This window comes from Camellia sinensis, chromosome 3, assembly GCF_055761805.1.
Source record: "Camellia sinensis isolate YWXY chromosome 3, ASM5576180v1, whole genome shotgun sequence".
In the NCBI taxonomy this organism is placed as follows: Eukaryota; Viridiplantae; Streptophyta; class Magnoliopsida; order Ericales; family Theaceae; genus Camellia; species Camellia sinensis.
Window position 1 is genome coordinate 134,995,201 of NC_138963.1, and position 72,089 is coordinate 135,067,289.

General features: G+C 37.5%; 1 protein-coding gene across 1 annotated transcript; it reads left to right on the top strand.

Moving 5' to 3' along the window:
• Nucleotides 1–42,875: 42,875 nt before the first annotated feature.
• On the top strand, nt 42,876–43,550 carry LOC145821847 (uncharacterized). Its single transcript, XM_082918421.1, has 2 exons — nt 42,876–43,168; nt 43,286–43,550. The coding sequence occupies exons 1-2, from the start codon at nt 42,876–42,878 to the stop codon at nt 43,548–43,550; spliced, it is 558 nt and encodes a 185-aa protein (XP_082774547.1).
• The last annotated feature ends 28,539 nt before the right edge of the window (nt 43,551–72,089 follow it).

The window sequence follows — 72,089 nt, forward strand, 5'->3', positions numbered from 1 at the left end:
AAATGTAGAGAGAGGGAGATATAGAGAGAGATATATATATCACTCATATATCAGATTTTTTGAACCCCTGGAAAGGGAGAGGAGGCTCTTCTTTTACAGAAATCCAATTTTGCAAAGCTTCTTGGAGAAGCTAAGCAAGGCTCAAATCCCTCCATACACGTGTATGGAGGGGGTTAATTATGGATGCTAGCTGCACCAGCTGGCACAAAATATCTGCATAAAGTAGATGAATAGGGTTCGACCAGTAAAAATGGCCGATCGACCAACACAATGGTTGGCCGACTAACTATAGTGCCGATCGGCCAACACTCTTGGCCGATGACAAGAAAAAGGGGCCGATGGCTTCAAGCCTTGGCCGGTGGGGTGTAGAGATGGCCAACAAGCCACCCTCTTCCCTCAGAAGCAAAACCACAAGTGTTTGGTCCACAACCAAGCACAAAACAGACCAGTTGAGAGATCTTGAGGCAAGGCGCGTAGCCGAGACCTCCGAGAACTCAAAACAAACACGAGCATGGATGATCATCGAGTGTTTAAACGATGATGTCCAAGTCTTAAGGACGATCAAAAATGGGGTGTCTACAACAGTTAAATGCCATGTAGGCTTACATTCTCCCAAGTCATTGCTTGGTTACACAAAAGTGAGTCTCGCTCATTACATCTTAAGCCCTTGGTTTTACAGATAACAAAACATAATTAAGAAGCTTTTGCTTCCCAAATGTCCATCCATGCTATTGCCTTGGTGGAAGCATATCACCTGCACCTAAAAATGATGTTCCCATATAGGGTGAGCCACAGCTCAGTAGAAATAATCTAACACAATATATGAGGTTTAACAAAGGTATAAGTACCATGTGCATAAACAATGCCAGTACTAAAACATCCACCAATTCTACATATTCATATGTTACCAAGTTCAAACCTGAATCCATTTTCATTCAGCTCATTTCTAATTTATTTATACTACTCAATTCATGAGTTAAGTCTATTATCTTTTAATTTATTCCCAACTCAACTATACTACTCAATTCATGAGTTAAGTTTATTTTCTTTTAACAACCAAACTGAGACTACAACTCAATGGTTTTCCGACTATACAAGATACACATAAACAATTCAATCTGCCATTTTACAGATATTTTGTCTGTGGGAATCGGCACCCACGTATATCCAAGGTTTCAGGACTTTTACCCAGGATACTTTGGTCAACTTGCTTTCCATAGAGTTCATCCCCTTTCTCCTCTCAACAAACGTACATATACAATGTACTTATAAACGTAATCTCATGTCGAGTACATCCCCTTTCTCCTCTCAACAGGTAAACATATACAATGTAATTAACACATAGTCATATTCTATAGCGATCCCGATTTTGATTCAACCTTTGTTACATTCCGAACTCGGGTTTTGTGGTTTAATATTGTATCCATGTCTCGTTTTCCTCCTTTAACTCTTTGTATTTGAGTTTTGGAATATGTTGGGCGTGTTTGGAACAGGTTAGTTTTTAGTCGGTCTAGATTGTTGTTACCCAAATTTTAGCTTCTTCGCTCGAGCAAGGCTTTCTGCGCTAGAGCGAGCCTTGTGAAATTTGCTCCTTCGCTCGAGCGAGGTTTCTTGCGCTCGACCAAGAATTGAGAGTCCTCGAGTTTCTCTCCCAAACGCAAAATTTCTAGAAAGGTTGAGGTCTTTGCTCGAGCGAGGCTTCTTGTGCTCAAGCGAGTGTTCGCGTCGGTAAAACTTCTGAAGCTTTGCATTCTGCACTCCAACGAGGTCACTTGTTGTGTCTGGTCGCTCGAGCGACAACTCCTTTGCTCGAGTGACGGTCGCGTATATCAGTTTGTAGCAGAGCAAAATTATATCATTTTATGATCTTCTTTTTGCTAAAAACCCTAATCAAACTCTCTCTCTCTCTCTCTACAAATACTCCATGATCTAAGGGTCTCTCCACCCTACTCCCTTTGATAAAGAGTTAGAGCATCTTGTGGGCTTTCTCTTGATCCGAGCAAAATCGAGTTTGGACACGTTTGAGTTTCTTTTTCATCTCCTTTGAGCTTCTACACTTGAGGTAGGGATATTCTACACCTTGTTATGGGTTTTAACCTAGGTATTCGTCATTTTGTGTAAATTGTGGAATTTGAAAGGATTTGGGTAAAATTAGGGTTTGGATCCAAGATTTAAAAGAGGGATTTTATATTGGGTTCCATGAATATATATATATATATATATATGGGGTATTGAATATGAGGTTATAGGGGTTTAAATGATGATATCTAGACTTGGGATTGATTTTTGGAAAAGGGGGAAAATTGCCCTAATTTGTGTTAAATAATTGTTTTGTATAAATAATGGAATTGATATGGGAAATATGAAATTGGCAGGATGTGTGAATGAATGCTATAGTTGGATTTGATAAATCACTATCCTATGAAAAATTTGATAAATTATCTATTTGATAATTGTATATCTGTTTTACGCTATTGGTGGAGGATATTTGTGCTTGTTGTAGAAATTGTATGAGGACTAGGTGAATTGAAACTGGTCATTTGAATTATGTCATTAAAGATGACTGTTTGATTAAACCAATGAATATGTGATTTGGATAGTCATTGTATATGACAACGCTTTTAAATACATTGTATATGTATCATTGTTTGGGAGGAGATAGGGCATGTACTCCATTGTTTGGGAGGAGATAAGGGACGAACTCCATTTTAAATTAAGTTGGCCGGAGTGTCCAGGGTGAAAGTCCCGAAACCTTATATGTGTATATTTGGGTGCCAATTCCCTCGGACGAGAATCCGTAAAATGGCAAGAAGTTTGAAGTGTTTGAGTAATGTATGTTATTGAACGGTGAATGAATGAGTTATAGTCTCATTTGGGATTGTTTAGATGATAAGGAACTATACTTATGCATTGATTTGAAATGAATGAATGAAAATGGGTTAAGATGTGATTATCAATATTGAATAGTAATGGGAGAATGTAAGTTGGCCTTGAGTATTGGACTTTTATCTGACTTTCATATCTTAGTTAAATCTCATACTTTGTGTTAGTTTATCTTTGCTGGGCTTTGGCTCACCCTACTTGGGAAACCATTTTTCGGTACAGGTGATATGCCACCTCCAAGGACATAGTTTGGGAGGACCAGGGGCTAAAGGCTCTATTTTTGTTATATTTATGCTTAAATGTTTATTCAAGCCGAGGGCTTTATTTGTATAGAGTTAGGACTCTTTCTTTTGTTGTAACCAAGTGATATCTTGGAAAGATGTAATATAGTGATTCCGATTTTGCCCCGACCTTCTTTGTGTCCCAGACTTGGGTTCCGTGGTTGAATATCGTATCCTTGTCTTGTTATTCTCTTTTGACTCTTTGCATTTGAGATTTGGATTATGTTGGGCATGTTTGGAACAGGTTGGTGGTTAGTTGGTCTAGAATGTTGTTGCCCAGATTTTGGCTTCTTCGCTTGAGCGAGGCTTCTTGCACTTGAGCGAGGCTTGTGTATCTGCTTTGTCGGTCAAGCGAGGGTTCTTACACTCGAGCGAGGATTGAGAGTCTCAGGTCTTTTTCCAGACGCAGCTTTTTTGGGAAGGTGGAGTGCTTCGCTCGAGCGAAGCTTCTTGCGCTCGAGCGAGCCTTGTGAAATTGTTTCTTCACTCGAGCGAGACTTCTTGCGCTCAAGCATGCATCTATGTTGGTGGAAGACCTGAAACTTTGCATTCTACGCTCAAGTGACGCCTCTTGCACTCAAAGAAGGTCATTGTAGTGTCTGGTCGCTCGAGCGACGACTGCATATATCAGTTCGCAACAGCGTGATTTTATATCACTTTTTGGTCTCTTTTTCACCCAAAACCCTAATCTGACTGTCTCTCTCTCTAAAACACACACTCTCTCTACAAATACTCCATGATCTTGAGTCTCTCTACCCTACTCTGTTTGTTAAAAAGATAGAGTTTTGTGTGGGCTTCCTTTCGATCCGAAAAAGTTTGAGTTTTGGGCATCTTCAAGTTCCTCCCTCTTCCTTGTTGAGCTCTACATTTGAGGTAGGGATATTCTACTCTTTAATATGAGCTTTAACCTAAATATTTGTCATTTTGTATAAATGGTGGGATTTGGGAAGATTTGGGTGAAGTTAAGGTTAGGGTTTTGATATTTGAAAGAGGGGTTTTCCATATTTGGTACCATATGTGTATAAGAGGCCTTGAACATGATATTGCTTGGGTATAATTGGTGAAATCTGGTCTTGGGTGTAATATTTGTGAAAGGGGGAAGATTGCCCTAATTTGAATTAAATAATTATTTTGTTTGAATAATGAAATTGGTATGGGAAATATGAAATTGGGAGGATGTGTAAATAAAGGGTGTAGTTGGATTTGATAAATCATTCACCTAGGGAATTTGATAAATTATCTGTTGATAGGTGTCATGACCCGAACCCGCCCCTATGGGTTAAGGACATAACTGACTAGTAATCAAGGGATTACCTATGGCCTCAAACCAAACCAAACATAACTCATCAGAGTAAAGGGGCCAAACGGAAGCAAAATTTAAAACTTTATCCATAGAGTTGTCCTTACATAGCACATCATAACAATCCATACATATACATGTTAATAACTCATATCAAAATATGTAGTAACACAAGGCTCTGTACATGCAGGATCATTCAAGTCTAAGTCAGCCAATCAAAACTATATACAACTGTAATCCAAAGTTCTCGCCAACACGACAAAATATAACGAAATAGAAAAGTGGCGAAAATAGGTCTCATGCATGAGACATATGGGCTGACTCTTCAAAACCTTGGTTGTTCCATACAAACTTCACTGAGGCTGGGTTTGGACCTCCCTCGGCTCACCTATAGACACATGAATAACCATGAGCGAAAGCCCAATGAATAATATCGAATAAAGAAGATACACTAGAACAATATACGACAAACAGCCTTGGGCCCAATTCATATTCTATCTAATATATGTATCAAGTAACTGCGGTTCCAAACACATCAGACGGCCTCGGGCCCAAACCATTCATGTCAAACTGCCCTTGGCCCATTATCCTTTCATCCATGTCGGACTGGCCTTTGGCCCATTCATTCATTCGTGTCAGACTGGCCTCTGGCCCATTCATTTTTTTCATTTATGTCAGACTGGCCTTTGGCCCATTCATTCTTTCATTCATGTCAAACTGGCCTCTGGCCCATTCATGCTTTCATTCATGTCAAACTGGCCTTTGGCCCATTCATACTTTCATTCATGTCAAACTGGCCTCAGGTCCATTCATACTTTCATTTATGCCAAACTGGCCTCTGGCCCATTCATACTTTTATTCATGTCAAACTGGCCTCTGGCCCATTCATTCGAATTAATGAACTCATAAGTCTTACATAGAAGTAAGTAATTGGACAAATAACATACTTCATATATCTTTATTAAGTTATTACTCACAGTGATCGGCTAAATGATTTACCCTGGAGCTCGACCATACACATTCCATGAACACAATGGGTCACAAACAATTCAATCCGTCCTTAATTCACATATTCCTCTTAGGCTTCATTCTTATCCTTTTAAGAGGTCTGCAAAGTACTGGTTACATCATTTTTATGCTCGAGCGTGAAGTCGGGCGCTCGAGCTGAAAGCCTCACTACATGGCTCCCCGCTCGAGCGTGAACTTCCCTGCTCCAGCGGACATCATGTCTGTAGAAAGTTCTGGGAGCTCATATTTCCCGCTCAAGCGGTGACTTCCCGCTCGAGCGGATATGCCAAAATCTAGAAAATCCAGAATTGTTCTTGAGCTCAAATTCAACATTCAAAGGCTTTAAAGCCCAAATTAAGGCACCAAAAACATGCAGATACATCATATGGCATATGGATGTAAACAACATGAGGCCAATTATTCAAAATCATGGTCCAATCTTCAAAATTAATCAACATTTCTTTGTATAATCAAGGTTCATGCATTCAAACTTCATATAATCTCCGTATCTTCAATATTCAAACATGCATGCCAATTTTTTGCTTCAATTCCATTTCAAATGATGCAAATGGTGTCCATTCTCATGAAATTCAACAAAACCATACTTGCATGTATGCTCCAAACTCCCAATCTTGCATATTTGGCATGCTACATGTTAGATTATGCAAATTCATGGCAATTCATAGCAATTCTATGCATGCATGAACATATCCACTTCAATTTCAACTTAATCAACTAAACTCATGATCTAACTCACCATTTAATCTTCAATTCACAAAATCACAACTCAAACTCATGAGTTAAGGGTTGATTACTCACCTAGGAGCTTTAATCTTCCAAACTTATGCTTAATTCTTGAGTTGGTCTTCAAATTACTCAAGCTTTAGGATCAAAACTTCAATTTCCTTCACCCTCTCTCTCTCTTTAGCCGACCCTCTCTCACTTTAGGGTGTAAAATCTGATTTTTGAACTCAAACTCATGAATGTGAGTGTATAATGCCCTTATTAAAAACCTCCCTTGGTCACATTTATCAATATAAAATAATTGAGCACTAATTCATTAATTTAACCTATTTAATTTGATCCGAATCAGTTTTCAATTAAATTTCACCGTAGGCTCTAAAAATTACGTAAATCATAATGGCGCAGTCAATTTCAGTTTCTATGGCCGATAGGGCCTTCAATTTAAATTCCAAAGCAGATAATCAAACAGATATTCCTACGGTGAACAAATAGAAATTCAAAACCACATATTTTCACATAAATGGCACACAAAATTATATCAAACACATAATCACATTCATAATAAGGACCAATTAGCATAATATGGAACAGGGTTATCACAATAGGTTTATTTATCTGTTTAGATATATCTGTTTTGGGCTATCGATGGATGATAGTTGTGATTGTTGTAGAAACTGCATGAGGACTAGGTAAATTGAAACTAGTCATATGAATATTGTCATTGAATATGACGGTTTGATTAAACCATTGAATATGTGATTCGATTAGTCATTGTATATGACAACGTGTTTAAATACATTGTATATGTATCATTGTTTGGGAGGAGACAGGGGATGTGCTCCATTGTTTGAAAGGAGATAGGGGATGGACTCTATTGATAATTAAGTTGGCCAAAGTGTCCAGGGTGAAAGTCCCAAAATCTTATGTATTTGGGTGCCCGTTTCCTCAGATGTGATTCCGTAAAATGGCAAGAAAATGGAAGTGTTTGAACAATGTTTGTTATTGATGAATTGATGAACGAGTTGTAGTCTCGTTTTGAATTGTTTAGATAACAATGAACTATGTTAATGAATCGATTTGGATAAATGAAATGGAAGTGGACTGAAATATGGATGTCAATATTGATTGGTTATAGAAAGGATGTAAGTTGGTTTACATGTATTAAACATTTATCTGATGCTGATATCTTAGTTAATTCTCATATATTGTTTAGCATATCTCTACTGGGCTTTGGCTTACCCTACTTAGGAAACCATTTTCAGGTACAGGTGACATGCCACCTTCAAGGACATAGTTTGGGAGGCTTAGGGGCTAAAGGCTCCGTTTTGTTGTTACATTTTGTGTTTATATGTTTTCTTTTAAGCCAAGAGCTTTAATTGTAAAGAGCTTTTACTCTTCTTTTGTTGTAACCAAGTGATAACTTGGAAAGATGTAAGCCCTTAGGGCATTTATTTTGTTGTTCTCAATTAGAATTACATGCCATAGTTTCAAGATAAACATTTATGAAAATGTAAGGCATGTGATATCTCTTGTAATATTAACACTGATGAATGAAAATATGACATTTCTATTATGTCTATAGATCTCATGAATGATTGATTTATTTACTATTTTGAGGGCGTTACAACTTGGTATCAGAGCGTACCGGATTTGAATACTTTGGGTACGTGGGAAGTGGTTAGTACCACAATGGGTTTGTCTCGCTTGTTAGAGACTTAAGTATGATGTTATGTGCTTATATGATAACATGTTTACGTGACTATATGGGTATGGGATTTAGTTTCTAGGATGTTGATCGGGTCTATGGGTTTCTGGGAGTCCCGTTGGAAAGGCATTTGATCACTGTAGTTTCGAACTGGAACTCTAACAATGCCACGGGACAGTCAGTATCCAGAAACGAAATTTGTATGTGTTTATATGATTATGTGCTTACATGGAGTGAATGACAGTTGTCCATTGTATTAGGACGCGAGTGAGATAGTTTCGGCACACTTGTAATGTGCTAATCCCTTTGTTACCTTTATTAGGATATCAGGACGAGGTCATAGTGGTTGGTGTGGTAGGCCTAGGAGGCATGAGATGTCTACACCAGATGAGATTCCGGTGTAGGAGGAAGGAGTGGGTCAGGCCAACGTAGCCGAGCCAGTAGGTCATCAGGCCATGTGTGCCTTAGCCCATGAAATGGCCGGAGCATTGAGGGAATCTATGGACATTCTCAGGGCTGAGAATCAAGTCTAGGCCCAAGTAGCTGAGGCAGGGCCGTCTTTTCTGAAGAGGAAGTTCTTCCGATCGAATTCAGATGAGTTTTTGGGTGACCCTAAGGAGCCACTAAAGGCTGATGAGTGGTTGGAACAAATGATGAAGACGTTTAAGATGCTCAGCATCGCAGACGAAGGTTTGAGGGTGACCTTGGCGTCCTTCCAACTGAAGGGAGATGCAAGTCAGTGGTGGAAGTATGCGCGGGGGCGCATTAGAGGGACTTGGGAGGCCTTTGTTGAAGCTTTCCAGGACAAGTACTTACTTGCTATAGTGAGAGAGAAGTTGAGGGATCAGTTCTCCAAATTGGTGCAGTTGAATACACTAGTGGCTGAGTTTGAGGCCACCTTTACTAGCTTGTCTAGGTTTTCACTGGAGTTAGTGGCGACTGAGGAATGCCGTTGTCTTGAGTTTGAGAAGAAACTAAGGATCAGACTCATGTTCAGAGTTACCAGGTCCATGATTAGGGATTATAGGTGCCTTGTGGAGGCTACAGCCCATATTGAGACTATTATGCATGCAAAGGAGGAGAGGATGAGGGGCTCCAGGAGAAGTCAGGATGGTCAGGGGGATAGTAAGAAGTAGAGGGGTTCTAACCCTCAGCAGTCCCAGGGAGCGCATCCGAGATCTACCTTTCCAGTGCCGAGTTCGAGTTCTGGGGAGGCGGTCAGGGAGACGTTACTTGTTACAAATGTGGTCAGTTGGGCCACAAATCTCCAGCTTGCCCACAGAGGGGAGGAGGGCAGCGAGCAGCTCCATCTTCGGCTCGTTCTCAAAGCCAGAGTCAGGATAGAGGCCAGCCGCTCATTTGTTATTAGTGTGGGCAGGCAGGGCACTTAAATAGGTTTTGCCCACAGTTGGGTGGCATATCTGGAGTGTCTGGTTTGAGACAGACACAGAGTCACCAGCCAGCTCAGTTAGTACAGGCCTCGAGGGCCAATCAGGGAGCTTCTTCAGTTCAGTCAGTACATCAGTCTTATGCTCCGAGAGGTGAGCAAGTTGATCAGAGACCTACAGGGCGCGTGTATGCTATTACAGCGCCAGATCTTGTACCAGCTCCATCTGTTGTGAAAGGTACCTTTTTGTTTTCCAAGTCAATTGCTAATGTGTTAATTGATATGGGTGCATCTCATTCCTTTATATCTTCTGCATTTGCATCAATTTTGGGGTTAGAGTTGGCACAATTAGCATCTCGTTTATGTGTTGTATCACCTGTTGGGGGTGAGATGATTTTGAAACAGGGGTGTCGGGGTTGTGATATAGAGGTCTCCGATCATCGGCTTCCCTTTTCTTTTCTGTCGATTGATATGATTGGTTTTGATGTTATCTTGGGTCTGGACTGGTTATCGTCATACCGGGCTGTTATAGATTGCTACCGTCAGAGGGTTACTGTATGCACCTTGAGCGGTGATTGCTTTTATTTCTTGGGGGACCGGGTGGATAGAGTCTTATCATCAGTATATGATTCACGTGGGTGGAATGAACATAGTTGTCTTCTTGCTAGCTTTATGAGTAGTGAGTGTGATGAGGCCCGGGTTGAATTGCCAAGAGTGGTTTATGAGTACTCGGATGTCTTTCCCGAGGATCTTATTAGTTTACCACCCCACCAAGAGATCGAATTTCTATTGATTTAGTGCTTGGCACGACACCAATTTCCATGGCACCGCATCATTTTGCCCCAGCTGAGTTGAGTGAGTTGAAGGTTCAGCTCCAGAAATTACTAGATAAGGGTTTTATTCGCCCTCTTACTTCGCCTTGGGGAGCACTGGCCCTCTTTGCTAAAAAGAAAGATGGGGCCTTGAGACTTTGTATTGACTATCCAAAATTCAACTGGGTTACGGTTAACAAGTACCATATGCCTCATATAAATGATCTGTTTGATCAGTTGAAAGGATCCTGTTGTTTCTCTAAGATAGATTTGAGATCAGGCTATCATCAGTTGAGAGTCAGGGAGGAGGATATCTCGAAGATGGCATTTCGTACGCGGTATGGCCATTATGAGTTTCTGGTGATGCCTTTTAGGCTAACCAATGCCCCAGCTGTGTTTATGGACTTGATGAACCGAATCTTTCGAGAGTTCTTAGACCGTTTTGTAGTCGTCGTTGTGGATGACATTTTGATTTACTCACCCTCTGTGGAGAAGCATGAGGAACACTTGCCAGTGGTGCTTGAGTTTCTTAGAGCCCATAAGTTGTACGCCAAGTTCGGAAAATGCGAGTTCTGGCTAAGAGAAGTTAAGTTTTTAGGCCATGTGATTTCCAGGGAAGGGGTGACTATAGATTCATCCAAAATTGAGGTAGTGGAAGATTGGACACAGCCTAAGAATGCCTTTAAGATCTGTAGTTTTCTGGGATTGGCCAGGTATTACCGTCGGTTTGTGAAAGATTTCTCTAGACTAGCTTCGCCTTTGACTAGATTGACACGGAAATGGGTCGAATTTGTGTGGAGTGAGACTTGGGAAAAGTCATTCCAAGAACTTAAAGTTAGACTTACCACCGCTCCAGTCTTGATTATTTCGGAGAGGGGTTTGGGCTATTCAGTGTATTGTGATGCCTCACGAGAGGGTTTGGGTTGTGTATTGATGCAAGAGGGAAAAGTAGTAGCCTATGGCTCACGATAGTTGAAAACACACTAGAGGAATTACCCTACTCATGATTTAGAGTTAGCAGCTGTGATTTTTGCCTTGAATATTTGGAGGCACTATCTGTATGGCGAGAGGTTTGAGGTGTTTTCTAATCATAAGAGTCTGAAGTATCTGTTCACACAGAAGGACTTAAATTTAAGGCCGAGAAGGTGGATGGAGTTTATAGAAGATTATGATTTCGAGTTGCACTATCATCCGAGAAAGGCCAATGTTGTGGCCGATGCCCTAAGTAGGAAGTCCATCAGTAGTGTAGCTTGTATAGCTATCCGGGAATGGGAGATATTAGGTGCCCTTGGTGAATTTGACTTGCATCTGGGCAAGTCTGTTGAGTCTGCAGTCTTGTTCTCTGTAGTTACACAACCTACACTTATGAAGTGAGTGTTAGAAGCGCAGAAGGGTGACTTCGAAGTAGAATCCCTCTGAGAGAACATCTCGAGTGGAAAGGTAGAGAAGGGTTTGACTATGTATCCCGACCTGAGTGCGAGATACCGTGACCGCTTGTTTGTGCTGGAGTCTTGCCGAGAAGAAATACTCAAAGAGTTTCACCATTCACGCCTTGAGTGCATCCGGGAGACACAAAGATGTATCATGATCTGAGTCGCCAGTTTTGGTGGAGGGGTATAAACAAGGATGTGGCAGTGTTTGTTTCAAGGTGCCTTACTTGTTAGCAAGTGAAGGCCGAACACCAGAGGCCAGTAGGTTTGTTGCAACCCTTGCCTATAGCTGAGTGAAAGTGGGAGCATGTCACGATGGACTTTTTGTGGGTCTTCGGAGGACTTAACAGGGTAGTGACGCTATTTGGGTCATAGTTGACCGGTTGACCAAGTTAGCGCATTTTATTCCTATGCGCGTGAAAGATTCGGTAGATTACCTTGCTGACTTGTATATTCGGGACATAGTGAGGTTGCACGGGGTCCTAGTGACGATTATCTCAGATAGAGACCCGTGTTTCATTGCTCGGTTGTAGCAGAGTTTGCAGAGTGCCTTGGGCACTAAATTGACTTTTAGCACGGCTTACCATCCTTAGACTAATAGGCAATCTGAGTGTACCATTCAGATCCTTGAGGATATGCTTAGAGGTTGTGTCCTTGATTTTAAGGGGTCATGGGAGAGACACCTACCCTTAGTGGAGTTTGCCTACAATAACAGTTTCCAGTTGAGTATTGGCATGGCACCGTTTGAGGCCATGTATGGCCGACCGTGTAGATCTCCAGTGTGTTGGGTCGAGGTGGGTGCACTACAAAAAAAGTCACTTTTAGCTACTAAAATATTGGTCACCAATTGTTTGTTTTTTGGTAGCCAAAGCCATTATGCCACAAAAAATTTTGGTCGCTACATTTGTCGCCAAAAACCTGTCGGGGAAGGTTTTGCCGACTAGAAAACCTTTGGTCGGCAAAAGCTACTCTTTAGCGAACAAAATTTTGGTCGCCAATAGTCAATTATATTTCTTTAAAATCATACATTCACCGACCAATGTTGTAGTCGGCAATAGTCAAGGAATCGCCGACCGAAATCTTTAGTCGCCAAAAGCTACCAAATGGCGACCAACAATTTTAGTCACCAAAAGCTTCATCCGTGAAAAAAAATAATTCATTGTTAAGCTTTGCATCCGCTCTTATAAAGACTCGAACCACTAACCTCCCACACCATAAACCTTATGCACCACACACTTCCCACTACACTCTATAACACCACATGATTATATATGTAATATATATTATTTATATAGTACATAGACCCGTATCAATATAAAAGTATACGTATAAAAATAATTATTTTTATTGACATAATTTATGTAAAAATAAATTATTTAGCAGCAAAATAAAAATAAAAATTTAACTTTTAGCAACCAAAATAATTTTGGTCGCCGAAGAGACTTTCGTGCTAAAAAAAACTACTTTTCGCTACTAAACATATTTTTAGTCTCCAATTGTAGACTTTTTGCCTACTAAACATTTTTAGTCGCCAAAAAACTTACTTTTGGGTACTAAAATATGTTTTAGTTGGTAAAACCCACATAATTGGCAACCAAACTTATAATTAGTCGCCAATTGTAGACTTTTTGGCTACTAATTTTTTTTTAGTCGGAAAAAATTGTACTTTTGGCTACTAAAAATGTTTTAGTCGGTAAAACCCACATAATTGGCGACCAAAATTATAATTAGTCGCCATTTGTTGACTTTTTGGCTACTAAATTTTTTTTAGTCGGCAAAAACTATACTTTTGGTTACGAAAAATGTTTTAGTCGGTAAAACCCATATAATTGGCGACCAAACTTATTTTTAGTCGCCAATTGTAGACTTTTGGCTACTAAATTTTTTTAGTCACCAAAAGCTTCACAATTGGCTACTAATGCTTTTTTAGTCGCTGAAAGCTATACTTTCAGTGACCAAATTCTTTTTAGTCGGGAAATTTGGCCACCGAATGTGTTTTTTCTTGTAGTGGTGATGCACCTTTGTTAGGTTCAGAGTTGGTTCAGGAAACTACGAAGAAAATGGCACTTATCTGTAGGAGGTTGGTCACAACCCAGAGTTGCCAAAAGAGTTATGCCGACCGTAGGAGGAGGCCTTTGTCATTTGAGGTGGTTGATCATGTCTTTTTGAAAATATCACCTAGACGGGGTTTGATGAGATTTGGGAAGAGTGAGAAGTTATCCCCTCGGTTTATTGGTCCTTTTAAGATCCTTGAGCGGATTGGGGAGGTTGCATACCGTTTAGCGTTGCCTCCGCAACTTTCCGGAGTGCATGACATGTTTCATATTAGTATGCTTCGGAAATATGAGTTAGATTTATCACATGTGTTGGATTGGACCAACTTAGAGGTAGATGAGGATGCCTCGTATGGAAAGAGACTGGTGCGAGTCTTGGATAGACGGGACCAAGTCTTGCGAGGCCAGACAATTCCCTTGGTCAAAGTACTATGGAAACATCATGGGGTTGAGGAAGCAACGTGGGAGCGTGAATTGGAAGTCCGAGAGAAATATCCAGACTTATTTATTGATGTTTGAATGTATGTCGGAATTTTGGCTTTGTTTATGAGCTATAAAAACAATGTATATGTTTTGGATTATGAAAGCATTGTACAGGTTGGATGTGTTTCGAAAATGCAATTTTAATGTGAACATTGTGTATGTTTTAAATTAATGAGAACATTGTATATGTTTCTTAAGTTTTGAAAAAATTGTAAACTTGTCATAAACATTGAATATATTTTGGAAAGCATGAGATGTATGTGTTGAAATTAGCTAAATTTTGGAAGATGCATATTGGTAATATATGTTGAGCTATGTTTTGGTCAAATTGATCTCTTGAGAAGGGATGGAATGACCGGTGGGCGGATCATGATAACGAGAATTGAATTGTAATCATTTTGAAAATTGGAAAATCATGGTTTTGAAACTTGTAATAAAATTTCGGGGATGAAATTCTTTAAAGGGGGGAGGTTATAGCGATCCCAGTTTTGCCCCGACCTTCTTTGTTTCCCGGACTTGGGTTCCATGGTTAAATATCGTATCCTTGTCTTGTTATTCTCTTTTGACTCTTTGTATTTGAGTTTTGGATTATGTTGGGTATGTTTGGAACAGGTTGGCGGTTAGTTGGTCTAGAATGTTATTGCCTAGATTTTGGCTTCTTCGCTCGAGCGAGGCTTATGTATCGGCTTCGTCGCTCAAGCGAGGGTTTTTACGCTCGAGCAAGGCTTCTTGCGCTTGAGCGAGCCTTATGAAATTGTTTCTTCGCTCGAGTGAGACTTCTTGCGCTCAAGCGTGCGTCCACGTTGGTGGAAGACCTGAAACTTTGCATTCTACGCTCGAGCGACGCTTCATGCACTCAAGCAAGGTCATTGTAGTGTCTGGTCGCTCGAGCGACGACTGCGTATATTAGTTCGCAACAGCATGATTTTATATCACTTTTTGGTCTCTTTTTCACCCAAAACCCTAATCCGGCTGTCTCTCTCTCTCTCTCTAAAACACACACTCTCTCTACAAATACTCCATGATCTTGGGTCTCTCGACCCTACTCCCTTCGTTAAAAAGATAGAGTTTTGCATGGACTTCCATTTGATCCGAAAAAGTTTGAGTTTTGGGAATCTTCAAGTTGCTCCCTCTTCCTTGTTAAGCTCTACATTTGAGGTAGGGATATTCTACTCTTTAATATGAGCTTTAACCTAGTTATTTGTCATTTTGTATAAATGGTGGGATTTAAGAAGATTTGGGTGAAGTTAAGGTTAGGGTTTTGATATTTGAAAGAGGGGTTTTTCATATTTGGTACCATATGTGTATAAAAGGCCTTGAACATGATATTGCTTGGGTATAATTGCTGAAATTTGGTCTTGGGTGTAATATTTGTGAAAGGGGGGAAGATTGCTCTAATTTGAATTAAATAATTATTTTGTTTGAATAATGAAATTGGTATGGGAAATATGAAATTGGGAGGATGTGTAAATAAAGGGTGTAGTTGGATTTGATAAATCATTCACCTAGGGAATTTGACAAATTATCTGTTGATAGGTTTATTTATCTATTTAGATATATCTGTTTTGGGCTATCGGTGGAGGATAGCTGTGATTGTTGTAGAAACTGCATGAGGCCTAGGAAAATTGAAACTAGTCATATGAATATTGTCATTGAATATGACGGTTTGATTAAACCATAAGAATATGTGATTCGATTAGTCATTCTATATGACAACATGTTTAAATATATTGTATATGTATCATTGTTTGGGAGGAGATAGGGGATGTACTCCATTGTTTGGGAGGAGATAGGGGATGGACTCCATTGGCTAGGGTGTCCACGGTGAAAGTCTCAAAATCTTATGTATTTGGGTGCCGGTTCCCTCGAATGTGATTCCGCAAAATGGCAAGAAAATGGAAGTGTTTGAACAATGTTTGTTATTGAGGTATTGATGAACGAGTTGTAGTCTCATTTTGAATTGTTTACATAACAATGAACTATGTTAATGAATCGATTTGGACAAATGAAATGGAAGTGGACTGAAATATGGATGTCAATATTTATTGGTTACGGAAAGGACGTAAGTTGGTTTACATGTATTAAACATTTATCTGATGCTAATATCTTAGTTAATTCTCATATATTGTTTAGCATATCTCTACTGGGCTTTGGCTCACCTTACTTGGGAAACCATTTTCAGGTACAGGTGACATGTCACCTCCAAGGACATAGCTTAAGAGGCTTAGGGGCTGAAGGGTCCGTTTTGTTGTTACATTTTGTGTTTATATGTTTTCTTTTAAGCCAAGGGCTTTAATTTTAAAGAGCTTTGACTCTTCTTTTGTTGTAACCAAGTGATAACTTAGAAAGATATAATCCCTTAGGGCATTTATTTTGTTGTTCTCAATTAGAATTACATGCTATAGTTTCAAGATAAACATTTATGAAAATGTAAGGCATGTGATATCGCTTGTAATATTAACACTGATAAATGAAAATATAACATTTCTATAATGTCTATAGATCTCGTGAATGATTGATTTATATACTATTTTGAGGGCGTTACTGTAACGCCCGCGTCCTTTAATCCATTGGAGTGTGTATTCAATTCCCTTATTTTTCTTGTTGGGAGTTTTTGGAGTTGTTGAATGTTGGTTTTGGAGGAGTATGATCCGATTTAAACTCGTTGGGTTTGTTTGTTCGCGTTTGTTCTGGTCAAAAGTTCCTTGGAAACTTAGAAATTTTGCCATGGGGTCGACACTAGCCTTTCTAAGGGTCGACCCTTGCATGTTGTCATGTTTCTGTAGGTGTCGCTGGAAAATAGGGTAGACACCAGTCTAGGAGAGGATCGACCCTCTTATGTTGCAGAAATTCTGTGTTGTTTGCTGGAAAATAGGGTGGACCCCCTCCTGTCAAAGGGTCAACCCCCTTGCTTGTACCAGATTGCCTTTTCTTCATAAAAGGCCGACCCCCATGCCCAAAGGGTCGACCCCTACGTGTTTTTTTTCAGCTTTTTGGGCTGATTTGGGCCCTACTTTTGAGGGGTTTTAGGCCTATTATTTTATTGACCTTAGGGCTACTTCTCTACTACTATAAATAGGCTCCAAATACATTTCATTTCACTTTTTTTCTCCTCTTTCCTCTCTCTCATACCGTGAGTTCTACTCTCTCTCTCTAAACTCAAGTCTTTGGCACTAAGATCTCTAGATCTACTCATCTAGAGTGATTGTTTCACCATGGTCCTTTGAGAAAAAGTGTAGATCTCGTCAAAAGCTTCCTCTTGGTCTGATTGGTTCGTGTTATCGTCGCCATTGATGTTTGGGTCATCATCTCTTGGCTTCAAAAAGGTAGGGGTTTCTAGTTCTCTTTCAATACCCTCGTTTATGGATAGATTTGTGGTATTTTCTTTATCTAAACACAAAAGTTTATATTTTTATGCATATTGTGATGAATCATGAGATTGGGGGTTGGGGTTTGAAGAGAGTTGGGATCATTTGTTGGGTTATAATCTTGGGTCATGAGTTTGGATGTAAAAGTAATTGAAGGGTTCGAATAAAACATGTTTTGTGAAAAGGTTTAATTTCTCTTAAAAACCCTAAGTTGATTCATGATGATAATTAATGATTTTGCCCAAATTGAAAGTAGAATCATGAAATTAAGGTATTGAATTATATATACACAAGTTTAATTGAATTTTGGAAGTGTTTGAAAATTATGTTACAAATTAGCGAATGAACCCTTATTGTGGACATTGTAAATCATGCTATAATGTGAAATGAAGATTGGGAAAAATGATTTATCAATGATATGGAAGACATGAGCCTTGGGGTGAAATGATGAAATGAAAGTTTAAGAGTTCGCCTTGGATTATGTTGAATTGTGTTGAGTTATGTAGAATTGTGGTGATTATGTTGAAGTGAGTTGACTGTGTTGAATCATGGTGAGTTGTGTTGAATTGTGTTGTGTTGAGTTTGAATTGTGTTGTGTTGGGTTGTGTTGAGTTGAGTTGTGTTGGGTGATGTTGTGTTGGTGCCCGAATGGGGAGTTGAAAAATGGTTTTTCGGTGCCCATAACCGTCCGTATAATAACCGGTAAATGTGGGGGTGGTTTGAATTCAAGGTGTCCAATTGCCTTGTCTAGGCTTATCGCTAGAAAAATTTGGAAAAATGATTTTTGGGTGTCCACATAGTCCTGTCGTATTGTAGCCGGCAAAAGTGGAAAAACGGATGGTTTTTGAAAATGTTTTGGGTGCTCATGTCCTGCCGTATAATAGCCGGCAAATGTGGGGGATGGTTTTAAAAAGTTGAAAATGGTTTTCGGATAAAGATCTGGTTTTTGAGAAAATGATTTTGGGAGTTCACTTCCCACCGTATAATAGCCGGCAAAAGGTGGAATGTGCTATGAATTGGGTGCCCGCTATCCCGTTGTATCAAGTCGGCAAAAGGTAGAATGTGTTGTGAAGTATGTTTAGTTCAGTGATGATATATGTGACTTGTGATGAAATTGTGAAATTACCATTTGATGTGTAACTTGGTATGGAATGGGAATGCATATAGAAATTATTTGAAAAGAATGGATAATGAAATGGTAATTGGATAAGAGATTGGTGATAAAGAACTTATCGGGTTGTTTGTATCTATAAGGAAAGATTAAGAGTTTTGTTTTGTGATTAATTGAGAAATTGAATTAAAAAGGATTTATTATCTGTGTGATGTGTTGAGTTATAGTTGATAATGCAAGTGTGGATGTGATGTAGTTGTTAGATAAGTAGGAGTTGGGTGTAGGATAACAATTATTGACTATAAAAGAGATTTGGATTTTCACATTGAGGAATTACATCAAATATGAATAGATTGATGAGAATCGCATGTATGTGGGATGTTTGGAGTAGTAAGGGAACTTGAACTTGAGGTTTGGAGTTATAATAAATGTAACTAGTAAAAATGGACAATGGGAATAAAAAAATGAGAAATGTTAAGATGGAAATTTAATAAGGAATATTTTGGAATGGGTTAATAAATATAAAATAGTGTAGTTCCTTAAACATTTTTGTTTCCAAAAAGGATTTTTTTTTGATTTTCTGATAAAAAAGGATGGTTTTTTATGGTTAAGGGTTTTCCCTAAATTGTTCAAATAAATTTTGAGAAAAGATACTCTACGTATGATATTTTGAAATTACAAAACGTCACCTACTATATGGTATCACCCTGCATGGATGATCATTTCTATCTATGTGTTGGCTATTGATTTAGAGCTATGAGATTCCTACTGGGCATTAGTGCTCATCCCTGTTGTTTTTATCTTTTTACAGGAAGAAAGTATGGATTCTTTGATTGAAGAGTTAAGAAGTCCATGTGCCTTTTATATGTAATTTCATTGTACATGTGGTGGATCTTGTATTGTATTTTATTTAATTGTAACTCCATAGCGGGAGCTTGTCATGTATTACATTTATTGTTGTATTCATCATGAGAGAGATCATGTACTATTATGTCTCTATTTGTAACGCCCTCAAAATAAACTCATTATATATTTATCATTGTCATGCAATATTTAAAGAAAACAATTCATTATCTCATTCATCAGAGTATTACTAAATAAAAGCATTACATGTAACACCAAATTAAATGCCCTACGGGCTTACATCTTTCCAAGCCAACACTTGGACACAAAAATATGAGTTCTAACTCAAATACAAGTAAAGCCCTAGGCTTGAATGTTTACATGTACTGTCAAATAAAAACAACTAACTGAAGATAGTCTTCAAAATCCAAAAGTCAAATCCATCCAAGCTAAGTCCTTGGAGGTAGCTTATCACCTGAACCTGAAAATGATGTTCCCATATAGGGTAAGCCACAGCCCAGTAGAAATATACTAAACCAAATATAAGCATTGAATAAAGCAATAGCATTCAATAGATGGTTAACCAAGATAATCAGTTGTATCATTAAACAGTCTCATGACACTAATGTCTAAGACACATTTCACTTTCCATTATTATCAACATGGCTCAGAACCTGGCCAAACTTACAACAGTGAACTATATATCATATTCCCATTACCTTCAATATCAACAAAACAAATGAGACTCAGGCTCATATCAAAACACTTCATACTTCCCGTTTGATACACATTTTAGTGATGTATCAATAACATGTAAAAACACTTCAATATCAATAAGCACACATAATAGTGATGATAATGGAGTCCATCCCCTATCTCCTCCCAAACAAATCCGGTTTAGAGGTCCATCCCCTATCTTCCCCTAAACCGTGGAATACATCCCCTATCTCCTCCCAAACAACATGCATATACAATGTATTAAACACTTGTCATATACAATACACAATCAATACATGTATTTTCTGTATTAATTCAACAGTCTAAATCAATGACTTAACCAATGTGAGTAGTTTCAGTTTTCCCTAATCCAAATGTAATGTCTACAACAATCATGACTGTCCTCCACCGATAGCCCAAAACAGTTATTTCTAAACAGGAAATAGATGTATCAACTAACATAATTCCAACATTTTCATAGGTTAATGATTAAACTACCAACTACACCACTTAATCAATAAATTCATTAATTCCATGAATTCAACTAAATTTCCCAATTTTCCCTAAATTAATTATATAAATTAATTTATTACAACAACTAGGGTTTTTCCCAGAATTACCAAACAACCCCCAACATATCAAAATACCAAAACTTAGAACAAAACCTATAATATGGAGTAAGAAATCCCTACCTCGAAGCGAAGAACTCGAATGGAGAAGATGACGAAAAACCAAAGTGCTCCAAATCCAAGATTGTTCAGATTAAACGGAAGCCCTCGACCCACTCTATCTTTTTAACAAAGGACTTAGGGTAGAAATACGCTCTAAGTAGATCAAACCTAAGAGAGAAGGTGTGTAGGGAGAGGGAGAAGACGGTTCTAGGGTTTTAGAATCAAAAGGGAGATGAAAAATGATCCAGAAAGTCGGGTCTCGGATTTTTATAACAATCGCCCCGCTCGAGCATGGAAACCCCCGCTCGAGCGCCACTCACAGACTCCCGCTCGAGCGTCCAAACTCCCGCTCGAGCGGCGGATGCACACTCCCAGAAGTTTTTGCAGACAGGTCCCCGCTCGAGCGCCCAACTCCCCGCTCGAACGTCACTCACAACATCCCGCTCGAGCGGCCAATTACCCGCTCGAGCGTCCAACTCTACACAGGACATACTGGATCGGTGTATTCCCCGCTCGAGCGCCCAAACCCCCGCTCGAGCGGACAAGCCAAAATCTGGGCAACTAGACTTGATTCTTAAGCTCAACCAACCTGAGACTCAATATAAGGATTAAAGGATGTAAACAAGGCACATACAACAACCAACTCCACGGAACCTAAGTCCGGGTACAACAGTTAAAGAAAAAGGGAAACCGGGATCGCTATAACCTCCCCCCCTTAAAGAATTTCGTCCCCGAAATTAAGCACAAGTTTTTCCAAAACAGGTTTTTCTCCATTTTTAACAATGTTACATTTTAACATTCAAAAACTCGACCCATTACCGGTCATCCCATCCCTTTAACAAGAGGCATTACACAATATGTAAACAACATATGTATTTTTAACATGCATCAACATTACGCATTTCCTTTCCAATTTCAACAATATATTCAACATATATAATGTTACATTCAACTTCCATATGAGGCAAGTTCCAAAACATTCTTCCAATAAACCAAAACATTTTCAATGTTTCACAACTTAAGACATATATAAAAGCTCTTAAGTTCAACGATAGTTCAAAATCTAAATACAAGATTACACATCAACAAACAAGTCCGGATATTTCTCACGGACTTCCAATTCATGTTCCCAAGTGGCTTCCTCCACTCCGTGATGTTTCCACAAGACTTTCACCAAAGGAATGGTCTTGCCACGCAGGACCTGATCCCGCCTATCCAAGACCCGAACCGGTCTCTCCTCATACGAGGCATCCTCATCTACCTCTAAATCGGTCCAATCCAATACATGTGATGGATCTGGCTTATACTTCCGAAGCATACTCACATGAAACACATCATGAACTCCGGACAACTGCGGCAGTAAAGCCAACCGATAAGCAACTTCGCCAATCCTCTCAGAGATCTCAAAAGGACCAATAAACCGAGGGGATAACTTCCCACTCTTTCCAAACCTCATCAAGCCTCGCCTAGGTGATATCTTCAAAAAGACATGATCACCTACCTCAAACGCCAAAGGCCTCCTCCTACGGTCAGCATAACTCTTTTGGCGACTCTGGGCTGTAACAAGCCTCCTACGGATAAGCTCAACCTTCTCCGTCGTCTCCCTAACCAACTCCGGACCCAACAAAGGTGCATCACCCACCTCGGCCCAACAAACTGGAGACCTACAGGGTCGGCCATACAAGGCCTCAAACGGTGCCATACCGATACTAGACTGAAAGCTATTGTTGTAGGCAAACTCCACCAATGGTCAAGATCACCTCTCTGTGCCTCTAACACTCTAGTCACAAGTGTAGGCTGCGCGACAACGGAAAACAAGGCCGCAGCCTCAGCAGATTCGCCCAGTAGCAAATCAAACTCGCCAAGAGCTCCCAACATCTCCCATTCTCGGATGGCAATACAAGCTACATCACTAATGGATTTCCTACTAAGGGCATCGGCCACAACATTGGCCTTTCCCGGGTGATAATGCAACTCAAAGTCGTAGTCCTCAATGAACTCCATCCATCTCCTCTGCCTCAAATTCATGTCTCTCTGTGTAAACAGATACTTCAAACTCTTGTGGTCCGAGAACACCTCGAACTTCTCACCATAAAGGTAGTGCCTCCAAATTTTCAAGGCAAAGATCACTGCTGCTAACTCTAGGTTGTGTGTGGGGTAATTCTTCTCGTGAATTTTTTAACTGACGTGAGCCATAAGCTACCACTTTCCCTTCTTGCATCAACACACAACCCAAACCCTCTCGCGAAGCATCACAATAAACCGCATAACCCAACCCTCTCTCCGGAATAATCAAAACCGGAGCGGTGGTCAATCTACTCTTCAGCTCTTGGAATGACTTTTCACAAGTCTCACTCCACACAAACTTGACTCCCTGAATGCCCCTGCTATCTCTCGGGCAAAAGCGCCCATAGCCTGCTGGCCTACTGGCTCGGCCACATTGGCCTGGCCAACTCCCTCCTGTACTGCCGGAACCTCCTCTGGCACAGGCACCTCCTGCCTACCCGGCCTACCACGCCTACCGCGTCCTCGTCCTCGTCCTGACATCCTAATAAAGGAAACAAAGACACATTAATAACTGTGCCGAAGCTAAACACTTGCGTCCTAATGCATTGGACACAATAATTCATTCCACATAAGCACATAATCACATAAGCACCTACGAATTTCATTCCTGGATGATAATAGTCCCGAAGCGTTACTATAGTTCCGGTTGGAAGCAGCATTGATCAAGTGCCTTTCCAACAAGACTACTAGAAACTCAAGGGTCTAATTAACATCCTAGAAACTACGTTCTATACCCACATAATCACATAAACATGTTATCATATAAGCATATAACATTTCACTAAGTCTCTATCAAACGAGACGAACCCATTGTGATACTAATCACTTCCCACGTACCCAAAGTATTCAAACCCGGTACGCTCTGATACCAAGTTGTAACGCCCTCAAAATAAACCCATTATATATTTATCATTGTCATGCAATATTTAAAGAAAACAATTCATTATCTCATTCATCAGAGTATTACTAAATAAAAGCATTACATGTAACACCAAATTAAATGCCCTACGGGCTTACATCTTACCAAGCCAACACTTGGACACAAAAATATGAGTTCTAACTCAAATACAAGTAAAGCCCTAGGCTTGAATGTTTACATGTATTGTCAAATAAAAACAACTAACTGAAGATAGTCTTCAAAATCCAAAAGTCAAATCCTTCCAAGCTAAGTCCTTGGAGGTAGCTTATCACCTGAACCTGAAAATGATGTTCCCATATACGGTGAGCCACAGCCCAGTAGAAATATACTAAACCAAATATAAGCATTGAATAAAGCAATAGCATTCAATAAATGGTTAACCAAGATAATCAATTGTATCATTATACAGTCTCATGACACTAATGTCTAAGACACATTTCACTTTCCATTATTATCAACATGGCTCAGAACCTGGCCAAACTTACAACAGTGAACTATATATCATATTCCCATTACCTTCAATATCAACAAAACAAATGAGACTCAGGCTCATATCAAAACACTTCATACTTCCTGTTTGATACACATTTTAGTGCTGTATCAATAACATGTAAAAACACTTCAATATCAATAAGCACACATAATAGTGATGCTAATGGAGTCCATCCCCTATCTCCTCCCAAACAAATCCGGTTTAGAGGTCCATCCCCTATCTTCCCCTAAACCGTGGAATACATCCCCTATCTCCTCCCAAACAACATGCATATACAATGTATTAAACACTTGTCATATACAATACACAATCAATACATGTATTTTCTGTATTAATTCAACAGTCTAAATCAATGACTTAACCAATGTGAGTAGTTTCAGCTTTCCCTAATCCAAATGTAATGTCTACAACAATCATGACTATCCTCCACCGATAGCCCAAAACAGTTATTTCTAAACAGGAAATAGATGTATCAACTAACATAATTCCAACATTTTCATAGGTTAATGATTAAACTACCAACTACACCACTTAATCAATAAATTCATTAATTCCATGAATTCAACTACATTTCCCAATTTTCCCTAAATTAATTATATAAATTAATTTATTACAACAACTAGGGTTTTTCCCAGAATTACCAAACAACCCCCAACATATCAAAATACCAAAACTTAGAACAAAACCTATAATATGGAGTAGGAAATCCCTACCTCGAAGCGAAGAACTCGAATGGAGAAGATGACGAAAAACCAAAGTGCTCCAAATCCAAGATTGTTCAGATTAAACGAAAGCCCTCGACCCACTCTATCTTTTTAACAAAGGACTTAGGGTAGAAATACGCTCTAAGTAGATCAAACCTAAGAGAGAAGGTGTGTAGGGGGAGGGAGAAGATGGTTCTAGGGTTTTAGAATCAAAAGGGAGATGAAAAATGATCCAGAAAGTCGGGTCTCGGATTTTTATAACAGTCGCCCCGCTCGAGCGTGGAAACCCCCGCTCGAGCGCCACTCACAGACTCCCGCTCGAGCGGCGGATGCACACTCCCAGAAGTTTTTGCAGACAGGTCCCCGCTCGAGCGCCCAACTCCCCGCTCCAACGTCACTCACAACATCCCGCTCGAGCGGCCAATTACCCGCTCGAGCGTCCAAATCTACACAGGACATACTGGATGGGTGTAATCCCCGCTCGAGCGGACAAGCCAAAATCTGGGCAAGCGTCCAACTCTACACAGGACATACTGGATGGGTGTATTCCCCGCTCGAGCGCCCAAACCCCCGCTCGAGCGGACAAGCCAAAATCTGGGCAACTAGACTTGATAGGAATCAAGTCTAGTTGCCCAGATTTTGGCTTGTCCGCTCGAGCGGGGAATACACCCATCCAGTATGTCCTGTGTAGAGTTGGACGCTCGAGCGGGTAATTGGCCGCTCGAGCGGGATGTTGTGAGTGACGTTCGAGCGGGGAGTTGGGCGCTCGAGCGGGGACCTGTCTGCAAAAACTTCTGGGAGTGTGCATCCGCCACTCGAGCGGGAGTTTGGACGCTCGAGCGGGAGTCTGTGAGTGGCGCTCGAGCGGGGGTTTCCACGCTCGAGCGGGGCGACTGTTATAAAAATCCGAGACCCGACTTTCTGGATCATTTTTCATCTCCCTTTTGATTCTAAAACCCTAGAACCGTCTTCTCCCTCTCCCTACACACCTTCTCTCTTAGGTTTGATCTACTTAGAGCGTATTTCTACCCTAAGTCTTTTGTTAAAAAGATAGAGTGGGTCGAGGGCTTCCGTTTAATCTGAACAATCTTGGATTTGGAGCACTTTGGTTTTTCGTCATCTTCTCCATTCGAGTTCTTCGCTTCGAGGTAGGGATTTCCTACTCCATATTATAGGTTTTGTTCTAAGTTTTGGTATTTTGATATGTTGGGGGTTGTTTGGTAATTCTGGGAAAAACCCTAGTTGTTGTAATAAATTAATTTATATAATTAATTTAGGGAAAATTGGGAAATTTAGTTGAATTCATGGAATTAATGAATTTATTGATTAAGTGGTGTAGTTGGTAGTTTAATCATTCACCTATGAAAATGTTGGAATTATGTTAGTTGATACATCTATTTCCTGTTTAGAAATAACTGTTTTGGGCTATCGGTGGAGGATAGTCATGATTGTTGTAGACATTACATGTGGATTAGGGAAAGCTGAAACTACTCACATTGGTTAAGTCATTGATTTATACTGTTGAATTAATACAGAAAATACATGGATTGATTGTGTATTGTATATGACAAGTGTTTAATACATTGTATATGCATGTTGTTTGGGAGGAGATAGGGGATGTACTCCACGGTTTAGGGGAAGATAGGGGATGGACCTCTAAACCGGATTTGTTTGGGAGGAGATAGGGGATGGACTCCATTAGCATCACTATTATGTGTGCTTATTGATATTGAAGTGTTTTTACATGTTATTGATACAACACTAAAATGTGTATCAAACAGGAAGTATGAAGTGTTTTGATATGAGCCTGAGTCTCATTTGTTTTGTTGATATTGAAGGTAATGGGAATATGATATATAGTTCACTGTTGTAAGTTTGGCCAGGTTCTGAGCCATGTTGATAATAATGGAAAGTGAAATGTGTCTTAGACATTAGTGTCATGAGACTGTATAATGATACAATTGATTATCTTGGTTAACCATTTATTGAATGCTATTGCTTTATTCAATGCTTATATTTGGTTTAGTATATTTCTACTGGGTTGTGGCTCACCGTATATGGGAACATCATTTTCAGGTTCAGGTGATAAGCTACCTCCAAGGACTTAGCTTGGAAGGATTTGACTTTTGGATTTTGAAGACTATCTTCAGTTAGTTGTTTTTATTTGACAGTACATGTAAACATTCAAGCCTAGGGCTTTACTTGTATTTGAGTTAGAACTCATATTTTTGTGTCCAAGTGTTGGCTTGGAAAGATGTAAACCCGTAGGGCATTTAATTTGGTGTTACATGTAATGCTTTTATTTAGTAATACTCTGATGAATGAGATAATGAATTGTTTTCTTTAAATATTGCATGACAATGATAAATATATAATGGGTTTATTTTAAGGGCGTTATAACTTGGTATAGGGTAATAGATATTTACAAAAAAAAAAAAGATGAACCTAAATTTCAGGCTCTTGGTAATGTTTTCGAGTAATTAAAATTTGGGGCGTGACAGTTACATGTAAGCCCATAGGGCATCTATTTTGTTGTATTCAACTAGTGTTACATGCTGTAGTTTCAGAATGAACATTTATGAAAGTGTAATGCATGTAATATCTTTTGTAATATAAATTCTCGCAAATGAAAGTATAACATTTCCATTATGTCCATAGATCTTATGAATGGTTTATTGGCATCATATTTTGGGGGAGTTACATATGCAGTGACAACCAACAATGGATTAGTTTTAAATCACCTAATTCTCATGCAATTTCTACAACAATCGTAGCTATCCTCCACCGATAGCCCAATGCAGTTATTTCTAAACAGATATTCAATCTCAAATAAATAGCAAATAACCCAAAACCATTTATCTCATATTCATCAAAAACCCCTCTTTTCATTTCACACCCAAATCCTAGATTTGTCCGAAACCACAACCAAATCTCATCATCTATATACAGTAGCAAATAACTAAGCTAAAAACCATATGTGAGTGTAGAAAATCCCTACCTCAAGTATGGAAGGTGAGCAAGCAAGATTGGAACTCCAAAAATGACGAAACCAACTCTTACTTGGATCAACACGAAGCTCTTGAAGGCCTCTACCTTTCTCTCAAGGACACTAGGGTCAAGAACACAATGGATCTAGGTGAAATCTTAGAGAGAATGTCAGTTTTAGAGAGAGAGTATCAAGAACTGAAATTCAGGAGAGTTTTAGAGAGAGAGAGAGAGAGAGTGATGAAAAAGTGATTTGAAATATCAAATTCGCTCGAGCATGGAAAGCCCCGCTCGAGCGCAAGAAAGCCCGCTCCAGCGGAGGAGCAAATTCTGGGCAACATAAGTTTGGAAAAACAAGCAACCAACCTATTCCAAACACCCAACTACAACCCAATAACCAACAATAAGGGGAAGACAAAGGAAACAAGACATGTACAACCATCCAAACCATACAAACCCAAGTCCAGAACCACAAGAGATGGGTCAAAATCGGGATCGCTATAGTTTCTTTAGGGTTTTCTTTGGAAACAAAATATATATATATATATATATATATATGGTTATTGGTCATTTTACACAATTCGCGACTAAACATTTTGGTTGCCAATTAGTTTTATAAATCCCTCCAAAATTTGAAATGTCTCCCTCCAAAAATTTTAGTTTTTTGGCGACTAAAATTTTTTTTAGTCGCTGAAAATAAATTTTTGTTTACCAAACTTTTGGTCGCCAAAGATGAAAAGTAATTTTTTATTTTTTCTTCTGTGACTAAATTATTTTAGCAGTCAAAACTAACTATATACTGACTGAAATATTTTTTAATCGCTGAAAATAAATTTTTGGCGACCAAACTTTTGGTCGCCAAAGATAAAAAGTAATTTTTTATTTTTCATTCGGTGACTAAATAATTTTAATAGCCACAACTAACTATACAGCGACTGAAAAATAAATTTTTGGCGACCAAAAGATAAAAAAGTAAATTTTTGTTTTTAATTTGGCGACTAAATAATTTTAATAGCTAAAACTAACTATGCAACGACTAAAATATTTTTTAGTCTCTGAAAATAAATATTTGGCGACCAAGCTTTTCGTTGCCAAAAATAAAAAGTTAATTTTTGTTTTTTATTCAGCGACTAAATAATTTTAGTAGCCAAAACTAACTATACAACGACTAAAATATTTTTTTAGTCGCCAATTGTGGAAAATTTAGCAACTAAATTTTTTTTAGTCGTCAATTGTGGTATTTTTAGCGACTAAATTTTTTTTAGTCGCCAATTGTGGTATTTTTAGCAACTAAATTTTTTTTTAGTCGCCAATAATCAATGTACCCTGACTAAAAAAATTTAGTAGCTAAATATTGTACTTTTGCCGACTAATATAATTTTTGGTAACCAATTCCACAACTTTTGGCGACCCAAATATTTTTAGTCAGCAAAAGTGGTCGCCAAAAGTGTATTTTCTTGTACTATATAGTTATAAAAGATTTAAACCTCATTATGAGCACATAAGATTTGTGTGACTAACTGGTTCATGTGAATTAGACCTTGGTTAGTTTGGCTAATTAACCCCAAATTATTTAGTGTTTTATGATCAATACAAGTCTTTTAATTTTGTCAAGTTAAAAGAAGTTGCAATATGAAATATGAACTTCTGAAGAACCATTAAAATACCAAAAGGATGGACAAGCATGAGAGAGTTTGGCCAAGAATTGTTTTCATAAAAATAAAAATAAAGGAAAAATTTTGATATACAAATAAAAATTTGTACAAAATAATGTCATAGATTTGAATTCGTTCATTTCAAAAAAAAAAAAAAAAAGAAAAAAAAGAGACCAATATTAAACTGATTTATTATTTTAAAAATGTCGTTAACATAGATAAAATGCATCAATATATGGTAATGACATTTTTAAAATAATAAGTTAGGTCTTTTGGTTTAAAATCACTGATACAAATTTGCATGACATTTTTAAAATAATAAGCTAGGTCTTTGTAACGCCCCGAAATAATTCAACATAAACTAACCACATCAACTAATGTTCACTAAACAATAACAATAATCCTTACATCTTTACATAGTTAATAAACGATTTTATACAAAAGTTTCACTTCCAGATTATACTTTCATTGGTAAGAAAAACACATGAATCTATAGCATGTGAAGCATGTAGTTTTCAAAACAAATAAATGCCCATATGGGCTACAACTTCTAAGGCTTAAGCCTGGTTATACAAAAGTGGCCTCTCGGACCCATACAAAAATAGCCCTTGGCTAGCAATTAAATCACAACAAAATAGAGCTATGTACTCTTCACAATTGTCCACGCCCTCAACTTGGCGTGATCACCACGCCTTTTTCTGCATCAAAATCCCATAGGGGTGAGCATAAAGCCCACTAGAGAAATTCCTAACAAAGTATATACATTTATGTAAGATATCCAATATTAAATGCAGGTGCAAATGCCATGCAATGCCTTTTCAAAATAGTCTCATGTCATGCCTTTCTTGAAAATCACCATGTTTTCGATAACATTTTTGCAATCTTATCAATTCCAATTTCCAATTTTAACCATAAGGGGCGGTAAATACGACACAGGTAGTCCCTAGGTTGGTGTCTGCAAGTTGGCTTAACAAGCACTACCAATAACCCACTTTACCGGTTGCTAACCGGAAGGGAAGTGGTACCTCCTCCGCGCGTGTTTTCGGTCTTTCACCCTGGACATTCAGGCCAACTTATCAATTCGTCTACACCCCCTAACCGGACTCACCAACGTATTTACCCCACACACATTATCGTTGCTTTCATTACCATGTATGTATGTATATATTCCTTTCTTGAATGTAAATGTTTCCAATCTAGATACACAATGCATAATAATTAGTTAAAAGAATGTGAAATGAAATGATAATCCATGCCTCATAGCATTTCTCCAATTTCAAGTTATTCCAACAACATTACCATAACAATTGTGACACCCTCAAAATACAGTACAAGACAACCATTCATGTAATCCATAAACATTAAGGAAATATTATATTTTCATTCATCAGAGTCTGCTTACAAAAATATTACATGTAATTCTAACTACAAATAACGAGGTAAGTGCCCCACGGGCTTACATTTTTCCAAGTATTAACTTGGTTACAACAAAAGAGAGCCCTAGCTCTATTCATAGAAAGCCCTTGGCTTGGGTATACATGTAACATCAAAACAAAATATCAAAAAGGAGACTTCAACTCCTAAACCTCCCAAGCTAAGACCTTGGAGGCAGCATGTCCTCTGTACCTGAAAAATGGTGTCCCAAGTAGGGTGAGCCAAAGCCCAGTAGAGATATGCTAAATAGTATATGAGAATTAACTAAAACATTAGCATTCGACAAATGTTTAACGCCTATAAACCATCTTAAACCTTTTCCATAATCAATCAACACTGGTACCCATATTTCAATTCACTTCCAGTTATTACCCAAGTCAATTCATTGACATAATTCATCATCATATAAACAATTCAAAATGAGACTACAACTCATTCATCAACACTTCAATTATAAACATCATTTATACACTTCCATATCTTGCCATTTTACGGAACTACGTCTATAGCGATCCCGGTATTCCCTGTTGTTGTATAACTATAATCTGGACTCAGTTTCGTAGATTCGTTGTTGTCTTACCCTCATTTCTATCCCTTAATCTTTGTTTTAGAGTTTTGGGTTGTGTTGGGCAAGTTGGGAATTAGTTGGTTGTGTTTTAAAGCTTTGAAATTTTGCCCAGGTTTTGGTCTCTCCGCTCGAGCGGCAGTTTGGACGCTCGAGCGTGAATTTCCTTCTCTCAGCATTTTGGTCGTCTGCAGAAAATTCTGGGAGAGTGCACCCGGCGCTCGAGCGGATCTTTGGACGCTCGAGCGTGAACTTGTGTCTGTACGCTCGAGCGGGGTGTTGTACGCTCGAGCGGACCTGCTTTTATATCAGTTCGTGAAACCACCTTTTTGATCACTTTTTGATTTCCTTTCTCTCTCTTACTTTTTCAAAACCTCCATTGGAGAGCACCTCACTCTAAAACCGAACTTCTCTCTTAGGATTGATCTACCTAGAGTGTTTTCTTCACCTTGGGCCTTTGTAAGAAGTGTGTTGATCGTCGAGGGCTTTGTTGAGATCTGAGAAATTTGGGATTTGGAGCACTTCTGAGTTTTTACTCATCTTCTCCCTTGGAGCTCTGAATTTGAGGTAGGGATATCCTACTCCTCTCTATGGATTTTGTCTTTAAATTTTGGTAATTTGAGATGTTGGGGTTGGTTTGGTAATTTTGTGAAAGTTTGGGCCATTTGTGTTATTTTACAAAAGTTGGGGTTTTATTTGTAATAAACCTAGATGCATGTTTGGTATAGAGAAATGGAATAAATGTTGAATCATTGATGAAAATGGGACCTAAGGGTGGTAATGGTAATTATGGAAAATGACCTAATTACATTGTTTAATTAATTGAGATAATTAATTGTGGGAAATGAGGAAATGAAATGGAATTGCTGAGATTGGGAGTGCATGGGGTTAAAGGGTGTAGTTGAATTATTTATCACTCACCGAATTGAAATGTCGATTGAATATCCATTGTGCATTTATTTCCTGCTTAGAAATAATTGCTTTGGGCTACCGGTGGAGGGTAGTGTTGATTGTTGTAGACAATGCTTGATGATTAGGCAAACTAAAACAAATCAATTGGATGTGTCATAGAGCATGTCGGTTGATAGAATACATTAATTTTATGTATTGATTGATTGCATATGTGATTCTGTGTTTATATGCATTACTTGTGTATGGGAGGAGATAGGGGATGTACTCCACGGTTTAGGGGAAGATGGGGGATGTACCTCTAAACCGGTTAATGGTTTAGGGGAAGATGGGGGATGTACCTCTAAACCGGTTGTTGGAATGTTGATATAGCTCATATGCTTATCGGTTGAAGTGTTGATACAGCTCATATGCTTATCTATTGAAGTGTTGATACAGCTCATATGCTTATCTGTTGTAGTAGTGATATAGCTCATATGCTTATCTATTGAAAAGTTTGTTTGATTTGATATAGCACTAAAATGTATATCATCATTGTTTGCGAAGTATGAGAGTAGTTTATGTGTTATTGATACAACAAAATAATGTGTATCCACCTTGGATTTCGAAAGTGTTCTAGTGATGAACTATAATCTCATCAAATGTTCTGGCCAGAGTACTGAGCCTTGTTTTCAAACTCAAAGTTGAACAAAAACGAAAAGTGAATTGTAACATAGACTTGGCTGTCATGGAAACGTAGGGAGATGTAAATGGAAGTGTCAGTGTTGACCGTCTATCAGTTGCTAATCTTTTAGTCATTGTTCATGGTTGGTTTAGTGTATTTCTACTGGGCTGTGGCTCACCCTATATGGGAATATCATTTTCAGGTACAGGAAGCATGCCACCTCCAAGGACCTAGCTTGAAAGGCTAGAGGCGGACATAGTGTAGTTGTTTTACTTTTGATGTATTACATGTAACTTCAAGCCAAGGGCTTAATGTGTAAACGAGTTAGTACTCTTTTGTTGAAACCAAGTGTTAACTTGGAAAGCTGTAAGCCCGTAGGGCATTTTGTTTTTTTTTTTTGATGTTAACATGTAATACTTATGTAATGAAACTCAATGAAATAAAGGAATGTGGTTAGTTTATATGTAAATGCTTGTCTTATCTGATAGGTTTAATGATGTTATTTTGAGGGCGTTACAACTTGGTATCAGAGCGTACCGGGTTCGAATACTTTGGGTACGTAGGAAGTGATTAGTATCACAATGGGTTTCTCTCGCTTGTTAGAGACTTAGACGTAATGTTACGTACTTTTGTGATAACATGTTTATGTGACTATTTGGGTATGGAATGTAGTTTCTTGGATGTTGATTGGATCCTTGGGTTTCTGGGAGTCCAGTTGGAAAGGCACTTGATCAATGCTGTTTCTAATCGGAACTCTAGTAACGCCTCGGGACTGTCATTATCTGGAAATGAAATTCGTAAGTGCTTACATGTTTATGTGCTTATGTGGAGATGTGCTTATGTGGAGTGAATTACAGTTGTCCATGTGTTAGGATGTAAGTGTTTAGCTTCGGCACATGTATGAGTGTGCTAACGTGTCTCCGTTACTTTTACTAGGATGCCTAGGCGAGGAAGTTGCGATTTCCCTCCTTCCGCTCGGGAAGAGCTGCGGAAACAATTTGTGGAATTACGCCAAGGTACTACACCTTTGGTGCGATTCGAAAGATGGTTTGCTAATCTGTCGAGGTTTGCTCCAGAATTGGTGGAGACGGAGGACTTACGTTGTTTTGAGTTTGAGAGTAAGCTGCGTGACGACATCCGTGTAAGGATAGCGGGGTCTTGGCATAAAAGATATAGGGCGCTTGTTGAGGCGGCCGCCCATGTAGAGGCTGCAGTGCTAGCAATGGGGCAGAGTGGGGAGGAAGCCATCTCGGCGACTCCTGTGACTCAGGGTGTTGGTAGGCCTTTTAAGAGGCAGAGGGTTTTAAACTCGCAACAGGGAGGACGGGCTAGAACTGCCCTTCCAGTGTCAGATTTGGGTTCGGGGGAAAATAAGCAGAGAGGCATCATTTGTTTCAGATGTGGTCTGCTGGACCACAGGGTTTCGGTTTGCCCACAGAAGAAAGGGGTGGGGTTAGCAGTTCAACCAGTAGTTGTACCACCAGGATCATCCAACCAGCCGGGTTTTGGACCGATTAAATGCTCAGTGGGGAGGCAGTTGTTGGGGTCTTCATCAGCCCAGATTCTGAACCAATCTCGTGCTCAGGCACCGCCTACCTGTTGGGTGTGTAATCAGCCGGGTCATATTCGGCGTTCTTGTACTCAGCCGGGAGCTTCTTTAGGGGTTTTGCAACCTAACCAGGCTCAGTTTCTTTCGACTGGGCAGGAACAGTATCGTTTTGGGGGACTAGCAGGCCAGATTACGAGGGCCTCAGTAGAGTCGAGTTCCCAAGCCCCAGCTAGGGAAGTTTGTAGTTGTTCCAGGTGTGGGCAGAGGGGGCATACCAGTGGTTCTTGTCCGTGACTTGTAAGCTCGTAGGTTGCCTTATGTTCGGGGATGACCAACTTCGGCGGTCCAACAAGGGACGGTAGTAGTAGTAATACTGATGGGATGGTTTTGTTTTGACTAATCCGTTTTGTAATCAGTGGATTATTGTTTTGTGATCATTGGGTTCCGTTGTGTAACCAATGTGTTTTGGGAAGGTTGAAACATCTAAACTGTTTGTTTATCTATATATATACATATATGCTTTGTTTGTTAATTTCCCTAGAGTGGGTGAATTGGAGCATGTCGTAGCTCTAAAATTTTATTAATGTATAAAGTTGCTATAAAAAAAAAAAAAAAAAAAATTTATGCTTGTGATTTGATTTGGGGAGGATGAGGGCTAGAGAGCCATGTTTTCAAAATTTGGAAGAACCACCGAGGGGTACGTGTCCTAGCCAAGGTAATATTGGAGCGAGAACTGTTTTACCTGTCGAGTGTGTGGAATTACATGGGTACTACCCATTTAAAGTTTTGTGCGTGGTATAGCTTTTGATCTACTGTCGAGTGAACTTGAGAGGATGTGAAGTGTACGATTAATACTACATGTAACACGTATTTAATATGGTGTCCTACGGGGGCATGGCACATAATTTTGTCAAGGTTGGACTCGTACCTTCGTGGTAAGTAACGTTGTCAAGATTGCAGGTGTACTGATTGGCCGTTTCAGGTGAAGGGATGTCAGTCCCTATATAAGGTTGTGATTGTTGTATCGGGAGCGGTGTGTTATGAGTAGCTGGTACTATACCTCGGGCTGTAGTATAATGGATGTCTCCCTAAGTTTTCAAATTTCTTTATTTGGATTGAATGTGATAAGTTCGTACCTTAGCACTGGTCAAGTCAGAGGATATTATCAGAAGCGTTAATTGGGTATATAGCCCATGGTTAGAGTGTGACCCGTGGGTGGAGTCACAGTGGTATGGTGTTTGCGGATGAAGATGTGGGTTAATGACGAGGGAGGCGAGGACTTTTACCCCTCTGGAAAGTTAGAAGAGTGAATCTTTGGAAGCCCTATCGGCGACTTGTGACGGTGTCGGGGTTTGGTTCATGATGGTTGCCTAGCGGTAGTGTGGACTAGTGGTTTAGCACGGAGGCCGGGCCTCTTGATGGTACTCTCGAGATGAGTGACAAGTAATATATAGAGTAACGAGTGGACCCTATGAGTTATTGGAGGATTCGGTGTAGGAGTAAGAGGGCTTGCAAAATAAGGAGGTTTTGCCTAGTACGGTTGAATGTGTTAGATGGGATGGTTTCGAGAGTTGAGCGGTGTTGGCAAGACTATATGAGAATGTTCGAGGGAACGTGAGATTTGTATCTCGAGTTAGTGGGAATGGTACCTGTATGCTGGTTCGTGTGTTGGGCCTTGCTAGATAGTGAGTCCGTGGTGACCCCCCTTGGTTGTATAGGGGTAGTGCTCATATTGTGATTGGTTATCCATTGTTGGGTGTGGGTTATGAGTGGATGCTGCCAGCATTCTTTGAATTAAGAGTAATTCGTGTTCTAAAGTAATGAGTATAGCGTGGGTCAAAGTAGTCCTTCGTATTCGGGATGTTGTGATTGAGGTTGACCATGTCGGTCTTCGGTCAAGGAAGTGAGCAGGCTTGCTAGATAACCATGGCGGGGGATGGTGATTCCCTTAGACGCGATGTTGAGGCGGTTAAATTTTAGGAAATCCAGTGAGATTCCAAAATTTGAGGTTCGTGTAGAGAACTCTGTGGTTGGGGTTAGTGGTCTGAGTAGCACATCAGTGTGTGGATTACTGAGTGTAGAGTTTATTGAGTTGACTAGTCAGCTTGTCGGTATCGGGTGTTGGGGTGGCATTGGTCACCTTGAGTTTAGTCTCGTTCGTTGTAGACTCTGTATGTTGATTAAGGAAAACTGAAATTAATCGAACATGTTTGTCATTGAGTCTGACGGTTGGAATAATACATCTAATATATGTATTGATTGATCATTGTGAATGATTGGCTTTTTATACATTATGAATGTATGGTGTCTAGTTTGATGTTGATACAGCACTATAATGTGTATCATTTGTGTGTTTCTGAGCCGTGTTTATGATTATAAAGTGGTTAAGTAAAGGGAGGCGGGATAAAATTGCAAAACCATGAATTTCTTATACCTTATGTGTTGATAGTACGGTTGTTATTTCTATTAATTATCATTATAGAAATGTTGTGTTTCGTGTTGGTTGTGTCATCACTACGTGAGTGATGGTTGTTGGTAGTATTAATTTGGAAAGAAATGGAAAACAAAATTTTCCTAGTGTTTGGGGTCATCTAAATGCGTTGTTGAAAAGTTGATTTAATTCAAGGATTTTCTTTTTAAGAATTCCAGATTACTCTTTTGGGCAAATAAACTGTGGATAACTCTGCGTTTTGGGTAACAGCGTATTTGTGAAAAATGTTTACAAAGCTTTTGAGTTTTCGTATGGAAAATGCAAGATTTATCCTGGAACGTTAACGTTGAAAATTTAAACATCTTTGAGAAATGCCTCTTGAACAAGAAAATGTTTTCTTATTATCTACTTTAATATTTGCTTTAGTCGTGTTGTTGAGTAGTGACTAAACTTGGAGCACTAGTCGGTTTTTGGTGAATTGTTTCGGGGGAGGTTTGGTTTGTTGAGACTTGCGCACCTAAGGTGGTGTTATTTAGAATGTGTTCCCTTGGTTGGTCTTTTCCTTGGTAGAGTGAGTCGGAGGCTTGTTTTGAAAGTAATTTCTTTCCTTGGGGTTCGGTTGTTGAATGCTCTATGATCATTTGGCCTTGTGTTTTGATGTATCTTTAATTTCGAGGACGAAATTCTTTAAGGGGGGGAGGTTATAGCGATCCCGGTATTCCCTGTTGTTGTATAACTATAATCTGGACTCAGTTTCATAGATTCGTTGTTGTCTTACCCTCATTTCTATCCCTTAATCTTTGTTTTAGAGTTTTGGGTTGTGTTGGGCAAGTTGGGAATTAGTTGGTTGTGTTTTAAAGCTTTGAAATTTTGCCCAGGTTTTGGTCTCTCCGCTCGAGCGGCAGTTTGGACGCTCGAGCGTGAATTTCCTTCTCTCAGCATTTTGGTCGTCTGCAGAAAATTCTGGGAGAGTGCACCCGGCGCTCGAGCGGATCTTTGGACGCTCGAGCGTGAACTTGTGTCTGTACGCTCGAGCGGGGTGTTGTACGCTCGAGCGGACCTGCTTTTATATCAGTTCGTGAAACCACCTTTTTGATCACTTTTTGATTTCCTTTCTCTCTCTTACTTTTTCAAAACCTCCATTGGAGAGCACCTCACTCTAAAACCGAACTTCTCTCTTAGGATTGATCTACCTAGAGTGTTTTCTTCACCTTGGGCCTTTGTAAGAAGTGTGTTGATCGTCGAGGGCTTTGTTGAGATCTGAGAAATTTGGGATTTGGAGCACTTCTGAGTTTTTACTCATCTTCTCCCTTGGAGCTCTGAATTTGAGGTAGGGATATCCTACTCCTCTCTATGGATTTTGTCTTTAAATTTTGGTAATTTGAGATGTTGGGGTTGGTTTGGTAATTTTGTGAAAGTTTGGGCCATTTGTGTTATTTTACAAAAGTTGGGGTTTTATTTGTAATAAACCTAGATGCATGTTTGGTATAGAGAAATGGAATAAATGTTGAATCATTGATGAAAATGGGACCTAAGGGTGGTAATGGTAATTATGGAAAATGACCTAATTACATTGTTTAATTAATTGAGATAATTAATTGTGGGAAATGAGGAAATGAAATGGAATTGCTGAGATTGGGAGTGCATGGGGTTAAAGGGTGTAGTTGAATTATTTATCACTCACCGAATTGAAATGTCGATTGAATATCCATTGTGCATTTATTTCCTGCTTAGAAATAATTGCTTTGGGCTACCGGTGGAGGGTAGTGTTGATTGTTGTAGACAATGCTTGATGATTAGGCAAACTAAAACAAATCAATTGGATGTGTCATAGAGCATGTCGGTTGATAGAATACATTAATTTTATGTATTGATTGATTGCATATGTGATTCTGTGTTTATATGCATTACTTGTGTATGGGAGGAGATAGGGGATGTACTCCACGGTTTAGGGGAAGATGGGGGATGTACCTCTAAACCGGTTAATGGTTTAGGGGAAGATGGGGGATGTACCTCTAAACCGGTTGTTGGAATGTTGATATAGCTCATATGCTTATCGGTTGAAGTGTTGATACAGCTCATATGCTTATCTATTGAAGTGTTGATACAGCTCATATGCTTATCTGTTGTAGTAGTGATATAGCTCATATGCTTATCTATTGAAAAGTTTGTTTGATTTGATATAGCACTAAAATGTATATCATCATTGTTTGCGAAGTATGGGAGTAGTTTATGTGTTATTGATACAACAAAATAATGTGTATCCACCTTGGATTTCGAAAGTGTTCTAGTGATGAACTATAATCTCATCAAATGTTCTGGCCAGAGTACTGAGCCTTGTTTTCAAACTCAAAGTTGAACAAAAACGAAAAGTGAATTGTAACATAGACTTGGCTGTCATGGAAACGTAGGGAGATGTAAATGGAAGTGTCAGTGTTGACCGTCTATCAGTTGCTAATCTTTTAGTCATTGTTCATGGTTGGTTTAGTGTATTTCTACTGGGCTGTGGCTCACCCTATATGGGAATATCATTTTCAGGTACAGGAAGCATGCCACCTCCAAGGACCTAGCTTGAAAGGCTAGAGGCGGACATAGTGTAGTTGTTTTACTTTTGATGTATTACATGTAACTTCAAGCCAAGGGCTTAATGTGTAAACGAGTTAGTACTCTTTTGTTGAAACCAAGTGTTAACTTGGAAAGCTGTAAGCCCGTAGGGCATTTTGTTTTTTTTTTTTGATGTTAACATGTAATACTTATGTAATGAAACTCAATGAAATAAAGGAATGTGGTTAGTTTATATGTAAATGCTTGTCTTATCTGATAGGTTTAATGATGTTATTTTGAGGGCGTTACAACGTCCGAGGGAACCGGCACCCAATTATAAATAAGATTTCGGGACTTTCACCCAGGACACTCCAGCTAACTTAATTATCCATGGAGTCCATCCCCTATCTCCTTCCAAACAATGGAGTACATCCCCTATCTCTTCCTAAACAAAGATACATATACAATGTATTTAAATACGTTGCCATACACAATGACCAATTCAATCGCATATACAATGTTTACTTCCAACCGTCATATTCAATGACATATTCCCCTTTGATTAGTTTCCATTTACCTATTCAACATGCAGTTTCTACAACAATCATGGCTATCCTCCACCGATAGCCCAAAACAGATAAATAAATTTATCAACAGATAATTTATCACATTTTTCATACGTGAGTGATTCATTGATCCAACTACACCATTTAATCACAATTTCAAGATTTCCAAACCAATTTCATATTTCCACATCAATTTCATAATTACGCCAATAATTTCCTTAATTTAATTAGGGCATTTTCCCCCCTTTTCTGAATAGTGTACCCAAGGCTAAATTTTACCCATTATACACAATCAACCCATTTTCAAGGTCTCACATACACAAATAGAGCCCAAATAAGAAAACCCCTCTTTCACAATTTCAAACTCAAACCCTAACTTTACCCAAACTTCCTAAATCTCATCATTTATACAAAATAACCAATATTTATGTCAAAACTCATATTAAAGAGTAGATTATCCCTACCTCAAGAAGAGAAGGTAAGCCAAGCAAGAGATGAACTCCAAAAATGACAAAATCAACTTCTACCCAGATAAAAATGGAGATCTTGAAGAGCTCAAACTTTTTATCAAAGGAAGGATGGTGAGAAGATCAATAGATCTATGTCAAAATGTATAGAGAGAGAGGGTATTTTAGAGAGAAAGGCTCTCAACTTAGGGTATTTTAGCACCAAGACACAACAACAAGGCATTACCTGCTCGAGCGCAAAGAGACCCGCTCGAGCGCAGAATACACTCGTCTAGTATTTTATAGACTTCAAACAGTCGCTCGAGCGCCAGAGGGGCCGCTCGAGCTTAGACCCACTCGAGCATAAGAAACTCCGCTCGAGCATGAAAAACACTTCTGTAGTATTTTTGCAGACGCACAAAGTACTGAAGGATTGCAAACCCCGCTCGAGCGCAAAAAGACCCGCTTGAGCGGAAAGCCAAAATTCTAGGCAACAAGGTTCTAGATCAATTAGCAACCAACCTATTCTAAACACGCCCAAGACAATCCAAAACTCAAATTCAAAGAGTAAAGGATGGAAATAAGGTATAGACAACGACATATAACCACGGAACCCGAGTCCAGAATACAATAAATGACAGGGAAAAAACCGGGATCGCTATAACAATTACATTCCTCATTTTCCCTTCTCCATGTTATTTCATAAAATGATACAAAGTTGCTATCATGGATCTTTATACAACAATGAACCTACAATTCATATACCTTCACATTCTAAATATTTCCAAAGCTAGAGAAAATGTTTGAACAATAATTTCCTTTCACAACAATACCCATATATCATGGAACACAACAATGTACAATTTATAATCACATGTGTATATGTAGGCGACCAATGGAAAATTAAGTGAGGTTTCCAACCTTTATACATCTAGAATTTATCACATAATTCAACATTATGAAATTCCCACTCACCCTTTTTATTCATTTCAAGAAAAATCCCTTGATTTCCCCCATTATTCCCAAAACCCCCATGCTTCTAGGTTTTTCACCAAAAGCCCTAACCTTTCATCATCTCATTTCAAAAACCCCTCTAAACACAACAATCTCAACATCATGATTCCACATTTCAAATTTAGAACTTACAAAAGACAAGGATAGATTTCTCCTACAAAACTTTCCATTTTTTTGAAACAAAAACCCATTTTCGAAATACCAAAGGAGAGCTCACAAATCAATCACAAACTTACATAAACATATATAACACTCAAGGAAATCCCCTACCTCATAAAGGAGGAGAGTTGTAGATTTTGTGAACCCTTACATACCTTATGGCTTAGAATTTGGAAATCCATGGAGAAATATCAAGGTTTGAGTATTGGCGACGGAGGAGATTGATTTGAGGTAATTCGGGTGGTATACAATATGCTTCCTTTAAATCTCTTTGCAAAGAGTTTTTATCTTAATTACTTCACATTTGTACTCCTCTTGATTATCATGGTCATATGTTAAATTCTGTGAAATCATTCTTGTTGATACGTTTGAGTACTCTGGTCATTTGATAAATTCTATGAAATTGTTCTATGTAGTCAGTGTTGATTTGTCTAGCTAAATGACATGGAAATGCTCCGTACATGGATCGAGTAGACCTTGCCAATAGCTTGGACCAATAGCCCGGATAAGCGGTTGTGCTTGGTGAGGTGGGTGAGGTCGGTCACTGGTCATGTACGGAGTAGGACCGGGTATTTAGTTCTGGATAAATTATCATATGTCGAGTTGACTTGTTTGTGCTGTTTGGCAAATTGCTTAATTATCGAATTTAATCGGTTGTGTAATTATTGCATCTCGGTTGATTTATTTTTTGTCCGAGCCTTGTTATTCATGTTGTATTGTATACTTCCGGAATTAATTTATTTCAGGTGTGGAGCAAATTTAGTGGCGATTGGAGTTGAAGCATCTAAAGAGATTATTTGAGTTGGAGATTTTTTTAGTCCACAACTATATATTATTTTTGGAGATTTGTATAATTTATATTTTGGAGATGATTTGTATATTTGAGATTATGAGTTATCTGCAATTATAAATTTGAGGTTGATTTGATTTATTAATAGCTCAGAAGTGGGGGCGTTACACTGGCAGGGCTTCCAATGCAGCTTAAGCTACTCAAGATAGAGTTTGGAGCAAATGCAGATGGACTAATGCTTACACCAAGTGACAAAGATGTTGGCCAAGGATTTGTCTCGGTCTTCGAGGACAATGAAGTATTTAATGATGAGAGTTGGGAATCTGTCTATCTAGCTAATGTGCTAATCGACTCTGGATATGATGATGCTAACCCCGACACTTTCGTGTCAACATGTTACTCTCTCGATTGCCCTCTGGACCCTTGTTTATTTGACAATGTCGAGGAGAAGTATTCCAATGAGACAACATCATCGAGGTCTGAAAGGAAGCTCCTATTTGACCGCATAAATTCCGGGCTCTTTGAAATGTTCCATCAGTTCGTGGGCCCACTCCCGTAGGTGAAACAGCCAACAAAAAAGGTGGGCCTTACAAGGCAGAAAGATGGGATCGGTTACGAGCTGCATAAGTTGTTGGCAAGTGAAGAGAAGAGCATGCATGAAGACGTGACAGAGAGGGTGTTGGATAGGGAGATGCAGTGGCTCGATTCTGGGGATGGCGTGGACGCGATAGGTATGGAAATTAAGAAATTGTTGATGGATGACCTAATAGTGGAGGTTGCGAATATGTTAAGTATGGATCAGAACTCGATTTTAGGCAGAGCTAGAGACAAGCGAATGGAATTGAACGGAATGGAATAGTAGGTGGAAAAGATGGGGAATAAAAGATCGAGAAAAATACTCGATGTTCATACCATATATTAGCATATGTTTTTTTTTACTGTTAAGTTTAACTGTTGTAACATTTGATTTTAGTAAATCTTTATGACTGAGGATGTTTTAGGATGAAAAACTGTGGATGAATATAGGGTCCTTGATCAAGTTTAGTTTTTTGTTTCAATAAATTCATAGATTCTAGTGGCTGCCTTCATGTTTTAATAATTCTCAAATTTTTATTTTTGAAAAAAAGAGAACAGAGACATGGAACACCCTATCTACTTTGTTTTTTATGCAAATACATGTCAAACTGAATAATTTTGGGTTGAAAATCTACCATTGCTTTTTAAAATATTTTCTAAGTGATTCACCAATTTTATATAATTCACTCTAAAATGGATTTAGTTGGTTGAAAATCTACCATGGCTTTGAAAGATATTTTCTAAGTGATTTACCAATTTTATATAATTCACCCTATAATGGATTCAGTAGTGAAGTCAATTAAAAATAACTTATGCATAAAATGAAACATTGCACGCTCGAGCGCAAGAAGTCTCGCTCAAGCGAAGAAACAGTTCCACAAAGCTCGCTCGAGCGCAAGAAGCCTTGCTCGAGCGAAGAACTTACATCTTCCCTGAAAAACTGCGTCTAGGAAAGAAACTTGAAGACCCTCAGTTCTCGCTCGAGCGTAATAAACCTTGCCCGAGCGAAGAAGTAAATTACACAAGGCTCGCTAAAGCGCAAAAAGCCTCGCTCGAGCGAAGAGGCCAAAATCTGGGCAACCACCATTTGAACCAACCAACAACCAACCTGTTCCAAACTCGCCCAACAAGTCCCAAAACTCAAATTCAAAGAATTAAAGGAAAGAAACAAGACGTAAACAACAACATACAATCACGAAACCCAAGTCCGGAACGCAATAAAGGTCGGGGTAAAACAGGGATCGCTATACCTCAGATTTTCATTTTCCTTTTTTTTATGTTTAAAAAAAAACGTGGCTAATGGTATAATTAAATTCTATTTGTAGGTATCCAGTACGGGTACGATATGTTTGTCAAATTATCTATGCTTTATAGTCTCAGAATAATTCAAAATGAGAATTTTTTTATTTTTTTATTTTTTTGCAAAGTATGTATTACTTAAAATTTAATTTTTTTATTATTGAGATAAAAAATTATTTATTAAATATTTAAATTTAATTTTTTTGTATTTGGAGAGCAAACTAATTTTTAAGGTGCAGTTTGGCGGTTAAAATGAAATTCCAAATGAATTTTGGTGTCACGTCAGCACATTCCGCCCAATTGTAGACGGAATGTGACGACAGGGGTTAAATTAATCAATTTGTTGAAAGTTCAAGTACTAAATTGAAATAAATCGAAGTATGGGGGTCAAACTGAAAAACACGTGATAGTTTGGGGGGCAAAATTATATTTCTTCTATAATGTATCTTGTAGTTTGCCTATTGTGGATCTATCTTAATAATTTGAATTATTTATCTTACAAGGCCTGTTGAGTAGATAATTTACACAAAAATTTAAGTTAATCGAATATTGTTTGCAACATGATTGGAACAAAAAAAAAACTGAAAAAATGTATGGCATGCATCATTTCAAGAATTGATAGTTTATTTATTTATTTATTTAAAATGTGATTCGATCATGTGGATATTGATATCCGATTAGCTTGATTTTTGATATGAATGATTTACTCGAAGGGTCTTACAAGATGAACAATTCGAATTATCGAAATAAGCTCACAATAGACAAAATTCACCGTGTAGGCTATACCCTTTCAAAATAATTTTTGTTGTTTACTTTAAGGTAAATTACAAATACACCTCTTGAGTTTTGGTTAAAATGCGAATTGCCCCCTGTGGTTTGGAAAATTACAACTACCTCCCTGTTGGAATTTTTTATTTAACAAAATTAATTAAAAAAGTAAAATTTCTAACTGTTAACCTTTACAATAATAAAATTATCTGAATTATTAATTAAAATAAAATTTTAACATTAATAAAAATTGTTAATTAACTTGATTTATTAATAAAATGACCTATTTGTTATGAAATTAGAAACTTTAAGGGGTATAATGTAATTTGTAGAACTATAGGAAGTAATTTAATATTTAAATAAATCTCAGGGGTATGTTTGTAATTTACCCTTTACTTTGTTTATTAACTGGTGTTAAGCTCCATGATCTGCACGGCTAATGTATATATATTTTTGACATATTCATTTTATCTTAATAAAATACAATAAAAATCACTGCATAGTGCGTAATAAATACAAAAGATTAAAAATTATGTGAAACATTGACAATGCAATGATAAATTGTAAATCACTTAAACAAATTAAATTATTTCAAAATTAAATGAAAATCAATCCAAATAATAATGCAATTAAATATACACTAATTTCTCATCCATTTAAACCAAAAGTAATAATAAAAATTGTTTGATGATAAAATATCATTACATTTATTTCATACGTTCAGAGTTTTTTGCAATAGTTGCGGAATATAAAAGACCACTAAACAACAAGGGAAATTTTTTTTAAAATAAGTTAAATTATGAGTAAGAAATTAATAAAACATAAACAAATTATATTAGTAGTCCCTACATTTTATCTCTTATATCATTTTGCCCTCTACACTTTTAATATAATCAATTTTGACTCTTAATTTTAAATTTTGTGACTCTTAATCAAATACTCCTTCTACTATTTCCAAATTTATATAGACATAAAGTTATAAAAATTTCACGTCTCTTCCATTTTATAATTTTTTTCTAGTCTAAAAAAATGTACTCCATTGATTGGTCTTCCCTTAAAAAAATACTTAAACTAAAAAAAAATATACACATGCATACTTTGATTTTCAAATAACCACATGATCGGTAAAAATTCTAAGTAAATTCTCTTATATTGATAGTAAAAACTCTTTTCGTTTCCTCTTACATTGTAGTAAAAATTCCTTAGGATTCCCTTATGTCATTATAAGAAGGATGTCAAACCCAAGATTATCATCACTTTTGTTTTATCTTTAGGAGGGAGCTTGGTGCTCTTGTTGTACTAGAGCTAGATTTAGCCGGCTATAAAAATAATTTTTTTGTATTTTGCATTTTTTTCATTTAAACAAAAATAAATATAAAAAAACTTTATTAACATAAAAATAAAAAAGATATACACAATGAATTTAGCTAAAATAACCCAACAACAACACATATTAAATAGAGAATATGAATATCCATGCGTCATTTAAAATATGTGGGTCATATTCATAATTTAATTTCCACAATTTGCTTGTTTTTCAAGCTAAAATCTCTGAATAATTCTTTTTGTATTTCTATTTTTTCCCCATATACTTAAAGAATTATGTTGTATAGCGATCCCGGTTTTCCCTCCATTGGTTCTTGTATTCCGAACTAGGTTCCATGGATGTCTGTGGATATGCATGTTTCATTTCCGTTCTTCAATTCTTTGTATTTGAGTTTTAGGATGTGTTGGGCAAGTTTGTAACAGGTTGGGTGTGTTTTGAAACAAATGGTTGCTGCCCAGATTTTTGTGTCTTCGCTCGAGCGAGCCTTTTGTCGCTCGAGCGAGCTTTGTGTTTTAGTTCCTTCGCTCGAGCCAGGGTTCCTTCGCTTAAGCGAGAGTTGAGTGGTGTGTCTGTTGGCTCGAACGAGAAGTCTTGCGCTCGAGCTTGCGTCTGCGTCTAGTTTTGGACCTGAAGGTTGCATTTCTTGGCTCGAGCGAGCTTTCCTTCGCTCGAGCGAGCATTCTTGCGCTCGAGCGTACGTCTAGGTTACAGACCTGAAGCTTCGTATTATTGGCTCAAGCGAGGCTTTCTGCGCTCGAGCGAGGTTTCTTTGTGTCTGGTCGCTCGGGCAACTATTCCTTCGCTCGAGCGAGGCTCGAATATTTCAGTTCGCAGCAGCTTCTTCTTCTTCACTTCTTCTTCATCTCTTTTACTCAAACCCTAGAACGGCTGCTCTCTCTCTCTCTCTTGACATACCTTCTCTCTATAAATCCATCTAGTTCTAGTGGTCTCCTACCCTAGTTCCTTTGTAAAAAGTGTAGTGTTTGGCGTGGCCTTCGTTTTGATCCGAAAATCTTTGGGTTTGGAGCATCTCGAGTTTTCTTCATCTTCTCCATTGAGTCTCTCTATTTGAGGTAAGGATAACCTACTCTTTTCTATGGGTTTTGACATAGATATTATGTATTTTGTATAAATGGTGGATAATGGTAATTTTGGGAAAGTTAGGGTTTGTTTGAAGTTATAAAAGGGGGTTTTCACTTATTAAATCCCATGTGTATGTGAGACTAAGAAATAATGGAACTATTGTTATTGAATTGATGAAATTGAGCCTTAGGGTTGTTATTTGAAAAAGGGAGAAAATGCCCTAATTATGTTGAATAATTAATTTGAATAATTAATTTGTGGAAATATGAAATTAAGTTAGAAATTATGAAATTGGGGAATTATAAGGTTGAATGGTGGAGTTGGATAAATAAATCACTCACCTATGAAAATGTTGATATTTTATCTGTTGATAAATTTATTTTCTGTTTAGAGATAACTGTGTTGGGCTATCGGTGGAGGATAGTCTTGATTATTGTAGAAATTGTATGTTGATTAGGGAAAACTGAAACTAATCAAATGTGTTATGTCATTGAATATGACGGTTGAAGTGCCGCATTGAATATGTACCTGGATTGATCATTGCATATGATGAATCGTTTATATACATTGCATATGTATCTTGTTTAGGAGGAGATAGGGGATGTACTCCATGGTTTGAGAGGAGATAGGGGATGTACTCTCAAACCTGCTTCGGAGGAGATAGGGGATGGACTCCATTGATAACTAAGTTGGGCGGAGTGTCCAGGGTGAAAGTCCCGAAATTCTAATTACGTTTGCATAACGTAGATAATTGAAGTATTGGAAGTGTTTTAATATGAGTTGTAGTCTCATGTGAATTGTGAATAAGGGAAGTGTCTTGATATGAGTTGTAGTCTCATTTAACTATTTGGCTAGATAATGAGCCATGTTTATGAATTGAAAATTGGATAAGTGAAGGAAAGTGGAATGAAACATGGGCATATTTGTCATGGAACTGGATTGTGTTGTAAGTTGGTTTACAAGTGTTAGCCATTTATCAAATGCTAATGTTTTAGGTATTTCTCATACTTGGTTTAGTATATCTCTACTGGGCTTTGGCTCACCCTATATGGGATATCATTTTCAGGTACAGATGGTATGCCACCTCCAAGGACATAGCTTGGGAGGCTTAGAGGCTGAAAGACTCTTTTGTTGATTTCTTTTTGGTATTACATGTAAATTCAAATCGAGGGCTTAACATGTTTTGAGTTAGTACTCTCTTTTTATAACCAAGTGTTGGCTTGGAAAGTTGTAAGCCCGTAGGGCATTTACTTTTGTTCTCAACATGTAATACTTTTGTAATGAATACTCTAATAAATGGAAATGTGTTTTATTCTCTTATACCTATGGATGTCATGAATGTTGGGTTTATATGTATTATTTTGAGGGCGTTACAACTTGGTATCAGAGCATACCGGGTTTGAATACTTCGGGTATGTGGGAAGTGGTTAGTACCACAGTGGGTATGTCTCGCTTGTTGGAGACTTATGCATGATGGTTTGTGCTTATGTGATAACATGTTTATGTGACTATATGGGTATGGGATTTAGTTTCTAGGACGTTGATTGGATCCTTGGGTTTCTGGGAGTCCTGTTGGAAAAGCACTTGATCAATGTTGTTTCTAATCGGAACTCTAGCAACGCCACATGACTATCATTATCCAAAAATGAAATTCTTAGGTGCTTATGTGATTATGTGCTTATGTGGAATGAATTACTGTTCTCCAATGCTTTAGAACACGAGTGAGTTAGCTTCAGCACATTTGTGAATGTGCTAATGTTTTCGTTACCTTTATTAGGATGTCAGAACAAGGACGTGGTGGTAAGCAAGGTAGGCCTAGGAGGCAAGAGATGCCTATACCGGATGAGATTCCAGCGTAGCAGAAGGGTGTTGGCTAGGCCAATGTGGCCGAGCCAGTAGGTTTGCAGGCCATGGGCGCCTTAGCCCGCGAGATGGCAGGAGCATTGAGGGAATCCATGGACATTCTCAGAGCTGAGAATCAAGTCCAGGCCCATGTTGCTGAGGCAGGGCCTTCTTTTTTGAAGAGGGAGTTTTTCCGGTCTAATCCGGATGAGTTTCTGGGGGGTCCAAAAGAGCCACTTAAGGCTGATGAGTGGCTTGAGCAGATGAGAAAGGCGTTTGAGATACTAGACATCGAAGATGGAGGTTTGCGGGTGACCTTGGCGTCCTTCCAGCTGAAGGGAGACGCGGGTCAGTGGTGGAAGTTTGTTCAGGGCCGTATTGGTGGGACTTGGGAGGCTTTCGTTGATGCCTTCCAGGAGAAGTTTTTGCCTCCCACTGTCAAGGAGAAGTTGAGGGATCAGTTCTATCAAGTTGAGGGATCAGTTCTATCAGCTCAAGCAGCTGAATACACCAGTGGCCAAGTCTGAGGCCGCATTTACTAGCCTATCTAGGTTTGCACCAGAGCTAGTGGCATCTGAGGAACGCCGTTGTCATGAGTTCGAAAAGAAGTTGAGGACCGGGCTCAAGATTAGGGTTGCAGGGTCCATGACTCAGGAGTATGGGCGCCTTGTGGATGTTACAGCTCATCTTGAGATTATCATGCATGAGGAGGAGGAAAGGATGAGGGGCTCTAAGAGGAGTCAGGATGGCCAGGGAGATGGTAGGAGGCAGAGGGGTTCTAACCCTCAGCAGTCCCAGGGTGCATTTGTGAGATCTACCTTTCCAGTGCCGAGTTCAGGCTCTGGGAGAGGCAGTTAGGCAGACTTTACTTGTTACAAATGTGGTCAGCTGGGCCACAAGTCTCCAACTTGCCCGCGAAGGGGAGGAGGGCAGAGAGCAGCTTCATCTTTGGCTCGTCCTCAGAGCCAGAGTCAGGGTAGAGGTCAGCCGCTCTCTTGTTACCAGTGTGGTCAGGTGGGGCACCTGAAGAGGTTTTGCCTGCAATTGAGTGGCACATCTGGTGCATCTAGGTCGAGGCAAAGTTATCAGCCAGCTCAGTCTGTTCATGCCTCGAGGACCAATCAGAGAGCCTCATCGTCTCAGTCTGTGCAGTAGTCTTTTGCTCCGAGAGGTGAGCAGGTAGACCAAAGACCTTCTGGGCGTGTGTGTGCTGTTACCGCACAGGATCTTGTATCGGCTCCATCTGTTGTGAAAGGTACCTTTTTGTTTTGCAACTCGATTGCTAATGTGTTGATTGATGCGGGTGCATCTCATTTCTTTATATTTGCTACATTTGCATCTGTTTTGGGGTTAGAGTTGGCACAGTTAGCTTCTCCTATTTGTGTTATATCACCTGTTGGGGGTGAGTTGATTTTGAAACAAGGGTGTCGGGGCTGTGATATAGAGGTCGTCGACCGCCGGCTTCCATTTTCTTTTGTAGTTATGGCTATGTCGAGTTTTGATGTGATTTTGGGTATGGACTGGTTATCGTCATACCGGGCTATTATTGATTACCGCCAGAGGGTCACTATATGTACCTTGAGCAGGGATTGTTTTCATTTCTTGGGGGATCGAGTTGGTAGTGTTTTGCCACCAGTGTATGATCTGCGAGGGCGGAGTGAGCTTAGTTGCCTTCTCGCTAGTTGCATGAGTAGTGAGGGTGATGAGATCCAGATTGAGTCACCCAGAGCGGTTTGTGAATATTCGGATGTTTTTTCCAAGGATCTTGTTAGTTTACCACCTCATCAAGAGATCGAGTTCTCTATTGATTTAGTGCCTGGCGCGGCATCCATTTCCATGGCACTGTATCGTTTTGCCCCAGCCGAATTGAGTGAGTTGAAGATTCAACTCCAGGAGTTGCTAGATAAGGGATTTATTCGCCTTAGTATTTCTCCGTGGGGAGCACTGGCCCTCTTTGCTAAAAAGAAAGATGGGGCATTGAGACTTTGTATTGATTACCGAAAATTGAATCGGGCTATGGTTAAGAACAAGTACCCTACGCCTCATATTGATGATTTGTTTGACCAGTTGAAGGGTCTCGTTGTTTCTCTAAGATAGACTTGAGATCGGGTTACCATCAGTTGAGGGTCAGGGAGGAAGATATCCTAAAGACGGCATTCCGTACGCGGTATGGCCATTATGAGTTCCTGGTGATGCCTTTTGGGCTCACCAATGCACCGACAGTATTTATGGACTTGATGAACTGGATATTCCGGGAGTTCTTGGATCGTTTTGTGGTCGTCTTCGTAGACGACATTCTGATTTATTCACCTTCTGAGGAGGAGCACGAGGAACACTTGAGAGTAGTGCTTGAGTTGCTTAGAGCCCATAAGTTGTATGCCAAGTTTGGGAAGTGTGAGTTCTGGTTAAGAGAGGTTAAATTCTTAGGCCATGTAGTCTCTGGGGAAGGGGTGTCTGTTGATACATCCAAGATTGAGGCAGTGCAAGATTAGGCATAGTCTAAGAGTGTTTTTGAGATCTGCAGTTTTCTGGGATTGGCCGGTTATTACCGTCGGTTTGTGAAAGATTTCTTCAGGCTAGCTTCGCCTTTGACTAGATTGACACGAAAAGGGGTCAAGTTTGTGTGGAGTGAGACTTGTGAAAAGTTTATCCAAGAGCTGAAAATTAGACTTACTACCACTCCAATTTTGATTATTCCGGAGAGAGGTTTGGGTTATGCGGTTTATTGTGATGCTTCACGAGAGGGTTTGGGTTGTGTGTTGATGCAAGAGGAGAAAGTGGTAGCCTATGGCTCGCGGCAGTTGAAAACACATGAAAGGAATTACCCTACACATGACCTAGAGTTAGCAGCAGTGATTTTTGTCTTGAAGATTTGGAGGCACTACCTGTATGGTGAGAGATTCGAGGTGTTCTCGGATCATAAGAGTCTTAAGTATCTGTTTACACAGAAAGACTTGAATTTGAGGCAGATGAGGTGGATGGAGTTTATTGAGGATTACGACTTCGAGTTGTATTACCATCCGGGGAAGGCCAATGTTGTGGCCGATGCCCTTAGTAGGATATCCATTAGTGATGTAGCTTGTATAGCCATCCGGGAGTGGGAAATGTTGGGTGCACTTGGCGAGTTTGATTTGCTTCTGGGCGAATATGTTGAGTCTGCGGCTTTGTTTTCTGTAGTTACGCAGCCTACACTTGTGAATGGAGTGTTAGAGGCACAGGGGAGTGACCTTGAGGTAGAATCCCTCCGGGAGAAGATCTCTAGTGGGAAGGTTGATAAGGGTTTGACTGTGTATCCTGACCTGAGTGTGAGGTACCGAGACCATCTGTTTGTGCCGGAGTCTTGCCGAGAGGAAGTACTCCGAGAGTTTCACGATTCACGCCTTGCAGTGCATCCGGGAGGCACTAAGATGTATCGTGATTTGGGTCGCCAGTTTTGGTAGCGGGGTATGAAGAAGGATGTGGCAGTTTTTGTGTCTAAGTGTCTTACTTGTCAGCAAGTAAAGGCCGAACATCAGAGGCCAGCGGGTTTGTTACAACCCTTACCTATTGTTGAGTGGAAATGGGAGCATGTCATGATGGACTTCGTTGTAGGTCTTCCGAGGACTCAACAGGGTAGTGATGATATTTGGGTGGTTGTAGACCGGTTGACTAAGTCAGCGCACTTTATCCCTATGCGCGTGAGAGATTCGGTAGATCATCTTGCTGACTTGTATATTCAGGACATAGTGAGGTTGCATGGGGTCCCAGTGTCGATCGTCTCAGATAGAGATCCACGTTTTACTGCTAGGTTGTGGCAGAGTTTGCAGAGTGCCTTGGGTACTAGATTGACCTTTAGCACGGCTTACCATTCTCAGACTGACAGGCAGTCCGAGCGTACTATTCAGATCCTTGAGGATATGCTTCGAGGCTGTGTCCTTGACTTTAGTGGGTCGTGGGAGAGGCACTTGCCCTTAGTAGAGTTTGCCTACAACAATAGTTTCCAATCGAGTATTGGTATGGTACCGTTTGAGGCCTTGTATGGCTGACCGTGTAGGTCTCTAGTTTGTTGGGCCGAGGTGGGTGATGCACCTTTGTTGGGCCCGGAGTTGGTTCGGGAGACGATGGAGAAAGTTGAGCTTATCCGCAAGAGACTTGTTACAGCCCAGAGTCGTCAAAAGAGTTATGCTGACCGTAGGAGGAGGCCTTTGGCATTTGAGGTGGGTGATCATGTCTTTCTGAAAATATCACCTAGGCGGGGTTTGATGAGGTTTGGGAAGAGTGGGAAGTTCTCCCCTCGATGTATTGGCCCTTTCGAGATCCTTGAGAGGATTGGCGAGGTTGCCTACCATTTAGCTTTGCTGCCGCAGTTGTCCGGAGTGCATGACGTGTTTCATGTTAGTATGCTTCGAAAATACGAGCCGGATCCGTCGCATGTATTGGATTGGACCGACTTAGAGGTAGATGAGGATGCCTCGTATGAGGACAGACCGGTGAGGGTCCTGGATAGGTGGGATCAAGTCTTGCGAAGCAAGACGATACCCTTGGAAAAAGTTTTGTGGAAACATCATGGGGTTGAGGAAGCCACTTGGGAACGTGAGTTGGATGTCCGTGAGAAATATCCGGACTTGTTTGTTAATGTTTAACCATGTATTGGAAATCTTGTTTTGTTGATAAACTCTAAGAACATTGTATATGTTTGGTTTATGGAAATAGTGTAATGGTTGAGTATGCCTTGAAAATGAAAGTTTAATTTGACATTGTATATGTTAAATGTATTGTAGAAATGAAAATATATTATTAACATTGAATACGTTATGGAATGATGGAATATGGTATTGGAATTGTTGGATTTCAAAGAAAAGCATGTTGTTAATGCATATTGAATTATATTGTGAATTGCCTCTTGAAAAGAGATGGGATGACCGGTAATGGGTCAGGATGTGGAATATTGAATTGTAATATGGTTGAGAATTGAAAAATCATGATTTTGAAACTTATAACTAATTTCGGGAACGAAATTCTTTAAAGGGGAGAGGTTATAGCGATCCCGATTTTCCCTCCATTAGTTCTTGTATTCCGGACTAGGTTCCGTGGATGTCTGTGGTTGTATATGTTTCATTTCCGTCCTTCAATTCTTTGTATTTGAGTTTTAGGATGTGTTGGGTAGGTTTGTAACAGGTTGGGTGTGTTTTGAAACAAATGGTTGCTGCCCTGATTTTTATGTCTTCACTCGAGCGAGGCTTTTGTCGCTCGAGCAAGCTCTGTGTTTTAGTTCCTTTGCTCGAGCCAGGGTTCCTTCGCTCGAGCGAGAGTTGAGTGGTGTGTCTGTTGGCTTGAGCGAGAAGTCTTGCGCTAGAGCTTGCGTCTGCATCTAGTTTTGGACCTAAAGGTTGCATTTCTTGGCTCGAGCGAGCTTTCCTTCGCTCAAGCGAGCGAGGACTATGTTTTGAGTTTCTTCGCTCGAATGAGCATTCTTGCGCTCGAGCATGCATCTGGGTTACAAACCTGAAGCTTCATATTGTTGGCTCATACGAGGCTTTCTGCGCTCGAGCGAGGTTTCTTTGTGTTTGGTCGCTCGAGCGAGGCTCGAATATATCAGTTCGCAGCAGCTTCTTCTTCTTCACTTTTTCTTCATCTCTTTTACTCAAACCCTAGAACGGCTGCTCTCTCTCTCTCTCTACATACCTTCTCTCTATAAATCCATCTAGTTCTAGTGGTCTCCTGCCCTAGTTCCTTTGTAAAAAGTGTGGAGTTTGGTGTGGCCTTCATTTTGATCAGAAAATCTTTGGGTTTGGAGCATCTCTAGTTTTCTTCATCTTCTCCATTGAGTCTCTCTATTTGAGGTAGGGATAAACTACTCCTTTCAATGGGTTTTGACATAGATATTATGTATTATGTATAAATGGTGGATTATGGTAATTTTGGGAAAGTTAGGGTTTGTTTGAAGTTATAAAAGGGGGTTTTCACTTATTAAATCCCATGTGTATGTGAGACTAAGAAAATAATGGAACTATTGTTATTGAATTGATGAAATTGAGCCTTAGGGTTGTTATTTGAAAAAGGGAGAAAATGCCCTAATTATGTTGAATAATTAATTTGAATAATTAATTTGTGAAAGTATGAAATTAAGTCGGAAATTATGAAATTGGGGAATCATAAGGTTGAATGGTGGAGTTGGATAAATAAATCACTCACCTATGAAAATGTTGATATTTTATCTGTTGATAAATTTATTATCTGTTTAGAGATTACTGCGTTGGGCTATCGGTGGAGGATAGTCTTGATTGTTATAGACACTGTATGTTGATTAGGGAAAACTAAAACTAATCAAATGTGTTATGTCATTAAATTTGACGGTTGAAGTGCCGCATTGAATATGTGCCTGGATTGATCATTGCATATGATGAATTGTTTATATATGTATCTTGTTTGGGAGGAGATAGGGGATGTACTCCATGGTTTGAGAGGAGATAGGGGATGTACTCTCAAACCTGTTTCGGAGGAGATAAGGGGATGGACTCCATTGATAACTAAGTTGGGCGGAGTGTCCAGGGTGAAAGTCCCGAAATTCTAATTACGTTTGCATAACGTAGATAATTGAAGTATTGGAAGTGTTTTAATATGAGTTGTAGTCTCATGTGAATTGTGAATAAGGGAAGTGTCTTGATATGAGTTGTAGTCTCATTTAACTATTTGGCTAGATAATGAGCCATGTTTATGAATTGAAAATTGGATAAGTAAAGGAATGTGGAATGAAACATGGGCATATTTGTCATGGAACTGGATTATGTTGTAAGTTGGTTTACAAGTGTTAGCCATTTATCAAATGCTAATGTTTTAGGTATTTCTCATACTTGGTTTAGTATATCTCTACTGGGCTTTGGCTCACCCCATATGGGATATCATTTTCAGGTACAGATGGTATGCCACTTCCAAGGACATAGCTTGGGTGGCTTAGAGACTGAAAGACTCTTTTGTTGATTTCTTTTTGGTATTACATGTAAATTCAAGCCGAGGGCTTAACATATTTTGAGTTAGTACTCTCTTTTTGTAACCAAGTGTTGGCTTAGAAAGTTGTAAGCCTGTAGGGCATTTACTTTTGTTCTCAACATGTAATACTTTTGTAATGAATACTCTGATAAATGGAAATGTGTTTTATTCTCTTATACCTATGGATGTCATGAATGTTGGGTTTATATGTATTATTTTGAGGGCGTTACATGTTATGATTGTGTTTTAAAAAAAAAAAATTTCAAAAACAAAAATTGAGGACCTAATATGCGGCTCTCTTCCCATTTTTATATTTCCTAAACTTTTTTTAGTATAATTATAGAAGCCTTTGAAGGTTGGTATCTATAATCAAATAGATTATGATGATTCCAATTAGAATAAGGTAATTCTAGGAATAATAATCACAAAATTTAAGGAAGCAATACTCATAAATTTTGGCAATGATTTAGAGGATTTAAAAATTACCTTAATTTATATAAATTGTATTTTGAACTAATCATAAAATGACATGTGTATTTTAAGTGTTATAAAATTCAAAAAAAATTGAGAAAATTAGAGTGAGACTTTCAACTTCAAAGTGGCTACAACACTTTTACTTATATTATATAATAATAATATGATTTTATCATCTACCAATACTCTATTAATTTAATTGTTCACACAAATGATTTGTTCGATAAATTTTACAAAATAAATGATTTACATATAGAGATAACATGAATTGCATTGTGATAGAACTAGCATATCACCCGTGCTATGCATCGGATAAAATAATATATAATTTATTAAAAATACGATAATTATATTTAAATTTTTTATATTTTGTCTCTCATAAATAAAATTTTATATATAAGTTTAAGTGTTTTGTTTCAAATATTCCTTTATTATAACATAGAGTATAGATAAATTAAAATATTTGTATTAACAATTAATATATAAAATTATGCTTTGTTATAAAAAAAAATGACATAGTTATAATATTTCACTATTTTAGAATAAAAATATATGCATTTTAAAAATTTGTCATATTGATTTTTGAAAGGGAAATAATTAAATAAATTTTAAAAACTTAATGAGTAAGAAATAATCGTTGTAAAAAATAAAATTTCTAAATGCTCTACCATATAATAATAAAATTGGTTGAATTATTTGTTGAAATATACTGTTGACATCAATAATAGCTGTGAATAAATGATTTATTGGTAAAATGACCATTTATTATGAAGTAAAAAACTTCAAGGGACACGATATAATTTTTAAAATCACATGAAATAATTCATATTTAAATAAATTTCGAATGTGTATTTATAATTTATCCATTTATTTAACTACCTAAAAAAAAATAACTCAACATGTTTTATCTATAACTTTTTTTTTTTTTTTTTGGTGTACACGTAATTAACACATAAGCCATGCCATTCTATCAGAAAGGATTTGGCTTCTTTTTTTTTAAGTTGTTATTTAATTTGAGAGAGCGTTTGGATTTAGTAGGCCTATTTTAGAATCGATTATGATAATTTGAACTGTTCATTTTTTAAAACTCTTTAATTAAAATATTCATATAAAAAATTAAGATAATTGAATATCAGTAGCTATATATTTAAAGCATATTTGTTTCAAAAAAATTGACGACAAATATAATTTTAAAAATAATTATCTATTTTTTAGAATATAAATTTAATTTAAATATATAACAATTAATAGCTAATCATCTTAATTTTTTATATAAATATTTTACCTAATAAGTCTTAAAATAAGAATGAAAATTAGATTCAAATTGGTAAAATGACTCCGCGGATCACTCCTCTTTCCATATTGTACCAAACCAAGCCTTTATAGTTTCGTTGCCTTTTGCCACCTTTCCACACAGTCTCTCTCTCTCTCTCTCTCTCTCTCTCTCTCAAACATGGTCAAGTCACAAAATTCCAAGTTCAAGTGTTTCTCCGGCATCCGCCGCTGCCTCCTCCGCATCGGCACCCTCCCAACCCAACCATCCAACCCCACCACCGACATCCCTACCACCACCACTACCTTCGAAAACCCAAAAAAGAATTTCCAAACCCAAGTCAAGACCCCAGGAGTAGTCGCAAGACTCATGGGTCTAGACACACTCCCAGACCCCATGAAGGTTTTTAGGAGAAAGGAAGATCAGAAGGAAAAAAAGTGGAGTTTCTGTGTTTACATAGCTAAGTGTATGTTTGTAACAATACACGTTGATGGATGGCCACCGAATATTATTGCCAGATTGATAGGTCTTGATGGGCTGCCTTCTCAGCAGCCTCTTCATAGACCACATAAAGGCAGCCTCCTCATAGACCACATAAAGGGTTCTCGGAAACTTATCGACAATGGACTGCATCAAGAACATCGCAAAGGGATGGAAAACCATATGAACACCAATCAAATAGGAAAGACTCAATGGCGCAGCAAGAATGTAAGGATGAGTATGAAGTTTTGGAAACATCAAAGGTTGAGAGAAGTAGTTACCTAGCAAAAAAGACTATAAACTCAAAGCTGTCTGAGGCAGAGATGGCGTTCATTCAACAGAAGTTCATGGTTGACCATGGTTGGCTTCTTGCTCAAATAATTTTTTTAGTTGTATGATATTTGGACTGCCCAGTTCTGTTGACTTATGAGCAGTTTTCACGGATTAAATTGGCTGTCTGATTTTTGTTTTTTATTTTTTATTTTTTATTTTTGTTGAAAAAGGTGGTTTTTCTTTCAAAAGGATGCTACAGGTTTATCCCAACGGTGTTCGGGCGCAATGCAAACTGGTTGGTTCAGTCTGCTTTTAAAAGATTCAAAAAGACACATCACGTAATTAAGAAATGGTTTCCAAAATGCTCTCAAACATTTTTTTCTGAAAGTTGTGAAAAGTTTGAGGACTCATGTTTTTTTTTTTTTTTGGGTGTATGTGTTCATAATACTATTCCTAACTGGAAACCACAAAACAGAGAACAGAAAATAGTGTTATGGTGCTTCCTAGAAAATGGTTCTCTAACTCATTTCTAAAAACAGTTTTTGAAAATAACAAACTAATTGATCTTCGGTTTAGATATGTCCTATTATTTGTGGATCCATGTTCTCAGTTTTTTCTTTGATTTGTAATCTGTTCACCAATAACAGATTTTATTTACTTGTACTTGCAGACAGGATTCTGAGTAAAATGGGTGAAGGTTAGTTTTTCCTTCAGCTTCTTTCCTTCTCCCTTTATCTGTTCCTTTCCTTCTTTCTTTATTTATTTATTTTTTTTATTAATATGAGTCTTCTAGACATTGGTATTGATATTAAACACTCACTTTTTGGGTTCCATAAACTTTCAAATTGACATTCCATAATCCCATCATTGTTAATTCATTCGATGAATTAAATCCATTGGGTAATATAATTGCAGGGACTTTTGGGCAAGTCTTGGAATGTTTAGACAATGAGAACTTGGAACGTCTAGCTATGATGGAGAGGTTGTTAGGGCCACTGCCACAGCATATGATTATTAGTGCAGAGTAAGATCTGTTGTTTTTGTTTGTGTATTTCATACTATTTATCTGCTTCATCCCATGTATAGAGCTCTTATTTGTATTTTTTCAGCCTTCGTGCTAAGAAATATTTCAAGAGAAGTGCACGCTTGGATTGGCTAGAGGGTGCAACTCCAAAGCAAGTACGAGGGCAGTTTGGAAATTACCCCGCCTACATGTAATTGGTAGATTTGTTTATTCTGAACTGTTAATAGAATCGTATGCAGTGGGTACTAATTTAACATCATTTCCTTTGTTCTCACTAGCCATTTTTCATAGGAATGAATAATAGAAATGCCTGGATGGCATTTAGCTAGCAGTTGTGAACATACTCTGAAACTGTTTAATCATTGATGTCGGCCAAGTGAACTATATTGCAGACAGTGTCAGAATTTTATTTGAATTTTTTTCGGACATGAATTTTATTACTTAAACATGGAAGTAGTTTGTTACTTATATTATAGTTTATATGCATTAATTTATGATTAAGTATAAACTTGTTATGGAGAGCTCTTGGGCCAGTTGGTATCATTTTGCAAAACTTGTGTCGTGCATTCTTCAGAAGTCTGAATCTGAGAAGGCTAAGATTCAAGAACATATAGAAAGTATCCAAAGTCATAAACAATTTGAGAAGTAGTTTGAGTTTGGAAGTATAAGTATCAGTGTGATTTGTACATTAACGGAGTACTGTATCTTTTCTTTCTCTTGATATTTTATATTGTGGATCCTTGTTAGCATTTTGAATCCACATCTTAACCAAACCTAATGTTTCCTTTCTTACAAGAGTGGGCTGATTGCATGATATTGGTGGTTTGACTTTTTGTAACTGTTTATCCACCATAGAATTTATCAGAAAGTGGGACATTGCAGGAGTTTATTTATTTTTATTTTTAAAATTTGATGGAAAAAAAAATGTAGCGTTGAGAAAGCTTTAGAGTTCAGAATATTTTTATCTTGATTCTAATTGTTTATCTTCTGTTTTATTTTCATTTTCTTTCTTTTTCAGTTGATTCAAAACTCTCCATTACCCTTATTGTTTTTGTAATTGTTTCTGTGGTACTCTGTCAATTATATCTAAAATGTGTTTTAATAGATCTGTCAATCCCAATTTGATCTTTGTATATATATATTGACATACGAGGACCCACACAGAGTGAACAAGTATGGAATTGCATTTGTATGCACATAAAAATGTGTAACCGCAACTTTATGTATTTTTTCTTTTTCTGGTTCCCCGCCCTCTCCCAAACTAGAATCAGTTTGCTCTATGTCTTCATCTATTCATCACTTGCTTCTTTTTGGGAGGCTTGATTTTGCTAGAAATGGATTGATTTTCTGGAAACTTGTAGATCATTGATGGTGCATGATATAAATATTTATTTGGAGATTCTTAATTGTTCGATAGTTCTTTCTATTTTACATTATCATCGATAATTGCATTATACATACATTAAATGCTTGCAAATTACTTCCTGTGAATATAATTAAATTAACGATGTTTCTTTTTTCATTTGAAGATATTCTTCTTATTCATTTATGATGTTCCCAAGTACCTCAAATTGGGCCATCTGAAGAAGAGACGATTCAGCTGCAATGTCTAGTACCTGAACCACAATCTCCAACAAGCTCAAAGGAGGTTGAGTGATGACCGAGTCTTCCTTTTTACTCCCTTTCTTCTCTTTTCTCTCCTTTTTCGCTCCGTCTTCCTTTTGTTCTCGTTGAGCTTGAAACGCCCGGAGTTTAATTCTCAAAGTAAAGTCCCTTTCTTGTTGTGTTTTGGTATTGGACCTCACTTGTTCCGGGAGAGTGCTAGGGCAAGTCTAGAGTGTCTGGGAGCCAAATCGAGGAATTTTGGGCTGCTGGGTCAAGGCCGCACGTGCGGGGGCCCAGGGCTGCACATGCGGGGGGCCAAGTTGCGCGTGCGGGAAGAGGGGAGGCAGTATGTGTTGTACTCTACTTAAATTACAAGTGCGGAGGAAAGGTGCCGAACCTGCCGCACGTGCGGCGATCAGTGCCGCATATGCGAGAGAGAGCAGCTGCACGTGTGGGGCAGGGCAGATCCGAAAACTCTGTTTTTATTACACTTTGGGGTTATTTGTATCTCATTCGGATGCCTCTCTCTCTCTCTCTAAAATCATTTTCTCTCCTCCTTCTCTCAAAAAACCCTCACCTGGGTTTCCAAACCCTTGATTTCTTTGAGATGCTTGGACCAAAGATCGTCATCTCTCCATTAATTTTGAAGGTCTAGCTTGGACTTCTTTTGGTGTAGGAGAACTTGAAGGTTTCTCTGTCTTTTCATCATCAACACTTTGAGGTAGGGAATTCTTGAGTTATATATATTTGTTTTGCTACAAAATGTTGATTTTAAATTTTGCACTAAATGAAGAAAGAGAAAGAGAGTTTTCAAATATGGGTTTCTAAAATCTCAAATCTTTTGTTCTTCCTAAGGGGCTCTCTTTTCATTTGACACATAAGATGTGATTTGGGTTGGTTTTCACCTTGAAGTGGACAAATGTTAGATTTTTTACAAAAGCCCTAGAAATTGGGGATTTTGGGAAATGAAGGAAACATCTATGCTATTTTTATTCTTCTTGTGATAAAAAGAGTAGATGAGTGTAGACTTCATGAGTGTTTTGGAAAATGACCATCTTGTGATATGCATATTGAAATGGAGAGTTTTTGTTTCAAAGACTATAGTTAAATACGTGATGATATACTTTTGTGATGACCAAATTGTTGTGCATAAAAGAATTGTGTATGATAGGGAAATTGTTATTGTGTGTTGAAGACACATGGGTATTTTGTAAAATGATTTGAAGGGAAGAAATGAGAAATGGATGGATTGATATTGCTGTAGAGATATTTTGAGAATAGTAATTATTGCATCATATTTCAATTGAGTTATTATTATTGTGCACCTAGACATGTTTTGGGAAAACATTTATTTTGAGGAAGATCTTATTGTAATGAGAATTGTGGAAATGTGAATGGGGTAAATACGTGGTAAGTCCGGATAGGGGGTGTAGTTGAATTTGATAAGTTGGCTTGAGTGTCCTTGGTGAAAGACCAGAAAACCGCACGGATATGTGTCGAGCCTTCCGGTTAATACCGATAAAAATGACAAGTTTGGTAGTACTCGTAGAGTCTACTTGCAGACACCAACCTAGGGATTACCAGTGTCGTATTTACCACCCCTATTGAATTAATAATGGAAGTTTGAAATTGATGGAATCACATGATATTGTTGAGAACACAGTGATTTTGAAATAATGCATTGAAATGAAATTTTCCATATTTATTGGCATATGCATGACATTACATTTTCGTATTAAATGTTGAGGGAGATCGCATAACTATATATACTTTGTGAGAGTTCTCTGCTGGGCTTTATGCTTACCCCTATTGGATTTTGGTGTAGGTAAGAATGCGGTGCTCCCGCCGAATTGAGGGTGTGGAAATATTTGGAGAAGAGTAGTGTACTCTTTATTTTGTTGTGATTATCTGTAAAGCCAAGGGCTATTCTTTTGTATGGGTCCGAGAGACCACTTTTGTGTAACCAGGTTTAAGTCTCGGAAGTTGTAGCACGTAAGGGCATTTTATTTACTTTGGAAATAGATGCTTCACATGCTATAGATTCATGTGATTCTCTTATCGTTTGAATGTATAATTGCATGTGAACTTTTGTATAAACTCTCTCATTGATTATGTAAGGATGGAAGGTTATTGCTATGGTCTAGTGAATGTTAATTGATGTGGGTAGATCATGTTGGAATATTTTTGGGGCGTTACAGGTTGATCATTCGAGTTGGGTTTCAGTTTTGGAAGCCCCATTTGTGGAAGATGTAAACATACTATCACCTGGTTCAGAATGCTTTGAGAGAGTCAATGCTGATCTTCACGGTAACCCAAACAAAAACTTTTTATTCATTTACTAGTGCGTTGAAACTGTTGGAATTGTGGTCATTGCATCTAATTTGTTCTGTAGGTTGTGTTGGCTAGGCCCATATACAAAAGTCGTGATGTTAACATATGACAACAAAAAACTCATTGCAATATTGGGACATCATACAGTTATACACATGCTATAGGTGTAATGGGTTAGCATTTATCTTATACAGTTAATGAATTGATACCCTTCTGACTTTTAATGAGTAGTATAGTGTAAGCAACTTAGAATCTAGCCCAGAATGGTATGATTCACCAGCTTTATACCATTTATCTTGGATTAGGGTACATGAATCTTCGTAAGCTAAGTCAATTTTTGATCTCACCTTTTTTTGGCATTTAATAAGCATAGATCAAGTCCATTCCATATACTACATCAGTCATTGTATGATAAATTCCATATACTACATCAGTCATTGTATGAGAAACTACAGTTTAACTACTCTGTTTTAATTTCTCTTTATGTTCTTTGTTACTGGTAGGGCTTCCAATGCAGCTTAAGCTACTTAAGATAGAGTCTAGAGCAAATGCAGATGGACTAATGCTTACACCAAGTGATAAAGATGCTGGCCAAGGATTTGTCTCGGTCTTCGAGGACAATGAAGTATTTAATGATGAGAGTTGGGAATCTGTCTATCTAGCTAATGTGCTAATCGACTCTGGATATGATGATGCTAACCCCGACAATTCCAATGAGACAACATCATCGAGGTCTAAAAGGAAGCTCCTATTTGACCGCATAAATTTCGGGCTCTTTGAAATGTTCCATCAGTTCGTGGACCCACTCCCGTGGATGAAGCAGCCAACAAAGAAGGTGGGCCTTACAAGGCAGAAACATGGGATCGGTTACGAGCTGCATAAGTTGTTGGCAAGTGAAGAGAAGAGCATGCATGAGAACGTGACAGAGAGGGTGTTGGATAGGGAGATGCAGTGGCTCGATTCTGGGGATGGCATGGACGCGATAGGTACGGAAATTAAGAAATTGTTGATGGATGACCTAATAGTGGAGGTTGCGAATATGTTAAGTATGGATTAGAACTCGATTTTAGGCAGAGCTAGAGACAAGCGAATGGAATTGAACGGAATGGAATAGTAGGTGGAAAAGATGGGGAATAAAAGATCGAGAAAAATACTCGATGTTCATACCATATATTAGCATATGTTTCTTTTTACTGTTAAGTTTAGCTGTTGTAACATTTGATTTTAGTAAATCTTTATGACTGAGGATGTTTTAGGATGAAAAACTGTGGATGAATATAGGGTCCTTGATCAAGTTTAGTTTTTTGTTTCAATAAATTCATAGATTCTAGTGGCTACCTTCATGTTTTAATAATTCTCAAATTTTTATTTTTGAAAAAAAGGGAAGAGAGACCTGGCACACCCTATCTACTTTGTTTTTTATGCAATTATATGTCAAACTGAATAATTTTGGGTTGAAAATCTACCATTGCTTTTAAAAATATTTTCTAAGTGATTCACCAATTTTATATAATTCACTCTAAAATGGATTTAGTTGGTTGAAAATCTACCATGGCTTTGAAAGATATTTTCTAAGCAATTTACCAATTTTATATAATTCACCCTATAATAGATTCAGTAGTGAAGTCATTTAGAAATAACTTATGCATAAAATGAAACATTACACGCTCGAGCGCAAGAAGTCTCGCTCAAGCGAAGAAACACTTCCACAAAGCTTGCTCGAGCGCAAGAAGCCTTGCTCAAACGAAGAACTTACATCTTCCCTGAAAAACTGCGTCTGGGAAAGAAACCTGAAGACCCTCAGTTCTCGCTCGAGCGTAATAAACCTTGCCCGAGCGAAGAAGCAAATTACACAAGGCTCGCTGAAGCGCAAGAAGCCTCGCTCGATCGAAGAGGCCAAAATCTAGGCAACAACCATTTGAACCAACCCACAACCAACCTGTTCCAAACTCACCCAACAAGTCCCAAAACTCAAATTCAAAGAATTAAAGGAAAGAAACAAGACGTAAACAACAACATACAATCACGAAACCCGAGTCCGAAACGCAATAACGGTCGGGGTAAAACCGGCATCGCTATACCTCAGATTTTCCTTTATTTTTACGTTTAAAAAAAAAAACATGGCTAATCATATAATTAAATTCTATTTGTAGGTATCCAGTACGGGTACGATATGTTTGTCAAATTATCTATGCTTTATAGTCTCAGAATAATTCAAAATGAGAATTTTTATATTTTTTATTTTTTTTGCAAAGTATTTATTACTTAAAATTTAATTTTTTTTATTATTGACATAAAAAATTATTTATTAAGTATCTAAATTTAATTTTTTTATATTTGGAGAGCAAATTGATTTTTAAGGTATAGTTTGGGGGTTAAAATGAAATTCCAAATGAATTTTGGTGTCACGTCAGCACATTCCGTCCAATTGTAGACGAAATGTGACGACAGGGGTTAAATTGATCAATTTGTTGAAAGTTCAAGTACTAAATTGAAATAAATCGAAGTATGGGGGTCAAATTGAAAAATACGTGATAGTTTGGGGGGTAAAATTATATTTCCTCTATAATGTATCTTATAGTTTGCCTATTGTGGATCTATCTTAATAATTAGAATTATTTATCTTACAAGGCCTGTTGAGTAGATAATTTATACAAAAAATTAAGTTAATCGAATATTGTTTGCCACATAATTGGAACAAAAAAAAAATTGGAAAAATGTATGGCATGCATCATTTCAAGAATTGACAGTTTATTTATTTATTTTTTTAAAATGTGATTCGATTGTGTGGATATTGATATCCGATTAACTTGATTTTTGGTATAAATGATTTACTCGAAGGGTTTTACAAGATAAACGATTCGAATTATCGAAATAAGCTCACAATAGACAAAGTTCACCATGCAGGCTGTACCCTTTCAAAATAATTTTTGTTGTTTACTTTAGGGTAAATTACAAATACACCTCTTGAGGTTTGGTTAAAATATGAATTGCCCCCTGTGGTTTAGAAAATTACAAATACGTCCCCTTCGGAATTTTTCATTTAACAAAAGTAATTGAAAAAGAAAATTTTCTAACCGTTAACCTATACAATAATAAAATTAGCTGAATTATTAATTGAAGTAAAATTTTAACATTATTAAAAACTGGTCATTAACTTGATTTATTAATAAAAGGACCTATTTGTTATGAAATTAGAAACTTTAGGGGCTATAACGTAATTTGTAGAACTATAGGAAGTAATTTGTAATTTAAATAAATCTCAGGGGTATGTTTGTAATTTACCCTTTACTTTATTTATTAATTAGTGTTAAGCCCCATGATCTGCATGACTAATGTATATATATTTTTGACATATTCATTTTGTCTTAATAAAATATAATAAAAATCACTGTATAGTGCATAATAAACACAAAAGATTCAAAATTATGTGAAACATTGTCAATGTAATGATAAATTGTAAATCACTTAAACAAATTAAATTATTTCAGAATTAAATGAAAATCAATCCAAATAATAATGCAATTAAATATGCACTAATTTCTCATCCATTTAAACCAAAAGTAATAATAAAAATTGTTTGATGATAAAATATCATTACATTCATTTCATACGTTCAGAGTTTTTTGCAATAGTTGTGGAATATAAAATGCCACTAAACAACAAGGGAAATTTTTTTTTAAAAAAGTTAAATTATGAGTAAGAAATTAATAAAACATAAACAAATTATATTAGTAGTCCCTGTATTTTATCTCTTATATCATTTTTCTCTCTACACTTTTAATTTAATCAATTTTTACTCTTAATTTTAAATTTTGTGACTCTTAATCAATTACTCCTTCTACTATTTCCAAATTTATATAGACATAAAGTTATAAAAATTTCACGTCTCTTCCATTTTATAATTTTTTTGCAATCTAAAAAAATGTACTCCATTGATTGGTCTTCCCTTAAAAAAATACTTAAACTAAGAAAAAAATATACACATGTATACTTTGATTTTCAAATAGCCACATGATCGGTAAAAATTCTAAGTAAATGCTCTTATATTGATAGTAAAAACTCTTTTCGATTCCTCTTACACTGTAGTAAAAATTCCTTAGGATTCCCTTATGTCATTATAAGAAGGATGTCAAACCCAAGATTATCATCACTTTTGTTTTATCTTTAGGAGGGAGCTTGGTGCTCTTGTTGTACTAGAGCTAGATTTAGCCGGCTATAAAAATAATTTTTTTGTATTTTGCATTTTTTTTCATTTAAACAAAAATAAATATAAAAAAACTTTATTAAAATAAAAATAAAAAAGATGTACACAAAGAATTTGGCTAAAATAACCCAACAACAACTCATATTAAATAGAGAATATGAATATCCATGCGTCATTTAAAATATGTGGATCATATTCATAATTTAATTTGCACAATTCACTTGTTTTTCAAGCTAAAATCTCTAAATAATTCTTTTTGCATTTCTATTTTTTCCCCATATACTTAAAGAATTATGTTGTGATTGTGTTTTAAAAAAAATTACAAAAACAAAAATTGAGGACCTAATATGCTGCTCTCTTCCCATTGTTATATTTCCTAAACTTTTTTTAATATAATTATAGAAGTCTTTGAAGTTTGGTATGTCTAATCATATAGATTATGATGATTACAATTAGAATAAGGTAATTCTAGGAATAATAATCACAAAATTTATGGAAGCAATACTCATAAATTTTGGTAATGATTTAGAGGATTTAAAAATTACCTTAATTTATATAAATTATATTTTGAGCTAACCATAAAATGACATGTGTATTTTAAGTGTTATAAAATTCAGAAACATTGAGATAATTAGAGTAAGACTTTCAACTTCAAAGTGGCTACAACCCTTTTACTTATATTATATAATAATAATATGATTTTATCATCTGCCAATACTCTATTAATTTAATTGTTTACACGAATGATTTGTTTGATAAATTTCACAAAATAAATGATTTACATATAGAGATAACATGAATTGCGTTGTGATAGAACTAGCATATCACCCGTGCTATGCACGGGATAGAATAATATATAATTTATTAAAAATATGATAATTATATTTAAATTTTTTATATTTTGTCTCTCGTAAATAAAATTTTATATATAAGTTTAAGTGTTTTGTTTCAAATGTTCCTTTATTATAACATATATTATAGGTAAATTAAAATATTTGTATTAACAATTAATAATTAAAATTATGCTTTGTTATAAAAAAAATGACATAGTTATAATATTTCACTATTTTAGAATAAAAATATATGAATTTTAAAAATTGGTCATATTGATTTTTGAAAGGGAAATAATTAAATAAATTTTAAAAACTTAATGAGTAAGAAATAATCGTCGTAAAAAATAAAATTTCTAAATGCTCTACCAAATAATAATAAAATTGGTTGAATTATTAATTGAAATATACTGTTGACATCAATAATAACTGTGACTAAATGATTTATTGGTAAAATGACCATTTATTATGAAGTAAAAAACTTCAAGGGACGTGATACAATTTTTAAAATCACATGAAATAATTCATATTTTAAATAAATTTTGGATGTGTATTTATAATTTATCCATTTATTTAACTACCTAAAAAAAATAACTCAACATGTTTTATCTATAAATTTTTTTTTTTTTTTTTGGTGTACATATAATTAACACATAAGCCATGTCATGGTATCAGAAAGGATTTGACTTTTTTTTTTTAAGTTGTTATTTAATTTAAGAGAGCGTTTGGATTTAGTAGGCCTATTTTAGAATCGATTCCGATAATTTGAACTCTTCATTTTTTAAAACTCTTTAATTAAAATATTCATAAGAAAAATTAAGATAATTGAATAGCAGTAGCTATATATTTAAAGCATATTTGTTTCAAAAAAATTGACGACAAATATAATTTTAAAAATAATTATCTATTTTTTAGAATATAAATTTAATTTAAATATATAACAATTAATATCTAATCATCTTAATTTTTTATATAAATATTTTACCTAATAAGTCTTAAAATAAGAACGGAAATTAGATTCAAATTATGGAATTTAGATTCAAATTGGTAAAATGACTTCGCGGATCACTCCTTCCTCCATATTGTACCAAACCAAGCCTTTATAGTTTCGTTGCCTTTTGCCACCTTTCTACACAGTCTCTCTCTCTCTCTCCCTATCAAACCTGGCCAAGTCACAGAATTCCAAGTTCAAGTGTTTCTCCAGCATCCTCCGCTGCCTCCTCTGCATCGACACCCTCCCAACCCAACTCAACCATCCGACCCCACCACCGACATCCCTACCACCATCACCACCTTCGAAAACCCAAAGAAGAATTTCAAAACCCAAGTCAAGACCCCAGGAGTAGTCGCATGACTCATGGGTCTAGACTCACTCCTAGACCCCAAGAATGTTTTTAGGAGAAAGGAAGATCAGAAGGAAAAAAGTGGAGCTTTTATGTTTTATTTGTTTTCGTGTTTCTGTGTTTACATAGCGACGTGTAGTTTCTGTGTTTACAAAGCTAAGTGTATGTTTGTAACAGTACACATTGATGGACGGCCACCGAATGTTAATGCCAGATTGATGGGTCTTGATGGGCTGCCTCCTCAGCAGCCTCTTCATAGACCACATAAAGGGTTTTCAGAAACTTATCGACAATGGACTGCATCAAGATCATCGCAAAGGGATGGAAAACCATATGAACACTGATCAAATAGGAAAGACTCAATGGCGCAGCAAGAATGTAAGGATGAGTATGAAGTTTTGGAAGCATCAAAGGTTGAGAGGAGTAGTTACCCAGGAAAAAGGACTATAAACTCAAAGCTGTCTGAGTTAGAGATGGCGTTCATTCAACAGAAGTTCATGGTTGACCATGGTTGGCTTCTTGCTCAACTAATTTTTGTAGTTGTATGATATTTGGACTGCTCAGTTCTATTGACTTATGAGTAGTTTTCACGGATTAAATTGGCTGTCTGTTTTTTTTTTTTTTTTTTCAAAAAGGTGGTTTTTCTTTCAAAAGGATGCTACAGGTTTATCCTAACTGTGTTCGGGCCCAATGCAAACTAGCTGGTCCAGTCTGCTTTTGAAAGATTCAAAAGGACACATCATGTAATGAAGAAGTGGTTTCCAAAATGCTCTCAAACATTTTTTTTTCTGAAAGTTTTGAAAATTTTGAGGACTCACGTAATTTGTTTTTGGGTGTGTGTGTTCATAATACTATTCCTAACTGGAAACCACAAAACAGAGAATAGAAAATAGTGTTATGGTGTTTCCTAGAAAATGGTTCTCTAACTCATTTCTAAAAACAGTTTTTGAAAATAAGAAACTAATTGATCTTCGGTTTAGATATGTCCTATTATTTGTGGATCCATGTTCTCAGTTTTTTCTTTGATTTGTAATCTGTTCACCAATAACATATTTTATATACTTGTACTTGCAGATAGGATTCTGAGTAAAATGGGTGAAGGTTAGTTTTTCCTTCAGCTTCTTTCATTCTCCTTTTATCTGTTCCTTTCCTTCATTCTTTTATTTATTTATTTATTATTTATTTTTGTTATTAATATGAGTCTTCTAGACATTGGTATTAATATGAAACACTCACTTTTTGGGTTCCATAAACTTTCAAATTGACATTCCATATTCCCATCATTGTTAATTCATTCGATGAATTAAATCCATTGGTTAATATAATTGCAGGGACTTTTGGGCAAGTCTTGGAATGTTTAGACAATGAGAACTTGGAACATCTAGCTGTGATGGAGAGGTTGTTAGGGCCACTGCCACAGCATATGATTATTAGTGCAGAGTAAGATCTGTTGTTTTTGTTTGTTTATTTCATATTATTTATCTGCTTCATCCCATGTATAAAGCTCTTACTTGTATTTTTTCAGCCTTCGTGCTGAGAAATATTTCAAGAGAAGTGCACGCTTGGATTGGCTAGAGGGTGCAACCTCCAAAGAAAGTACGAGGGCAGTTTGGAAATTACCCCGTCTACATGTAATTGGTAGATTTGTTTATTCTGAACTGTTAATAGAATCGTATGGAGTAGGTACTAATTTA

Coding starts and splice junctions, on each gene's coding strand:
- LOC145821847 (XM_082918421.1), top strand. CDS start 42,876: ATGCAGCTTAAGCTACTCAAGATAGAGTTTGGAGCAAATGCAGATGGA. Junction 43,169..43,285: donor AATGAGACAACATCATCGAG/GTCTGAAAGGAA, acceptor GGGCCTTACAAG/GCAGAAAGATGGGATCGGTT.